The following is a 72,089-nucleotide window of genomic DNA, read 5'->3' as shown; positions in this document are numbered from 1 at the left end:
ATGTTGTCCTTTAATAGTTTATCGATATATTTGAAACAAAGCAAGGTATTAAAACAAAGTAAATGGTGTCAAATGGTACTTACGATAATACATTATAGGTCTTCCCGAGTCCATTAAAAAACTTTAGATTAACCATTTTGTCGACATTTAGCACCTTCTGAAGCAACGCGTGCTAAATTCCAGAATGGCGCAAGACTAACACTGACAACGTCCCATGACAACTACCAAATGACGTCGAGAATGGAGTGACGTCAACTGACGCTTAGAATCGAGAGTACGAATTTTTTGGGTCCGATCTTTTTATTCATCGCTGATGATACAATACCTACCCCTGATGCTATCAAAAATAATGGATTTAATATCCCCCACTGAAATAATTACACTCGTTGTTAATAACATCGGAATATAATACAGCACGCTTATTATTTTACTATAATTCCAATGATTATAAATTGACTGCGTCTTCTACGCTTTGATTGGATGTAAACGATCACGTGATACTGATCTGGAATTTTTTACACCATCGATAAATTCTGCGGACTACTTTTGATTCCCTGTTACCAAACCATTTAATGTGAAGTTTTATCTAAATCAACGCCTTACACCCTAATAATAACAACAACAAGCTCCCACCCACCCATTCCTGTGATTTCCGATAAAAAATGACAAGCCACTGACTAAAATCGACCATTAGAAGTTAAAGCAATGTAATTGCACAGACCTTCCTGCACTCCAACACTCATCCCTTTTGCCGAAGAAGGCATATGGCAGGTTTTAGAAACCAATCTTCGGAAATTATTGCATTTCACCTCGACAACATGTTACAGCAGCATTTATTAAAAGTCAGGGTCATATGTCATATGTCAACCAAGGGATGTCACTAAAAATGGACACGATTTTGCTTTTGAAAGATCAAAATGCGTAGAAAGAAACAACGACGTTGCTATAACAACACGTGAAATACGCAAACGTAATTTAAAAAAAGGAATATTCCTAGTTTAACCGCAACAACCATTTTTTATATATTAAAATATTGATCATAACAGTATATCACTGGCATGACCCGTAATGACATTCTACCCCCATCACTGTATAAAGAATCGATGAATCTAGGTTAGCGAAGATAGGACTATGTATTCTACCGCAGTTAAGAGGTTAATGAAAGAAAACTTCGATGTACATACAAGTGAATGTTTGGTTGGTTAAATCTGCTGATCTGATGTTAGAAGGAAGTAAATTGGAATAATAAGGATTAAATGAACATGGTTGGGTATTTATCGATGTGTAAATTTTACCTAAATACTCACAAAGTTAACATAATCCATGTCGAATTATCATTCGATCTTTCTAAAGGAAAGTTATAAATTCTCCCGAGATAAGCATTTGTCGACCTCGTCAGTTGAAATTTCCATATTGCAACAGCCGCTGGACACTGTATTTTGATCCACGAGTTTGGTGTTTCTCCATCTGTGATTTATTCTAACACGTCAGATAAAGGGTTGTTAAACGCAAATGAATTACTAATAATATTCTCCGATTAATAGCATGACGCAGATGCAACAAAACCCAAACGAGTGTTTGTAGCATCAGCGAGATGTGGAGTATGGCCGACATTACTTTTAACCCGTTTTGTACTACCAAATTTGGTAACACTATCAACGTACTGTTTATTCACATGATCGGCTGAAATGACAGGTACATAAGTAGAAGTTATCTCATTATCGGTCAAATCAATCGCACCTGTAACTGTGCCTCCAGATTTGTAAAGATAATTGTCATCTGTAGAAGTAATTGTACTCGCTGATACTGCACTTATCTCAGCGTCAACATAAAATGTAGTTGTAAAAACATATGGGGCGACTTGATTATAGTCACTGATATTTTATTCGAGCCCATGCTTAACGTACCTGTCATCGTATCACGGAATTTTGCTACTCGTGATGTAGTATTCCCTGCTATGTTATCGTCAGCGTATGTTTTTTTTGTTAAATCTGATACCGTGATGGAATTGCCGTAGTTGTTATCTAGTTCGATCCCATCTCCAACTTTCTCACCATAGCATCAACGGATTTTATTACAAAGTTGTCCTTGACTAACTTGACATTTGTTACAGAATCGTTATTGGTCAGCGTTGTGTTATCAAGTTGAGTATTATTATTATTTTCTCGCCCACATCTATATCTCCAGCCATCATGACAACTTGTTAGCGTTAAGTTGTGGGTAACTTACAGCTTGTGAGTTATTTATCTTAGCGGGTGAGGGGGTGTTCAGTCTCAAGATTTACATATTTTTTTACTCATGTTCATATTTCCAGTCATCTTTCCGCCAGTTGTTGACAACTTACCATTACTGACCGTGTCAAGTTGGGCAAAACGTACTGATTGTGAGTTATTTGCGTCGATAGGTAGATATGTTGTCTCAAGGTCTGGCACTCGGTGACCTGACATACTTAAATTACCGGTCATCTTTCCACCAGTTATTGACAACTTACTATTTTCGATCTGAGAATTGGTCTTACGGCCACGTTCTAAAATTATTCTAAAAAAAATAAATAAAACGAGAAAATGGACGTAAAACGAATAGAGGCTCTAAAAAAAGTTATTCCAACTAGAGCAGCGTTAAAAAAGAAGGTTGAACAGGAACGAAGAGGTCTACATCATAATGCAGAAGAAACTGCTAGACTTGTAAAAGCAGTGACCGACGCCGTACTTGGCCAACAGTAATATATTTCTGCGATATCACCGGAAGATCCTATAACATTATCAGAGAAAGGACTACGAGGTATTGTTGAAGCAGAGCAAAAAAGGTTGCTAAACAAATTATTGAAAAAAATATGTGATCCAGCTGTACGACAAGCTGTAGTATTGCAACAAATTGAAAAGCAGGCTGCAGATAGTGAAGAACATGGGCTAATTTCCTGGAACGATGAATAAAGTAATGAGAGAAGCTAAATATCAAATAGATATTACCAAGATAAGAGGTTTTGAGGAAAACATGTTGTCGCAAAAAAAAGACAATTGGTTGTGTAAATAACAACGCTAAAGTAGATGATTACATTGAATAACTAGGAATTATAATTAGAAAATAAAGTGGCTTTTGATAAGATCAGAGAATCTACAAATTACAATAAAGCAAACAAATATTTTAATATCCACAAAGAAGGTGTTATTGCTGAAATTTATGGTATTATATTGTATGACATAAAAAACAAAACAAAAGGATTTAACTACAAAATAATGCAGTTTATAGCATCAAATTAAGCCGGAAATGCGAGTACTGAAATCGGTAAGGAAATTATTGAAATTCTTGATAATCTCAGATCAAACGGTTATCGAACATACGCCGAATATTATATTTTACACAGCGATCTGAATCTCTAACACTAAAACACAAAACTGACAGCAGTTCATTTTTTTCAATCAAATCAAATGGGAATGTTATCAACAACTTTACTGCTTGACTCATCTCAGACTGTGTCTGACAGCCCATACTACTCTGTTATTTATAATCCACCAATCGAACATGACACAGGGACGCAAACGTACCCAACGCAATACGAAATAGAACTAGTTTCAGCTACCGGTTGGTATGCTATGGCAAATATAAGAACTAATGTTAATGACGATTTTACATTTCAATCGATCCAGCCAGCTGGCCCTTCTTGGATTTCTGCTAAGATACCTCAGCAATAATGTTAATGATTATAGCTAAAGCTGAATCTGCATCAGATAATTTTGAATTTATTCCAAACTATAACACACTGCGTGCTAGAATCTCTTTCAAAAACAATTTTCTTGTTGATTTCAGTGCCGCCAATAGCATCGGACCGTACTTTAATATTGGTTCGAAAACAATACGGTTCTGACTCGCAAAATGCTTCAATTTCATACGATGGTGAGTCACCCGTGGATATAACAGAAGTAAATTCGATTTTAATAAACTTCTCTACTGCCAGCGGGTCATGTACAGCACGTGGTAGTGAAGGTCAAACCATCTACAGTTTTTTTCCTAACGTACAACGAGGCTCACTAATGCAAGTAAATCAAAGACAGATAATCTATTATCCTGTTAGTGTTGAAAATCAAATATCTTCTGTCACGATGACACTGATCAATCCGGCCGGCAGCTAAACTTCAATAACGAAATTGCAATATATTATCTCAACTTGAGATCAGTTAACTAATCACAGTGGGTAGCTCACAAAAGTCAATTTCATCAGGAGTTTTGTAAAATAAAATTCACATGACGAAATAATTATCACAGAAATATCATAGGAGGTTTCTTCGGAAATATATTCTCTAAAAGAATTGAAAATGTACCTGGAATTGCAACAAAATATTAGCGCCTATCGCATTAGATGTATCTAAAGATTCTGCCACATCTGCCTCATCTGCAGTAGGATCAGCTGTTGGAGAGAAGATTGTTGACAAAATTAAGGGCCGACCACAAAGTGGTTGTAAAGTGTCGAATTTGAATTGGACTGAACCTTAAAGTTGAATGCAGTGAGCAATAAAATTTAAGCCAGAAATGTTTTTGTGAAGGGTCACTTGGATCTTTGTTCTTTTCTCCCCCCCCCCCCCCGCCCCCCGCTTGTCAGTGTTAAAACATGAAAAGTTAGAATTTATGACTCAGTGAGATTTCACCATTGCATTGCAACGCTGTCCTGAGAGAGTATACATTCGGGCTACCAAGCATAACTGCTAGATAGGATCCTATGTCAAATTATCATTTTCAAAGGGAAATCGATATGCACCGTAGTTCACAGATTATATGCTGCCTAAATCTGACGAAGCAATGATTATCTTTGGATATTTAGGAAACTCTGCTTACGATTGGCCAGATTAAATTATGGCGTACACTTTAGCTGTAATGTGAATTTAAATTGACGATCTGGGTCGAAATTCTTTAGTCCAAAATTCATGAGAGAGAGAGAGAGAGAGAGAGAGAGAGAGAGAGAGAGAGAGAGAGAGAGAAAGAGAGAGAAAGAGAGAGAGGGGTGATTGACACTGGGGAAGCCTAGAAAGAATAGTGCTTCCTCCCTTAAACAAGAAAAAGGGACCATTTAATTTAATTGCTTGTAAGTTTGTCTTTTTTAAAATTATTTTTAAGTTGATTACCTGTCAAAATTTAGTCTTGTTGAGTAGGAACTCGATATTTTTTCAAAAAATTGTTTGACCTTAATTCTTCAGTTGTAAGCAGCTAAAGCTGACATTGTTCCCGACCTTAATTTAGAAATCACCGAAACAAGTAAACAAATTGTTATCCTATTCTTAGAGTAAAATGATTGGTTTCTGACAAGGTCATACTGGAACTACGTGCTTTTATACGTAAATATTTCTCAACGTTTCTGGAAAGTTGACCCTCGTCCGGGAATTTTTTTTTGCGTTTCGACTGTATAATCATTATCTATAGAGATTTTTCTCAGTCGGGTTTAAAACACTGGGACGTAAAGGTATTCTTTTGTTGTGTCAGTTTGGTGTTATTTTAATGTTTATTCGAAGTATTTAGATTGAAAATGGTTAATTCTTTTGTCCTGGAAATATATGTGTGCTCATACAGAATTCTTGGACAAAGATATTTCATTAAATTTTATTGGGAAATTCAAACACCTGATTATTGTTTGTGAATAACAGAGAACTGTAGACATTCCTACACCACAAAGGATACAGTATACGTTATCGCCTTCCATCTTGGATTCTTCATCGGGACTCTAACTTGAATTCATTAAAACATTTCATTATTAGGACTTGTAAAACTTACTTCGTGGATTATTCTTGGATTATTTTTGGATTTGATTCTTAAAACCGTAAGTTCTTATTTTTTCATCTTTACCGTAATTTTCCAGGGAAATAAATTATTTGTTAAATTTTTTAAAGCTTGTTGTTTGCACTCTTTCTTTTGTTACTGTTTATTCGAGCCTAAACACGCAAAATAAGATTCGGAAATAGGAAGGCATGAGGGATTAGGAAGACGCTGATACACGGTCAAGGGAGGAAGGTGATGCAATCAGTCGTGGACATTGTGCTCTTTTTACCACTCGTTATTATGCTGAAATAAACCCAAATTACATGCTGCTATTAAATTCTGTTTAAATAATTTTGATTGGATTTGAGTTACTGCTATTATTTTTTATTGATTAAATGTTGTTACTTTTCTTGTCCAAGGAGGCTCGTATTGCTTTATTTCTTCCTAATAGTCTTGCTCAGTTCTCAGTTGAAATTCTATTTTTCCACTCCCACCGGGCTATAATATGATGGTTTTTTGTGACCTGCACTGGCAATTATTGCAAAAACGATACTACCTAAATTACTGCCAGTATTAGGCACGCTGGTGGTTAGCTGCTGATTCGGGGGCCATATCCGGGGCGACCAAAAAAGCTGTTTCCGGTGACGGTATCAAACAGTTAGTGTAAAATGCAAAGTATTTCACTTTTGTCTAACGATTAAAAATAAAAGATGCCCAAAACACGAAATGTTCAGAAACGTAAAACAGCAACGAAACGTAAAACAACTTAAAAAAAGACGATCGGGAAAGCGATCTATGTGTATTCGTAAATCCTTTGCTAGCAGGAATAGCGGGAAGTCTACTTCCCAATCTGTTGGGGATAGGACGTGGGAGAGGACTAATGCTAACCGGTACCAGATGCTGAAAGCGTCCCAGTTGAGAAACTTTGAGATTCAAGATAAACAGAAAGATGGCAGCGGATTTCAAGGAATATTTTCTAAAGATGAGTTATCACTTCGCTCTCTGCCATCTGCAGCAAGGTGTGTAGTAAATATTCAAAACTTATACGACTGATCTGGCACACATTAGGTAGTTCTTTATAAAAACATATATTTTGATTCGTTAGGCTACCACCAAGTGATATTGTCAAACAGTACGAACTATCCTCTATTTGACTACAGCCAGGTGGAACTGCAGCTTGTGTATATTATTGTGTTTTGATTATCAAACAAATGTCCGGGACAAATGGTGATTTTCTGAAATTTATATTACAATTAACACCTAAACCAAGTTTGGAAAACGATAAAATTGCAATTTTATCTAACAAGCAAATATAAAAATGACCATGTATTGCCTGAAATGCAGAAGTAAAACAGGAACTACAAATTAAACTATGGAAACTACTAGAAATAACAGACTAATGCTGAAAAGTATTTGTGCTGCCTGTGGCAAAAAAAAGAGAATGTTTCTCAAACGTGATTCTCTATTGCCTGGAGATCAGGAAATGTCAAGAATTCCTAATACTATTTTAGTCTATGATTAAATTATAACAAAACTGCAAGGCAAAACGTGTACATGTGAAGCTGACCATGATCTCTGTATATAGCAGGATAAAATAGTAACCTTTTTTATTGTTGTAATCAACGAGCTGTAATCGGGTCCGGCTTAGATATTCAAAAGTCAATTGGTAAATTACCGAAACCCAAACATGGATGGACCCTTCCTCGTCATCGTATTACAGGGCCTTGGATCCTACTCGATAAACAACTTGGTCAAAATGACGATCCCATCCCAGCCATACAATCAGGTCGATGAAATTGCAATGCGTCATGACATATGTTACCGTGGCAACGAAAACGATAAATCTGGTTGCGACCGTATTATGCTTGATGAGCTAAGTGATATGAAACCAAAATGAATAAAAGAGCGAATTGATCGTAAGTTAGTTCAAAGCATCACTGGAGCGAAATATAAACTTGGACTTGGTAAAAATATACTTTATGACGATGGACCGCAGAGCGGGTTCTCATATGAACTTCACAGACCTATAAAAAATAAAATACAATTTCCTCGACGAAAAGATGTCGCAAACTCAGCTGATGATATATAGGCGATATATCTAGCTGAAATGTCACACATTGCTAAGTACAATGACAATAAAGGTGCCTGATGAATGTAGTTGGTATTTTTAGTAAATACGTGTTTACTGTGCCTGTTACAGATAGAACAGGGAAAACTATAACTGATGTGATGTAAGGTATTATTGTCATCACAGAAAGAAATCTGAAAAAGGTATGGACAGATCACGGAGCAGAGTTTTTTAATAATCAATTCGAGCACTTTCTGGACAAAATAACATCACCTTTTAAAAAACATCACTGAAAATGTAGAGAAAAGTGTCATCGTCGAAAAATTTAATCGCTTGCTAAAAGAAAAGATCTACAAACAACTAACAACCAAAAACACTAACAGGTATGTTGACGATCTGCCAAAAATTGTATCAGATTACAGTAAAACAAAACAAAACACTTGGAATGTTACCAAATGAAGCTGTAAATAACCCGATACTGGCGAACGAGAATATGTACCGAAGACACAAGTTTAGCGTGGGTGCTAGAGTCAGAATTTCACTAGTGAAAAAAATATTCGAAAAAGGATTCACTCCCAACCGTCTGAGAAAGTATTCGTCGTGGATAAAGTTTCAATAACAATACACTTAACTTACAAGCTGAAAGACTCAGCATGAGAATAAATTATTGGAAGTTTCTATAAACAGCAGCTGCAGCGGACAGAGCATGATATATTTATCATTGAGCGAGTAATAACAAGAAAAGGTAAGAAATGCTGGTTAAATGGAGAGTTTACGGTGATAGTTTTAATAGCTGAATACCAACTACTGAAATAAAAAATCTTTGATTAAATCGCTAGAGATCCAACGATCCAATCCAGTTGTTGTAAATCTTTTCGTATTTCAAAAGGGGAGACTTACATTTCACTGGCCTGCACAACGATATCAAATATTGTATTCGTGTTGTTGTTAGTGCGCACTCTCCTATCAAATTAAAAATCTTAACAAACAGAAAAGAAGATTATATATTTTTTCGAATGCAATAAACTTCTATCGGTTCATAAACGGCCTTAACGACTCCTAGAATATCTGATGTTCAGAAACAGTAAAATTAAACTTTTTTATCTTCTTAGCCAGGTGATATTTTACATTGTACCGCGATTTTGCTGCGACATAAACTTGTTCATCTTCTTGCACTATACCTGGCTCATCGGCAAATTTAACCTCAACGACAGGGAATAAATATGTTTCTATATCAAATTTGAGATGTTTTACATGACTTTCAGTATTAGAATTCTTCGAATCCTGATGCTTATGTACACTATAAAACCTGATGATATGTATCAAGAGATTTATGATAACTGAGAAATGTTTGATCTTTCAGATTATCAACACAAAAAAGCAGATTTCACTGTGATGATAATAAAAAATTAATAGAAAAATTTAAGAATGAGATAATGTTGGTTCCTATCGTAGAGTTCATCGGATTGCATGGTAAAATGTACTGTCTAAAATTAGCTAATAATTAAGTTGAGAAATGAGCTAAGGGATTAAATAGAAATGTGTTAGGCAAGTTAGCAATTTCATAAAAAGTTTGTGTGAATATCAAAAATATCTAGACAATCGGCTGTGTAAATTTTCGATTTTTTGTAAAATCCAAGCAAGTTATTAATTGCGCACAGGCAATTAACAGTCAGATACGTGACCTGTAAATCTAAGCTAGTTATTAATAACGATATGAAATTTGATGACAATGTTAGGAATAGTAATATTGTGTAAAATATAAATATAAATCGCAAGCTATTTCAAGTAATCATGCTGTCGTCGTAATAAAAAAAAAATAGTGGTTTGTTTTAGATACCCCTTTAAGCAAACTACTTACTCCATGTTAAATTCCGTTTGTCCCTACAGAGACCTTCCTCCATGTTAAATTCCGTTTGTCCATATAAAAACCCTCCATGTTAAATTCCGTTTGTCGTTATAACGGTCACCAGTGTAAAACTACGGGCTAACACTACTACCAGGAACAAACGAAGCTTAAGATGAAAAGTTTGGAAAAAAGAAGTATGGAAGCCACAGAAGAAGAAAAGAAAAACCATTAAGAAAGGATTAAAGAAGAAAAGAGATTATAAGAGCAAACTAAAAAATTCAAGTTGGAATAGAGAAAAATCAGTGAAGAGGTGGAATGATGATAATAAAACCCTAATAACTGCAAAACAAATCTAACTACTAAAGTAACATCAAACTAAGTTAAGTAGGAAGGAGGAAGTAGAAATACAGAAGACCTATGAAGTATTCAAAATTGCACAAGCAAGAAAAGATAAAGGACGAAAGGGGTTGAAAAGGGTGATGTGAAGAGACAACTTCTTGAAATAAAGAGAAAGTATGTTTCTCAAAAGAGGCTGGTTACATGTGTTCTGAGTCAAAAGAGGTCAAACCTGACTTTAGTTATACATGGGGTAGGAACTTAATAGTAGTAATGTAATGTCTTACACAAAAGTTTGCTTTGTTGTAATACTAGTAATGTAATGTCTTACACAAAAGTTTGCTTTGTTGTAATAGTAGTGCAATAGTAGTAATGTAATATCTTACACAACAGTGTGCTGTATTGTAATAGTAGTAATGTAATGTCTTACACAACCGTGGGCTGTATTGTAATAGTAGTAATGTAATGTCTTACACAACCGTGGGCTGTATTGTAATAGTAGTAATGTAATGTCTTACACAACCGTGGGCTGTATTGTAATAGTAGTAATGTAATGTCTTACACAACCGTGGGCTGTATTGTAATAGTAGTAATGTAATGTCTTACACAACCGTGGGCTGTATTGTAATAGTAGTAATGTAATGTCTTACACAACAGTGTGCTGTATTGTAATAGTAGTAATGTAATGTCTTACACAACCGTGGGCTGTATTGTAATAGTAGTAATGTAATGTCTTACACAACCGTGGGCTGTATTGTAATAGTAGTAATGTAATGTCTTACACAACAGTGGGCTGTATTGTAATAGTAGTAATGTAATATCTTACACAAAAGTTTGCTTTGTTGTAATACTAGTAATGTAATGTCTTACACAAAAGTTTGCTTTGTTGTAATAGTAGTGCAATAGTAGTAATGTAATATCTTACACAACAGTGTGCTGTATTGTAATAGTAGTGATGTAATGTCTTACACAACAGTGTGCTGTATTGTAATAGTAGTAATGTAATGTCTTACACAACCGTGGGCTGCATTGTAATAGTAGTAATGTAATGTCTTACACAACCGTGGGCTGTATTGTAATAGTAGTAATGTAATGTCTTACACAACCGTGGGCTGTATTGTAATAGTAGTAATGTAATGTCTTACACAACCGTGGGCTGTATTGTAATAGTAGTAATGTAATGTCTTACACAACAGTGTGCTGTATTGTAATAGTAGTAATGTAATGTCTTACACAACCGTGGGCTGTATTGTAATAGTAGTAATGTAATGTCTTACACAACAGTGTGCTGTATTGTAATAGTAGTAATGTAATATCTTACACAACAGTGTGCTGTATTGTAATAGTAGTAATGTAATGTCTTACACAACCGTGGGCTGTATTGTAATAGTAGTAATGTAATATCTTACACAACCGTGGGCTGTATTGTAATAGTAGTGATGTAATGTCCTACACAAAATGTGCTTTGTTGTAATAGTAGTAATGTAATGTCCTACACAAAAGTTTGCTTTGTTGTAATAGTAGTAATGTAATGTCTTACACAAAAGTTTGCTTTGTTGTAATAGTAGTAATGTAATGTCTTACACAAAAGTTTGCTTTGTTGTAATAGTAGTAATGTAATGTCTTACACATCAGTGTGCTGTATTGTAATAGTAGTAATGTAATATCTTACACAACCGTGGGCTGTATTGTAACAGTAGTAATGTAATATCTTACACAACAGTGTGCTGTATTGTAATAGTAGTAATGTAATGTCTTACACAACAGTGGGCTGTATTGCAATAGTAGTAATGTAATATCTTACACAACCGTGGGCTGTATTGTAATAGTAGTGATGTAATGTCCTACACAAAATGTGCTTTGTTGTAATAGTAGTAATGTAATGTCCTACACAAAAGTTTGCTTTGTTGCAATAGTAGTAATGTAATGTCTTACACAAAAGTTTGCTTTGTTGTAATAGTAGTAATGTAATGTCTTACACAAAAGTTTGCTTTGTTGTAATAGTAGTAATGTAATGTCTTACACATCAGTGTGCTGTATTGTAATAGTAGTAATGTAATATCTTACACAACCGTGGGCTGTATTGTAACAGTAGTAATGTAATGTCTTACACAACAGTGGGCTGTATTGTAATAGTAGTAATGTAATGTCTTACACAACAGTGGGCTGTATTGTAATAGTAGTAATGTAATGTCTTACACAACAGTGGGCTGTATTGTAATAGTAGTAATGTAATGTCTTACACATCAGTGTGCTTTATTGTAATAGTAGTAATGTAATGTCTTACACAACCGTGGGCTGTATTGTAACAGTAGTAATGTAATGTCTTACACAACAGTGGGCTGTATTGTAACAACAGTGATGTAATGTCTTACACAACAGTGGGCTGTATTGTAATAGTAGTGATGTAATGTCTTACACAACAGTGTGCTGTATTGTATTAGTAGTGATGTAATGTCTTACACAACAGTGGGCTGTATTGTAATAGTAGTAATGTAATGTCTTACACAACAGTGGGCTGTATTGTAACAGCAGTGATGTAATGTCTTACACAACCGTGGGCTGTATTGTAATAGTAGTAATGTAATGTCTTACACAACAGTGTGCTGTATTGTAATAGTAGTAATGTAATGTCTTACACAACAGTGTGCTGTATTGTAATAGTAGTAATGTAATGTCTTACACAACAGTGTGCTGTATTGTAACAGCAGTGATGTAATGTCTTACACAACCGTGGGCTGTATTGTAATAGTAGTGATGTAATGTCTTACACAACAGTGTGCTGTATTGTAATAGTAGTAGTGTAATGTCTTACACAACAGTGTGCTGTATTGTAACAGCAGTGATGTAATGTCTTACACAACAGTGTGCTGTATTGTAACAGCAGTGATGTAATGTCTTACACAACAGTGGGCTGTATTGTAACAGCAGTGATGTAATGTCTTACACAACAGTGGGCTGTATTGTAATAGCAGTGATGTAATGTCTTACACAACCGTGGGCTGTATTGTATTAGTAGTGATGTAATGTCTTACACAACAGTGTGCTGTATTGTATTAGTAGTGATGTAATGTCTTACACAACAGTGGGCTGTATTGTAATAGTAGTAATGTAATGTCTTACACAACAGTGTGCTTTACTGTAATAAATATTGTAACGATATGACTGAAAAATTGTTAAAGATACGTTTATACACAAACACATTACCGATAGATCACTAACCTTACCAAATTAGAGGATTTAAAGTCAACAAAACAGGTTTTTATTTGTTTTATCTTCTGAATCTGGTTTATATTTTTTTATCTATGAATGTTATTTATAAGAGAAGAGCAACATAGTTCACAGAGAACGAGACAGTTCAACATAAGCCTCACATTTGTGTACTCTCTTATGTTGGTGTGCATGCCAGTTCTTTTGGGTAAATGACATCAAATTATATTTATAGCAACAAGGTAAATTCGTAACCTGACCTATTTATACACTTTGGTCCAGGAAGTCGATGTGATTAGATTGCAAGATGTGTTTAAGCTACAAGTAAACACCGCAAACAAAACAGAAACATATTTACTATTAAATAGCAAAGCAGTGTAAAGCTACAGACTCGTGGGTACAAAATAGTCATATTGTAGAAGGTAACTAACGTAATTTTGTTGAGTATTAAATATAAAATGCATTTCATTCAGTGAAATAAAACAAAATACCAATAGATTTGCATAATATGTACAAACCAAATTATAACTGATTCTGTAAGTTTTGAAATGCAATTTAACAATTAACCATTTATACACAAATGGTTATTTTCTGACCTTTTCTGTTGCGCAAAGTATAAATCCACCTTACGAAGTAGCCGTATGCATCGGGACTCTCAGTGCATAACAATTGGGAACGTTATCATATTTGGTGAGTTAGGTAGGTATTTCCAAACCCCTTACACAGCATAGTTTCACCAATCAAAAGCACATTCTGCTGAATGAAGAAATATTTCAACTAGGAAGTGTATATGATTAGATTTCTGCAGTCATTACGTGTTTCTCAAAGCGTATCAGGCCATAAGATTGAACAGTGAAACAAGTCTGATTAAACAGTTTCATGTAATAACAATGTAGTATACAGCTGCTGCGATAGAAATCTCAAGGTAAGCTTCTGCGTAGGCACCAATTATTGTGCTCACAAGATTCATCTCAACAGATACTGGAGTCTCTCTCTCTCTCTCTCTCTCTCTCTCTCTCTCTCTCATGTGATAATTATTGAGTGTTTGTTATATATATATATATATATATATATATATATATATATATATATATATATATATATATATATATATATATATATATATATATATACATACATATCAACAGATACTGGAGTCTCAGTCCCTCTCCCTTTTTCTCTCACGTGATAATTATTGCGTGTTTGTTATATATATATATATATATATATATATATATATATATATATATATATATATATATATATATATATATATATATATATATATATATATATTCAGTTCTATTCAGTGCAATATTTTCGATGTAAAGAATGTACAATCTGAAACAAATGTTCAGGATGATTAGAAAATCCCTACCTAGCCCACCAAATATCACAACTGATAACGACGTTCCAACTGTACTTCACGATAATTAGATAAAAATTTTAAAAGCGATGTACTCGCTTATAAGTGGAGTCAATCTGCAAAAAACAAACATCCTGATCTGTCTTAGCATGTTGCGTCTGTACATCAGGGTCTAACATTGTATTCTACTGATTACTCTTAACAAACTGGAAAGACCCAGATTGTGCGACGGCAGACTTGCGTGTTTGCAGTTGGACTCGTCTTATAATCAGGTATAGACGGTGTTGTGTAAACCACGCAACACCTTTATTTCATCCTTAACGTAAAGTATCCTTTAATTGGCACACTATGCAAAAGACCATTGGTGTAATTATTGAGACATCTTAGAAAACTTTTGAAAGAAAGGATACACACATTTAGCGGAATGTTTGCATTTGCATGCATAACTTAAGACATGAATTTTTGTAACAGATATGTTACACAAGATACATGATTACTAATTTAATTTAGTTCTTCTCAGTACCTTAATAAATGCGCGTTTACTAATTTTAACTGAATAATTTATTTCATTTAACCATTTTGTTACTTTAACATTGAAAATCATAGTTTAGTGTATCAAAAGAAGGCATTTTTACGGAGATTATTTTTTTTTGTGCTATCTACATTAATATTACAAACACTATATCAGAATCAGTTGCGTACGAAGGGGAAATGGCGCCCACCCACCCACCCCCCCCCACCCCCGCTAGTACGCTACAGATCAGAATGGAGACGAACATTTTATTTTTCTGTTTACGGTGATACAAGCAAAGCAATATATCTTTAATCTGAATCATACTGGAAACTATTGAGGTCCTCACCCTTTATCCATGTATACATTTACTGGCCATGACAATTCAGATAATAAAGAGACATAGCCGCTGTTTGGAGAAAGGTCAAACTTATCAAAACTTTTGTAACGTTTTATATATGATACTTAAAGGAGCTCTCCTGCATAATTTTTCCTAAAATTTACTTTTCTTGCATTTTCTCCTTTCGAAAATTTTGAAATTAAATCAGTTTTCAATCTCATAAACCTGAAAATCACATTTAAAGACGGCCAAACTTCGATGTATGTAGGGCTTTCCTCGTCTAAAAATAGACCTTGATTACGCTAATATGATGACGTGACAAATCAAATAATCTAGCAAAGGAGTAAACGGCATAAGGGTGGATGTTGATGCTTCACATTAATTTACGTGATAATACGTGATAATAAAGGACCATGTACTGCTATCGCATAATAGACGCCAAAGTGTATTTTTGATCCGATTGTTATAGGAACTAAAAGTTTGTCGCTTCAAAAGTTAATGCAGGACAGATGATAAATGAATAATGTATGATACCGTGTCGTGCCTCACTCCCTATTAAGATTCGGTAGCTGGAAACTAAACCTATTTCAAAAATATGTCCATGTGAAGAGTTAGTTGATACCGAAACAAGTGTCATATTGAAAATGAATGTAATGTTATTTTAATGAAGACATCTTAAGAAAGAGTGACATGTCCGCATGATCATCCCTTTTTTATGCACTATCAACCTATATTGTTATAGCTGGACGCACAAAAATGTATCAAAATTCATGACGTAGATGGCTAAGATGCACATACTCCAAGCACCCACTTTTTCACATGGGCTGGTGGCAAAAGTATGTTGATGAACCCTTTCAGATTTTAATCTTGAAGATGGCACCACAGGAGTCTGACGTTTTATCATTAGAGAACGACGAAATCTCTGACAACATGAAATCACCTTATCGGTAATATAAATGAACACAAGGAGTGCAACGGTAACCACAACCCTCCGCTCGATTCGACTTTTCTCACGCTTCTTTTATCGCTTCAGAATCGTAAGGAGACTGAAAAACTACACATATACATTCAAAAGACAGTGGCGTATCAACGCATAACTCTCGGACGACAATGTCATTAATCCAATCTGGCGATTTAACCTTTATTTCCACCATTGCGGTCACAAACCCTTTCATATAGAATCCACCAGACGGAAGTAGCCCATTATACCAGTTTCTACCCTGCAGTAAATAAGCGTTAGGGGTCTAATAATCTTACCGAACGCGGCGCAGAATCTGTGTTATCTTTTTTCTTCTCCACTATTATTTTCTGTTATGAAAAAATATCAGCACAAACAACAGATAATCTTGCCAGGTGGCAACCTCTAGAAAATCGATGAAACACATTTCTTTTAATCTACCGGGTCCAGCATCCGTCTTTAATATTTGAAGTGTGATGACGTCATCAACCGTTATTTCTACTATCTGAACTTTAACTACATATTTCTGTTCTGAAAATTTATATAAAATTATAAAATGATACAATCTGAAATAAAAAGCAAGCTAAACATTTTATCTTGTGAAATTACTTTCATCATGTTATTTAGCCCGCCGTAGAATGGGCTACCTCCGAATGGTGGATTTTATATGAAAGGGCAAGCTTTCTCACATTCCCAAATTGACCGAGTCCGAGACTCGAACCCACGCGGACAGAGGTAACATGGCAATGATCAGTGACCACTCGGCCACTTGGAGCTGCCGATATATTATATAATATTGTGAAATAAATAAATTAATTAAGTTTTTTGCGCCCGTAGTTCATTCGGCACAGTAATGTTCCTAAACATTCTTAAGCATCTCGTTCAGTGTTCGTGAAAATAGTTTGTGAAATAAGTTTCATAGAATAAAAGTCACTAACGTGAAGTTCATAAAAAATCCATTTAATGTTATTAAGTTTACATGAGCATTTCTTAAACTGTGTTCCGTGAAAATTGTATGCAGTGTACATGGGATACTTTAAGCATCACAATCTTTAGTCAATGTTTAGTTTGTCCCCATAGATCTGAAGAAATTACCATGTATTCTGATCTTTGACTGCCTTGCGTACTAATTATAAGATACAAGCATGGTAATGTAGTGGTTACATCTTTTCCTTTACTTCAGACACACGTAACAACACCTGTAACACGTACAGCCCACGTACGGGAAACACCTGTCCAGTAAACATGGCAGACCATGAATGTGATCATGAGAACTTTCTGACAGAGAAAACTTATATCTTGGCAAAGTACATCTATCCTGAGGATTTCTACGACTACTTGACGAGCAAACATGTCCTAAGTTGTGATGACAAGGAACTGATTGAATGTCGCCACATTAACCCTACAAGGAGGCAGAGAGCATGTAATATTGTAATTTGTCACCCAGTTCCCCATTCCTTACTTATTTCTCGTCACTATCACCGTCACCAGATCTCAAACTGGAGATTTATTAAAACAACATAGCCACTTCTTTAACACCTGATTTTATGAATCCCTCTGAAGGAAATTTTTCATGTTGAAAATTATGGATAACTTTCACAATAACAGTTTGACAATTTGCCCTTTTGTTACAGTTGTTCCAGGAAGGAAGTAGGGACCTATATGAACTATGCTCACCAAATTCCAACGGGAGGAAGACATGTTGGTTTTGTATTGCCCCTCCCTGACAGATGATGATGCATGTCATCTGACTTGATTGCTGACATTAGATGATGCATGTCATCTGACTTGATTGCTGACATTAGATGATGCATGTCATCTGTCTTGTTTGCAGACATTAGATGGTGCACGTCATCTGACTTGATTGCTGACATTAGATGATGCATACCAGCTGACTTGATTGCTAACATTAGATGATGCATACCATCTGACTTAATTGTTGACATTAGATGATGCATGTCATCTGACTTGATTGCTGACATTAGATGATGCATACCATCTGACTTGATTGTTGACATTAGATGATGCATACCATCCGGCTTGATTGCTGACATTAGATGATGCATACCATCTGACTTGATTGCTGACATTAGATGATACATATCATCTGACTTGATAGCTAAGCAACTTTATTTGCCAGCTTTGTCTCAAGCAGATCCATGCATAAGAGAAACTATGGGTGGAGACATGATGGTAACAAATACTTAAAAGTGGGGAAATGGTTTTAACAACAATGACCGTGTTTCTCCAGTGAGTGGCTTATACGTGATAATAAGACCAACTCGAACTTTTCCAAACTAATCTGAGCGAGCGTTGCCCAGGAATTAGAACATATTCACATTTACAAAGAGGACACAGTGTATTCATCAGTGAAGAAATACAGCATGTGCCGAATATTAATATTTGATAAAAACTTCACTTAAATACTAAAGTGACGAGTAACTTGATGGCTTTTTCTTAGGTCAGTTTAGATAACAACACAAAATAAATATTTGCAAAATATTGATAACATTGACTTTCGTTCTACTGGTATTTTTGTTTTCTTCTGTTACGTCCTGATGGGGGTACTAATATCATATGCTATTCGGATGTGAGCATTTATTAAATCACACAGAGACTGAATTCGACTCAAGCGCATTGTATGAATATCACACAATTTTACAAATATGTTTCAGTGTTGACAAATTCATTTTGATATGATCTCCAAGGTTATAGTTATATGCTGATGTCATTTCTGTTATGTGTTACACGTCATTTTATGTGATATGATACATATGTCATTTTCTATGATGCGTGTCATGTCGTTTTCTGTGTTGTGTTTCGTGTCGTTTTCTGTGATGTGTGACACGTTGTTTTCTATGAAGTGTGGTAAAATGAGGGATATACGCCATCGTATGTGTACACTTCTTGTGAGAAGTTTAAACTTCATAAACTGTATCCCATTCAACATTTCTTAAGTACTTAATGCGATTATTGGGAAAATAGATTAAATGTTATTTGACCCAAACAACAGCCTTCATACGCCTGTTTAAAAATGCATAAATAGATCACCGGAATAAGGGTGTGTGTGTGTGTGATTTGGAATTTTAGCGTAGCTTTAACAATTGCAGTCAGATCGCTACGTTGTCTGCATTGTGGCAGTTTGTGATGATGTCTAGCCTGGGGCATCATGCCCCGTCCAGTCACATTATCGTGACACCTGGGCCGACCAGTCCTAATACTAACCTCTTAATGCTGAGCTCCATGCTAGGCGGCTGCTAGTACCATTTTTATAAGTCTTTGGTATGACTCGGCTGGGTTCGAACCCACGAGGTCTCGCATCTTAGGCGGACACTCTAACCACTGAGGCCACAGGAGTGGTTCCTGATAAAAACTTGTTACGGACATGAAAGATGATTGATTCAGATATAATTCGGTTTTTTAATAGCTAGAATATGAGAGCAGTCTGAGTGGCATTGAGAACAAAGAGGTCTATCTTGCAAACGAGATCAACCAGTAACTAAAATGGCTAGTAGTGTAAAGCTAGACTTTTGATATATATCTAGCATAATATGCACATATCCTGTTGGCAGGTAAACTTTTGGAAGTACTGCAGAAGAAGGGGTATGAGGGCTTCCGACATTTTATGGATTACCTGGAGTGGGAGTATGCTCAAGTCTATGAAGAAATCACGAAGAAAAAGGCCAGGGACCCTCCACCAGGTCGGTTTTAGTTTTCACTATACAAGTGTTGTTATTGATCAATACAAATAGTGCTTAGAATGATCGATCTTTGAGGGTAAGAAAACCCGGGAAACTCAGTGACAAGATGTGGATCGCAGGGGCTACAAAAATGTCAGGTCTGGTCCACTGCGTGTTGAATTCAAGTAACTGCTTTATTATATTAATTATTCCGCATAGTTCAAACTACATACATGTAACGATAAAATTGCTTCAGAAAAAAGAATAGTCGTTGTTCATTTGTATATGTATCAAGGATAAAAAGGAAAGTCTTCCAGCTAATAACTTCATATTAAAATGTCTTTTCAAGGCATTTGAATATAAGCTGATCTTGGATTGTTTGTGTATCTGGCAACACGCTTGGCTACCTGGTCACTTTCAAAGTTGCTGTTTTTATTTATAGCATTTCCTTAAAATGCATTACAATAACTTTAAGATAATTATTCAGCAAGAAATGCAGATGATTACCATATCCTTTTATAATAGTCATTTCAAACTTCATTCAAGTCTTCATTAGGAATTTGTCACATTGTGTCCAGTACTGATGAAGTAACTGATACATTGATTGCAACGCATCAGAAATATAGCTTTATGGCATTATCATTGGTTCAAATTTTCAGTCACATTTTATTTCTGATAGGATGTCCAATGATAGGTTTTCCATGCATAGCTTACTTGTTTTCTGAACGATAACTGTATCATTGATCATAAATGCTGACATGGTTCCTGTATTTATACGTTTCATAAAATATTTCATTATGTCATTGTCCTCGGATACATTCAGTACTCTCATATAAAGGTAGCAGGATGAGAAATTATTATTTGAATGACATGTACAAAATATTTGTTATCATATAGATCTAAACATTATTTGTTTCTGCCACCTCGTGCAGGCTCTACACAATCTGTTTACCATCATGTAAATGATGCCGACACGCTTGAATAAGCATCTGGAATGGGACATTTTGCATAGCGAATTAAACTTCTCTCTTTCACCTCGGAGTAATTTAAGCTTTTAAAGAATTAACACTAAAACAGAAACGCAGCCCTTCCATATTCTTTCAATATACTCCATACAGCGTTATTCTCAAAACAAACGGGAGACAAACATTTTTAGCACTTGGTATTCTAAATCTATTGGAGGGCCATTTAGTTTAGAAATACGTTTGATTACATCATCCCTGGAAGTAGAGTAGCTACTTTTTCAGAATGGCTTATCAGCGTAAATGAAACAAGTTTGTTCTCGCTTTCATTGTTTGTCCTAAATTAATTAACAATACCGTTTGACTTTTGATAAAACTTCTTTCATCGTTTTATGGTGACTGGGACACTTTACAAGATATACTATCGAAAGGCATAATACACCGGTGAAATCGTTATTTGGGGATTATCTGAAACGCGGTATCCAGTATAACGATTTATATAAATGGCTCCCAGATGTATTTTCCATATATCTGGAAGAGACTTGATCCAGAAAAGGAGTTATTATTTCAAGTAACCTGTATCCTATGTTTTCTATTTCACAAAGGTCCTTTATCCATGGACCTATATATTGTACATGAACAGCTATTTAAACCTTTCAGCTGTTCAGCCCATCAGTTTTCATTTTAAATTGTCACACGTGACAGTTTCTAGACAACTCACCCCATTGCAAACTCAACCCCAACCCGCCCCCACTGCACACCAGCTAGCCCCCACTTTGGCGTCAACTTCCCACTTCCATTCAACTTGCCCCATGAAAACAATGCGCCTTTATGCCAACTCGCCCCCACTATGGAGTCAGCTGGCCCACACTTCAAGTCAACTCGCCCCATAAAAATAATGCAGCTTATTATTGCTGCTTCTCCAGTTTTCATTCTATTTGATATTGATTTAATCATGTAAACTTTCAAATTTATCGTGAAAACCGTACTGACACGATACTATGAGAAAGAAGCAAGCATATACCACATTTAAAAGATAAGCTTCCCCATAAATATCAATATTTTGTTTTGTTGCTTGTCTTTGCATTCATCCTGTAATAAAAGTAATTATAGCCGGCAATTTATAACAGAAAGGAGCAAGGCAATAAAATCGATCATGCATCATATTTATCAGATGTCAACAAAGAGCACATTAATCCACAGCTAGTTTAAAACAAGCAAATTTTCTTCTCTGATAAACGTTCAAGTCATACATGTCTAAGCTGTTACAGGTGATAAAGGTCAGTGGATAAACTAGGTACATAATTGCATCATTAATTAAACAATTATGTTCTTAGGGTTTAGAGAACTGGTGATTGTAACAACATGCAAAGAAACCGTTTTTGTTAGCAACACTACTACTCAAAGGAACGGAAATAGATTAAAGACGTTTTGTGCTTGTAGAATAGACTTAACTTGTATCAGTTCACAATTTGTTTCAATAATGATTATTACCGGTAGTGAGAAAATAATGTGGCTTGGTACCGGCACATTATTTCTTCTTTTCTTTGCATACATACGGTAATAAAAATAATTATAACCGAGAATTTTCATCAAAAAGGAGCAAGGCATTACAATCGATCTTATATCATATTTATGAAATGCCGACAAAGAACGCTTTGATCCACATACATGTAAAAAGTGTATAGTCTTCTCAAATGGTTTTTAACAATAAAAGATACAGAATCTTTTACTTTTGATAATTCATATTTTAGAACAGAAAAAAGAAACACTAGAAATAGCAGCGATTAAATTACGTTTTCTAATGTTTTAATATCGTATTGTCTACATCTCATAAACACAAAATTATGTCATTATATTCGTTTATGTATATTTCAGAGTATCAATTTTTATTTTTCATTTTAAAAGAACTTTATATGCAAATGTACGTCTTAGGATTTTTTCGATTTCTTTGGTATCTTCTGTACAAGAAATTGCTGACTGCTACTATTTCATCATTAGATAATCTGTAATTGAACAAGTATATGTCTATGTCGGGCGGAATTGTCTTAGATGAATTGTTCCTGTCCCATTAAAGGGTACTGAGCGAAGAATTAAACTTGCAAATCGTAATTGCATTATACGTTTTTATATTATTGTTAAAGTTATTATTTATGGCGGAGGCGATTTGACTCTCAAGCTCTCAAGTCGGGAGAGTTGACGTCAAAAAAAAAAATGGGGAGAGGGGGCGAGTGGAAAGGAGGGGGGGGGGGCGAGTTTGCATTAGGGTGTGTTTGGTTTCACTTCTTTTGCTATGCTGGCTAATTAACGGTACTGAATGATTTTAGTCCATATGACACAGTATTAACTTTGATTGAGCAAATGAAACCATCACAAAATGAATAGAAAATATGCCGTCAAAACAACACGATGAATGACTTATATATCTTCACATCTAACGAAAATTCCGTTGCTGATCGCCATATTGTCACAGGTTAGGTCACGCGACGCAAGATGTGCGAAAGCAATCCTAACCGGAATTCAATCTCAAACAAAAGTAGTGATACTTTCAGTCAGAAATACGTGAATTCACCGTTTTAATTAACGTTCTTAACAAAACATAAATCAGGTCATGAAAAGAATAAGGATGATTAGAAAGTAAACGGAATTCAAAGCTTTTTGCACAGATGAGCTCAATCAATTACATCACAAGCAGGGCTTCCCAAGCAACAAAGCGGAATTTTCAACTGGCTTTAAGAACTGATTTTGAAACGTTTGATTCATTTCTACCAAAATGAACTTAAGTTCTTCGTTACAATCAGTCATTTTGCTGTGTATATGGGTTAATTACGACCATAACTATGCGGTGGGTCGTGTGGATGGGTAATGTGAAAAAATAAACATAAAAAGTAAGGGTATTGTAACATTATCTGTACTTGTTAAATAGAGCAGTTTCATCGCCTATAATACCTTTCAGATCGGCTTCTGGTCTTTTAACAACACGTTATAATAATCCCAAGATGATTTCATTCCACAGTGACATATGATTGATATGAAGTAAAAAGAAGAATAAAAAATAGTCCCTAAGAAATAAAAACATTATGACTTTCAACAACAACAACAACAACAACATCAACAACAACAACAACAACAATAATAATAAGTATAATGATAATAATAATAATAATAAATAGTAGTAGTAGTGTTATTATTATTATTATTATTCTCTAAAAATACACAACTTTTCTAGCGCCTTGTAAAGAAACCAAGTATTGGTATGCAAAGCAGTATCACGTCTGCATCTTAGTATGAATATATTTCAGTATTATTTAATTTTTCCAGTTCTGTTGACCAGATACAGGAAAATGATAACATTCAACTAATTCATGAGACGTTAGACAGAACAATTACTGAAGAGATACGCCAAGCATTAAGTAAACTGAAACATGACAAAGCTGGGGTGATGAATGCTTTATCCAGCAACATCTTTATATGCACGGGCAATGTAATAGTACCAATATTAACAATATTATTCAATAAACTATTCGATGTTGGGTATAATCCAGAATATTGGTCAACGTTTGTCACCATATCAATTTTGAAGAAAGGGATGCAAATGAACCCTCCAATTACAGAGGCCTTAGTGTAATACCCGTATTAAGCAAAGTGTTTATATTGATTTTAAACAAAATGATAAATGAATGGGTGGAAGAAAACGAATTACTAGGTAAAGAGCAAGCAGGATCTAGAGCGGGGTATTCTACATCAGATAATATATTCATATTATGTACATTAATTTGTAAATATTTAAGAAGACGGAGGGGTATATTCTATGCAGTATTTTTTGACTATGAAAAAGCCTTTGATAGGATAGAGCAGGGGTGACCAACCTATTTTACATAGCGTGCCACTTTTTTCCAGATTTATTACAAAATGAACGAGCGCGTGCCACCAGTAAGAGAGTAACACTGTTAAACTCGAGTCTTTTGGCTGCCCTTCGCTTGCCACACAAAACCTGTTGACGTGCCACCAATTGGCACGCGTGCCATAGGTTCCCGACAGCTGGGAGAGAGAAACATATACTGTACCAAAAGCTAGTTAAGGAAAATATCAGTGGAAAAATGTTAAGAATCATTAGGGCAATTTATAATGATGTAAAATCATGTCTTAAGTCTACTAATCAATACTCTTATAATCGATGTGTATTAATCGCCTTTTGGGCGTACGCCAAGGTTATGTTTTTCGCCTTTACTCTTTTCTTTATTTTTGAACGATTTGAAACCATTTTTAGCTGAAGGGAACAGGAGGGTGTCGGTAGAAACCTTAGAACTATTTTTACTATTGTCTGCAGACGATTTAATTGTCTTTGCTGGCACTGATCACCAGTTGCAAAATATGCACAATAGGCTGCATACAAATTACCTAAAGTGGAGATTAAAGTAATTTGGAATATAAACAAGAGTGGTTGTATTTCGCAGAGGTGGCTATCTCAGAAGTTACGAAAAGTGGTACTATGGCCATACAGAGGTAAAGATTGAATAATATTACAAGTATTTAGGATGCACGTTTTCTTTAAGAAAAGCTCTTCGTATATGTGCCAGAAAATTATATTATTGCAGGTGCTGAAGGCTGTGCATATTTTGAAGCAAAGTCTTTCAAAATTTGACAGATTACCCGTAACTGGATTACTTCGTCTGTTGACGCGAAGATAGCTCTCATCCTTAACTATGTGGCTGAAGTTTGGGGGTTTTATGATGCCAAAAAGCTAATTTGTCATTTTGTAAATATATTCTTGGAGCATCTAAGTCTACTCCAAATGCACTCGAATATAACGAATTAGGAAAAATTAGTATGCAGTGTTCAAGTTTTAAATGTATTTTGAAATATTGGCTAAGAATACTAAAAATGCCGGAAGACAGATATCCTAAACAGTGCTACAATTTACAGTTAAGATGGGGGAAAAATTGTGATTGCTGGGCTAACAATGTTAAAAAGTTTCTTTTTAGGTGTACTTGATGAAAATACATTTCTTTGATTGTTCAGCCAGAGATATGAAGATATTTTAGGCAAAAGTTGCAGGATGAGATTAAGTCGATGGAAAGACTGCGTTTCTATAGGTCATTGGAAGTATAATTCACTTGTCAAAGATACCTATAATTGTTGGGAGATAGCGATTTTGTTATATAATAACTATGCTTAGAGTGGGAAACTTGCTAACAAGAAGTAACACGGAAAGATATAAAAGTATTTGCTACGAGGAAAGATTGTGTCAGATTTGTAACCTAAACATTGCAAATGAATTCCATTTTATTGCTGATTGTATGCTATACGGAGAAATACGAAGAAAATATTTACACACCTTTGTATATAAAAATCCAACTTAGAAAAATTTAGGTCTTTAAAACAAAATGATACAGGTAAAATTCGGATGACTAATTTTAGCATGGTTTACTATAAAAGCCTTAAAGATTAGAGAAACCGTTTTATCAATGACTCCTGCTACATAAGACTCTGGATCAATATAAAAAAAACTTGCTCCATGCAGGTTCTATGGTTCCACTTAAATTAGTTTGTGTGATTGCTGTGTACTTGTATCTCACCCAGTTCTGAAAATGCAAAATGATCACTTTCATGTATATCACATCCAACAGGTACAATGCTCTTTTGTTACGTACTAAAACATCGTATTGTACCGCATGATGTATGGATATGCATCATGGGCCAGTAGCCTGCATTACAAATAAGCACATTAATTATTATTATTATTATTATTATTATTATTATTATTATGTTATCATTATTATTATTTTATTATTATTATTATTATTATTATTATTATTATTATTATTATTTTATTATTATTATCATTATATTATTATTATTATTATTATTATTATTATTTTAACATTATTTTATTATTATTATTGTTGTTGTTGTTGTTATTATTATAATTATTATTATTATTATTATTCTGAGCAGATTATCACCCACAACCATTGGAGCAAAGGAGGAGGATCAAGGACCTGATGTTGATGGACGCCCTTACCATCATGATGGCCGATTTACTTCATAAGAGCTTCCAGCAAAGCCATGACCTTTGGACATTGGACGAAATTACCAGGGTGGTCAAAATTAACCAAGAGGATAAGAAAGACCTGGAAGTATGTTACATTTGGTATAATTAATCACACACACACACATATACACACACACACACACACATATGCGCGCGCGCTACAATTAAGTTTATCAGTGCCATGCTGTTATGTTTTACTTGATTATGACATCATTACAATTAAGAACGTTTTCATAAGTTCTTTCAGAATAATGCTTATTTATGGTTTCCTTAATACCAAATTATCGTTCAATTATTATCACATATTCTTATTTAGTATAGGATTTTTTTACAGTACAGCTATCTTACATTATATAGTATAAGAACGTCTTCATTATAGATATCTTATAGTTTAAATGACCGTAACTGCATATCCATTAACTGTGTTTCTTTTTAAAGTGCTGCACAGTTGTTAACAAAATGAAATCTTTATTTTTTCCATTTAAGTTTTTTGTTGACAATTTTTTTGTTCGGGATAATAAGCAGTGAGATTATTTCATTTTATTTGTTTTTTACGCCTGCTTGACTGAATTATCACTTGTTAATGGCATCGGATGTTGAGCGAAAATACCTGTTATTATTAATTTACATTCAGTCGATTTCTGCGATATTTAAATTCATAGTATTTGCATTTATACCAGACAATCAATCCTTATCACCTTCAATAACTTAAGTATTAAGAAGGCTATCTACAGTTTTGTATTTTGCTTAGGGTGATATTTTTTAGAAAAAGAATTTCAGTAGGTTTCCTCACTGGTTATACTGGCTGTTAAAAAAGACATTGTATGTCTTCGGTCTTGCTAAAATAAAGTTAATTTCCTTTATGTTGATTTATGGTTGATGGGTGTAATATCGGTAATAAGTATAGGCCTACAGCTTGGCCTTACTTCAGATGTGCACCTATCAAAAAATGCTAGCTCCGCTTGGTCATTTTACGTTCCGGGGCTTCAGAAGTAAATTTAAAATATAAAAAAGAGCCGATAATTGCTTTTTTACCATTTATATATTTGGCAATTCATTCATTGCACTTTCAGAAGCTGGTATTGTCTAGTCTGGCCAAATTCCTTGTCCCTATTTTAATAACTTTTACAGATAGTGTACTTTAGACTAATTCAGGCTGAATTTTGAGCACATTGGAGTAGTAATTCTGGTTAGCTGCGTGTTTAGATCATGTACAGTTTCCACAAGTACAATATCTAAAGGAATTTCAGCCACAATACATGAAAGTAACATAGGTGTATGCCAGCATTCCCTCCACTGTGCGTGTTGCAAATGAAAACAACTTCACCTTACACCACCTGTCACTCTTTCAGAAGTTCATAATATTTGTAAAGCGGTTCCATTAATTGTAAACACGTGTAGTATTCCTTAACATTGTACGGTTCGCTCGCTTAAGCTCAATCAAAGCAGAACATAATCTTGATTTTTGAGAAGCTTGCAGCATCACCAAATGGTCAAACTATTCTTTGTCGACTTGACTAACAGACGGGACACACCAAATAATATAGATAATAATTTTTTGTGACTTTTAGGAAGCGTTGTTGATGTTCATGTGCGATATTTCATGTTACTGTAGGAAAAAGCTTAAGGGCACATCATGCAGAAAACAAGACATACATTTTATTTTTCATCTAGCTTATAAGTGCATAGGTTTTGTATACCTGTGTACATACTGTGCTACCTGTAATCATGAAATTTATTGAGGTTATGCAGCTCAATGAGTACTACACCTTCATCATATAGGTGTGGCAAATGTTTCACGCTTAACTTTGTTAATTGTGATGTATCTCTACTTGTTTGTAACTCGTCGTACATGATTGTGTCTATATTATGTGTAGTTTTCATTCATGACTAAATTGTATTGGTCACCTATAGTCAAGATAGATAGTTCATTTTTGTACACGGGTATACATTTTGTATTGTAAGATATTACTAATGTAGATTGCGTGGGATCTATAAATGGTTGTTGACATACGTGTTTACGACCATTAATAACAATATTAATAATAGGACTTGTTTGCTAGCTGGGGTTATTTCATAATGGTGGGTTTAGATCATGTGAGTTATTAGAACAATTAAGTTATTTACCATTGGATAGATTTGATCACATGACTAGGTATTTTGAAAATATTTGATTGAGTAGTAAGATCTGTCACGTGGGATATATTGTGACATAGTCGTACTAGACACTTGAACGTGTATATAAGGAGAAAATTGAGCAATGAGATTAATTCCTATTTTGGATTCATCGTATTTCGGATTCTTATTTCATACGTTGAAATCAGCCTGCAAATGTGTTTAATGATTTGTTTAGATAATTTGAGAGGAAAGATTTGTTTGGATCATTCAGTGGAAATAGAAAGTGTTCATCGAACTAAAGTATTATATTGTGACTATTGTGAGTTATTCAAAGGAGTTCTGGACAACGCCATTTTGACAAATCAGGACTGTTGGGCGGACCAGTACATTCGAGGATCTGAAATTTATACGGAACATTTGATTCTTTTGGACTTTAACATAACTTGTTTTTGATTATTTTGGATTCAATTTATAATACTGTAACTTCCTCTTAAATTTTCATGTTATAGCTTTGATGAGTAAACTATTTAAGTTTTACAAAACTTGTTGTTTTTGCTTCTTTCTGTTTTATAGTTTATGACCATCGAATCGTATTAATTATGTAGTGTATTTTTCGAACTCTGCAGTTGGACGTGCAGGTAATATGGTCTGTCTTCATACAGGAATGTGGCATCCAGATGGACAGCCTCCCTAGTAACTGCCTTTCTGTATGAACGCTTACATTGTGTGATGGCTTTTCGTGATCGATTAAATTTAGACCAAGCAGTAAAATAGGTACTAAATTTAGGTGGTCATTTTAAAGCCAGCGACAAGCACATGAGCAAACTTTAACCATACGTGACTTAAGGAACGATAAATGATTGAATTGTAAAACCATGTCAACAGATATTCCGACCTGAAAGGCGGGATAATATATTTAGGCTCCTACCAATATTTGACCAAGGCTTCAGTTTACAAACATACACTATTATTGGTTTTGCTTGGGGATTTTTGCAAAGTGGGAGGAACAACGATAGTTACCCCATATTTACCGCAATTCATTTTATTTGGGACAATTCTTTCATAGCGTACAATAAACGACCACATGTGTTTCTTGTAACAAACATTCTATTAATGTTGCTATTTCGCTTCATTCGTGATGTGTATTGCAAATCACAATCTTTTCCTATAATACTCACTTCTGGGTGCCTATAAACGGCTAACTGAGTCGCTGAAATTTAGAGTCCATGTGATCTTAAATCCAACTTGCAAATGGCGTACAAGATTTAAAAATTAAACAACCATAAAATTGAGGGTACAGTATTGTAAAGTGTCGAATTTTGAATTGTTTTGAACCTTAAAGTTGAATGCATTAAGCAATAAAATTTTATCATATTTAAGCCTGAAAAGCCTTTGTGAAGGGTCACTTCGCCCTTTCTTCTTTGCTCCCTCCGTGTCAGTGTTAATGCTTGAAAGGACTAGCATATATGACTCAGTGAGATTTGACCAGGGCTTTGCAACGCTGTCTTAAGAAAGTAATCATTTGAGCTTCCAACGATAACCGCTTGATAGGAACCCATGTCAACTTATCATTTTCAAAGGGAAATTGAGATGCACCGTAGTTCAGAGATTCTACGCCGTCTAAATCTGACGAAAGAATGATTATCTTGGCCAGAGTAAATTTAGGCGTACACTTTAGAAGTAATGTGAATTTAAAGTGATGACCTTGGTCGAAATTCTATAGCCTTAAATTTCCTGAAAGGAATAATGGATCCAAGGAAGCCTAAAAGAATAGTGCTTTCCTCGTTAAACAAGAAAAATGGACCAGATGGCTGTCTTGTAAGAAAAGACAGGGTTTAGTGCTAGGACGCACAATTTCTGAAGGAGAACAGCAGTAAGGTACGCAATTTTAATGTTTCATCTAATCTTGTATTTTTGATCGTTTGTTTTTTGCAAATGTGTTTGATATGACTAGGATCCATATTATTGATCGTTTATTCAATTTCACGAAAATCTGTTGATGTTAGAGTTGTTATGCAATTTATCTCTTTACCTTTACAGTTACTAGTTTTCGGATAGAATTGACGATTGCATGCTATCCAAATTTTCATATGTGTACGAGTACGTAGGGTTATATGAAGAAATAAATTATTTGTATGTTATGATGATACTGATTATCATGAGTTAACGATAACCGCATATTTATATATGATTTTGTAATGTTTAAATAATCTTGTAAGTTAGTGATTGCTGTGAGCTAGAATTGTGTGAATTTTATGCAATAGTAATCGAGCATGTGGTAGCATAGATAAAGAGATAAGATAATGCTAGATATACCGTTCACGTGTTAATTTATGGTCAGTCGCTATGAAGAGGGAGTGATGATCTATCGGATTAAGTCAGAATTTATGCAGTGTGCATAGATAGTATGCTTCTGAGTAACGTAAGTGAGGGAATTTTATGTACGTATAGAAAGTGGTACATATAGAGATTTAGGGGTAATTTTGTCCTTTAAGGAACAACGTTCTGGAGAGAGACGGGACAGTCCGAAGACCTAAGTCGGAAAAAAGAAGTGACGAGTTCAGAAAAAAGGAGTAGGAACTCCAGGAAGGGGAGAATCGTAGAGAATAGGAAGGCTTGAGGAAATTTGAAGACGTTGATACACGGTCAAGGGAGGAAGGATGTACGATCAGTGTGGACACCATTTGTTATTATGATGAAATAAATCCAAATTAGCCACTGCTATTAAATTCTGTTGACATAACTTAGGTTGAATTCGAATAGCCGCTAGGAATTTGCTTTGATTAAATTTGCTTTTTTCTTGTCTAAGGGGGCTCGAATTGCATTATTTCTACCCAGTAGTCTTGCTCAGTTCTCTGGTGATATTCTATCTATTCACTCCCCCCGGGCTATAAAAATCGAGGGTGTCATTTCCTAGATAACGCCAGCCAAATCCAATTAGCCACCCCTCTTACTAAGAGGGCGACGTTACAAGTAGCATAGACACCAAAAGGCGATGTATAACAGTTGATAACAGACATCGCATAAGTCGTATAGACATGGTATATAAAGACCACAGTCTAACAGAGTGATATGATAAAAATATTAAAATTGATAAGTGGAGCGCTTTTCATTATAAATGGTGGTCGTGACTCACGAAAGGGCCTGAATTTTTATGCGAATCTTAATGCATCTCAATGAAGACAGCGCATTTTATTGCCCCTTCATTGTGTCTTCGGTATGCGCCTTGTGTGTCACGGTGCGAATTTTAGCTTTCATCTGATGGTATTATTGAACCATATCCATGCTTTGCCGAAACACGTACTTGGAAATGTGTTCTTTTTTAAGACGCTAGACAAAGTCTGAGACGATTTCAGTTTGGCCTATGCTAGCACGAGAACCTCAAGATTTGTACCTTTCACCTGGAAGCGCCGGGTAATAAACTTGCCTGTTATCTCAGCCAGCCAGCAGGCTATTGCGGCTGCTTCAAGCCCCACATCGATGGACGCGGAAAGAGAGGTAAAGACTAGGTCTACATCGCAGGCTCCCGTGCCAAGTTCGGCTGTAATACTTTAGTCGTCATCATCGTCTAAGCATTTACATCCCGCGATAACTTTTATGGATGGCTGCCCTTGCCTCTTGCTGTTGTTCAGGCAAGTGTTTGAGTTGGCTGATCAGTTGCAGCCGTTAGTTTCTTTTTTTGGTCCTATCAGTAGTCAACTCTGAATAAATATCCCACTTTGGAGAGGTACAATCTAACCCATTCATTTTTTTAAATCGTAGTGATGGATCTAAAAAGATATTGGGCTAGCTTTACGCTATTATATATTCGGGAAATCTGATTTTCTTGAATTTGCAAAGACAGCTTTACACCAAATTACTCTTTGTCTTGTAATTGTTTAGTCGTGAGGTAGACAATGCTTACTTCATTAGCGCTGATAATAAATGCGCATACAAAAATTCTCGTTGTGACCCATGCTGATAAACAGAATTCCATGATTGTGTTCAAAAAATATTTCCCCATTTAGTATTAAATTGTATCTCCTTTAGCTAAAATTCATTAAAAAAGATAGTGTAGTCTTTCTGGTTTCATTATATAGACCGCTATCCCCTTCCATCTCAATGAGAAATGCTGTTAATTGATCTGTAGTGGCTGATCAAGTTAATTATTGATCTGTAGTGGCTATACTATATAATAGCTAGTGCTTGAACTTAAGATAATGTTGTTCTTTATTGTTGTATGTATCTGATGCTCTATCACATGGGCCAACATTTATATAGGTCGCTTTAGTCTGAATTTTGTTTCTGCACAATGATTAATGTTAAAAATGGCTGCTGAAGAATACTAAGAGTTATGTAATTGTTGGTTACATACCAGTTTACAAATGTTGAAATACGACATAATGAGATTGTTATTACAAAAAACAATCAATATAAAAAAACTCGGTTAAAAAACTTCTTTTCGAATTCCACTGACAAGTATTTGACCAAATACGATACAAGGCATTCTGGCATGAAAGACCATCAAATGTATACAAATTACGTCGATTCATCATCAGATATGGCTGTTAGAAAACAATTCAAATGTTCTAAAACACTGTTGGACTGAATTTGGCCAAATATTTAGCAGAAATCATCCTTGAATGATATCTAAGGCCTTTGGTGTTATTAAAGATAACACCGATCCGTCATCAAATAGCGCCGTCTTGACTATATGACTTATCCAAAACTCCATATGGAATTTGACCAAATTTTACAGAAAGCATTCTGACATGAAGACCTTTCGCACGTTAAAACAGATGTCCATCCATCATTAAATATGGCCACCAATACTGAAGTAATAGAAGAATGATAAAATATTTATTTCTACTGGAAAAACTCTGAACCAAATTTAACTATTTTTTTTGCAAAAAAGTATATCATGGTTTTAGAGGTAGGTCGTTCCAGATTGGCAAAATATGGCTGCCATGGTAAAATCAAACCTTAAGTGACCTTTTCCACAAACAGCAAAACAGTATCCTGGCATGCACGCCTTTCAATTTTGTAAAACAAATTGTCAATCTTCTGTCAGCTCTGGCCATCGTCTCTGAAATAGAAAGATTTTTAAAACAAGTATTCTCACAAACTGCTAAACATTATATTGCTTAATTTGACAGAGCACAATAAGGCCTTTCAATTTTGCACAAATTATGCTGTGCTGATCTACTAAAACTGGTAAATATAATTTTACAAAATTGAACAGGAAGCTTCCAGGATAAAAACTTTCAAAGTTTACACATATGATACAGTTCAATATGGTTGTTTAGTGTTCCATCCAGGTCTTTATAGGTCGCTTGGCCAGACATACTTAAAATAAAAGTTTATGTAACTTTTGAGAAAAAGTTATGAAAGATAATCAAAAGTACTCTCTGCATTTATTTTAAATAGACAAGGCATGCACTCTCAAGAAGTTTACAAGCATTTCGATAGTGGCCTATATTATTATAAAAACGTATCCTTTGGCAATGGACGTGGGAACAAATTCATATGAAAGAAGATGACGTAAAAATAGGTAGTTGAAATTAAAACCTTTAAAACAACATTGATTATTTTCTTTTTCTGTTTAATGATTAATTCCTTTTTAATGTTCTTGTTGATTGTAATTAGAAAATAAAACTTGAAGAATACTCAAGACGTGGGCTTATAGCAATTTGGTTGTTCGTTTGTGGGTATGCCTGCGGGCAGGTTTGGTTAAATATTTCTTTGTCACCTATAGCTCAGTAACCCCGCATCAAATTCACTTCGGGGTCAAGAATTATTAAGGGACGTGTTTGTTTTAGAGTTTTTGTTTCTTGTAGTTCCATATAAGCTTACCCTATTCATTTGATATTTTAAATAGTATATCATTACAGACTTTCATTCTCTCAGAATAATTCTGTTAATGGGTTCTGACCATGAGTGTAGCGTTGGGATGGACAAAGGGGACAAATTGTAGTTTTTAGTCAGACTTTTCGCAAGTCTTGTACTTGAAGAGTCTTGAAGTAACCGCTTGCTATTCAGTTTATGTTTGGAATATAATATCAAGAAGCTCGCCTTCTGTCAGTAACACTCCAGCCCGTGGTTGGGGCCATGCCGGCGAACACTCCAGCCCGTGGTTGGGGTCATGCCGGCGAACTATATCTGGATCACATATTAAATAAAGTTTGGTTCCATCGTTTATTTTTCTATAACTCGTACCTCAATTTACTTCATATTTGGAATATAATATTGTCACATACTCCCCTTCTCTCGGTACTACCGCAATGCACTGGGTTATGCCTCTGGCTGAGGGACGTTAGGTCAACAATGACACAGGGGGCACATTTTTGAGTGTTTGATTACAGGTTTCTCTTTCTTTTGTTTTCTTCTTGTGCTTTTGCAGCCCTATTCGCTTCTCTTTTGAATATCGTGCCATCAAATGCTCCCCATCCCTGATCAACAATCGTGAGCCTGGGTTCTGCCTTTGGGTACGGTCACGGGAAAATATTTATGTTGGGGACACATTTTTGTTACAGCTTTTTCTTCAGTTTTATCTCTATCATTCCTTAACCCAGACAGTTTATGTTCAGGATACAGAATCATCCTGCCACTAAGTTCTAACATTTTGACATTTTGACCTTTTATCTTGTTGGGATAGTTTTTTGGGGGTTTATTTTGAAGAAATTATTTACCCAAAGGTTTTGCATTTACTGCTGAAGTACAGTTTATCATCCATCCATCCATAGATAGATAGATAGACAGACAGATAGAGAGATACATACATACATACATACATACATACATACATACATACATACATACATACTGTACCAGGGTAAAGCACAATCGGTCAAGAGGTCGAACACTATTTGATTAATTCTCTTCATCGATTTTTATTTCAATAAAGTCACACCAGTTCATTTCATAAAGTGACATCATTAGATACGTCACACTGTGAAACACCTACTCAATTTGGACTACTTTACTTAAGGGTATCATTAAGTCTATAGTTTATCAACTGTTCTCTTAACAATGTACATTGTAGCTGGATAAAAACAAAGCTTGATAAATTCCCCGACTCACATTAGCATTCATGACATTAAATTTATTCCCTGGGTCGAGGGGTCAATGGGGTCATGTGGTTGCTTTCTTTGATATAATGGCAGTTAGTTAGAAGTGTGGTGGTGGTGGGTTACTACCTTATCTCTTAATGCATTTCTATCGTTTGCTTGTTTTTAAAGAAAATATGATATTAATATAAATTTGGTTTCAAGTAAAGACTTGTAAAAGAAAAGGTGTTTGAAGAGAACGAGTCCAAATACCGATTATATTTATAATTATATTATAATTATATAAAGTTTGGCTTTATACGACAGGCATTTACAAAATAGAAGAAAAAAACATTTAAATTACAGAAATAATCATACTAACCTAGAATTATGGGCCAGCTGTCTTGCATTTGGCACACTGAGGAAATACATGAGTGACGGGTCCGGATGGTCATTTGTTGTCTTTGAAGTGCGTGTCATCTGTACGTCGAAGTAGTGCCATGTTTTCTGCCAGAACTACATTACAATAACCTGGCACAAACCACCAAGCTCGACTATTAACGTGGAGAACAATGACAACTGCTGCTTTGAGTGTGTCATTAATGGCATTGCATTTCCAGTGAATGTTGGTGGCAATATCAAACATTAAGCTCCTCAGCAATATTATCGATGTTATTGTCTTCTGACAGAAACAATTATGTCCTTTACCCGTTGCGCATCAGTGAGCTGCATAGTGCAAAGCGAGAAGAGCCACTTTGTGGGGAAAAAATAACCTCGGCCGACTGATATACAAACATAACAACCACAATGAAAAGAGCATTTCCGCCCCCAGTGTCTGCACGTCTTCAACCATTTCCAACGATTCGAAGCGGTATAAACCCCGCGTGTGTCCTTACCTGACGCATGGGAAGCTAAAGTGAAAGTTCGTGCAGTTAATCCAGATAAAAACAACGCACAAAATATAGTTGAACAAGTCCCCTGCAGCTTTGACGCTGTAGTCCGCTGTTACTGTATTTCTAAGGAACCAGGGTTACATCGTGGCAAGGTTGCAATTGCCACATTTGTCCGTTTGCTTGAGCAAATTAATCAGAAGCTTCTTCATCTGAATGAGGTTCTCATAGATGGAGAGGACCGCAACACCTCTCAGGAAACCGCAGTCGGCTACATCTGTGGCATGGTGCTTACTAATGTAGAAGAATACACAATGTATAAAGGTACGAGAATATTACTATACTACTGGCAGGTATCACAGCGGCCCCGCCCACAAAGAATGTGACCTCAAGTTGTGGATCTTTCATGAGAAAATTAAGGTACCAGTTGTTATTCACAACCAGCGCGTCTAGGCATCGTTTTTTAAAGCTAGCGGGTATAGAAAGCAAGTCATCCAGACAAAGTCTTAAGGGTTGACCAGAAATACATCCTTTTCTTCCCGATATCTGTCGTATGCATATTCAAGGGCATAGCATATTACATGATGACGATAAAAGTCCAGGTAGCCCACGAATGTCGATATAAGCAGTTCACAGACAAACATGCCCTCACCGAACCCTGGGCAGCCGACGATCACGGCACGGTGTGGCTGTAAGTGATCAGAGATCACCGTGTTAGCAATACACCAGCGTTTGTGTCGAGTGACGTTTCGAATGTCGAGTGGTTGATCGACACGAATTGACCGTGTTCTATGTAGATGCACATGTTTATCATACCTGCCGCCTGGTTTATCTTTTCAATTTGCAGTCTTACTCTTTTGATGCGTCTTCCTAATCCATATATCGTGTACTGGTTATGGAAATGGCACCAAAATCAATTGACAACAACCTCCTGTAATTAATACACTGCCTCGCCTTTGTTTGAAGGCCTCTTCATATTGCTGGTATATCGACTGCCAGTGGGCATGGATCTGGTTTGGAATCAGATTATCACCTACACCTTATTAATGACGTGGTTGTAGAAATTCTCTGTATCACGCCGCATCATTAAAAAACCACCTACACTGTATTTGGTGTCGCAGTTAAAGCGAAGTGATTGTGGCAATACCATCGATCCTACACGTACCATGGTTTTGACAATGAATGTTATATTGGCTGATCATACAGCTGAGGCGGTGGCAGTAAAATAGGCGATCTTCACCAGTGCAAAAGTAAATTTGGTTCAGCCCAGAATTGTACCACGTTTCGGCTGAGTTTGGCAGCAACAAATTTGTTGCAAATTCGACATGAATCAGCACGAAATAGCCGTCACCATTCTCAATGGGGTATTTACGACACAGACGCTATCGTAAAGACATGCAAGCTTCAATTCCTCTATGACTGAGGACTGGGGACTTCGACGCAGCGACCTGGTGGGTCAGCATCATGCTCACTGATCCAATTTATCAGCTCAGTCACAACTAGCGCACATTCATCTTTAGATTCAAATGACAGAGCTAACACACCCTATCAGATGCCCCAGCGTTGATGAACGTTCCGCGATTTTAAGTACACCTAGAACATATGATCACAACTGGAAAACGTTCTGATTAGGAAATGCAAGCCCCCCTGCGACAAGTTATTCTTGTGAGTGGTGAATCCTGTGGGGATTAGTGTAATGTCTCCAAAGCTTGGCACATAGGAGCCTTCGATATTCATCTTTGACGAAAGGCATTCACCGGCAAATATACTGGAGTGCACTATCTTTCATGATATTAAAATAGTGCTTGACATTCTGAACGTATTTGGTCTAGGCATTTTGCAGAAAACGATCTGCAAGCACTTTTGGGCCATCATACCTATTTAATGCCGACCCAGAAGATCCCACAGATGCTGAAACTCTCTGCTACGAGGTGAGCCAGGCAGCGCAATAGCAGGTAGTGTAGCAGGTAAATCATGTTGGTCGGAGGGGTTAAATCAATAGATACTTGTGGTGTATGTCGTTGGGATTCAATGCAAGACTTTCGGTCTATTGGTGGTTTTACCCTAAGCAACAACGACGATACTATCACCGTCCAGGCACCTGATCTTGAATCGTAGGCAGCACTTTCTATCCATATAAACATTATCGGCTACTGTGACCATCGCCGGCTTACTTAGAACCGATTTTGTACTAGTTAAGCAAAACCATGGCTATGCGTTATCTCCGCTCCCGAAACTGACTACGCTGGCCTTCAATCCCGAAGTCCACTACTGAGATAAGAGCCGCACTTCAGTACTACTGTTGGTATGATTTTAATCTACGAATAATTCTTGTGAGCATATTTATCATATATTCTACATATAGGATCACAGATTGGGTAGGGTAGACTTGGCGCACTAAAAAAAACAACCCAGTATATATGCTTAGATTACGCAACAAATTGGTCTTCGTCACTAAGCTGTTTACTAAGTTGTAAAAGGCATTTCTAACGTCTTCGTGATTAAGACTCAGTCTTGTACTGTATGACTGTCTTGTGGTGATCACAGAACATCCAATACGATTTACAAAAACAATTCTTTCCAAATCAAGAAGGAAAGTACCGAAATTATTAAATATCTTATCTAGAATTACGCAACATACATATTCCTACTCAATCACTGTGGGAAAGGAATATGCAGTTTGGTCTCGATGATCCAATGCAATTTATGGCCATTAAAAAGTTTATTGTCGAATAAACGGAGGTAATCTGAGTGACTCTGAATAAATTATTATTGAGATATAAAAAAAAACAGTAGTGAATATCAAGAAAATATTTATACACTTCACCAAAATTCCGCATGCAGATGGTATTGAAGCGTGTAAATATTTTCTTGATAACTATCCTAATAATAGCACACTATCTACTGAAGATATTTGTAAAAAGAAAAAACTTATCTTGGAAAATAATTATTTTAAATTTAATGACACGAACTATATCCAAAAAATTGGTTCGGCAATGGGTAGTCCTATGGCTCCCTTATACGCTTCCCTTTTCATTGATAAATTAGAAAACTATTTGTTCAAAACGAAATGTTAAATCCATCTGTTTGGTTCAGATTTTTAGATGTCATATTTATGATCTGGAACCATTCAACTGAAGAACTGAAATAATTCATTGATCGCCTAAATCATTTTCACCCGACGATTAAATTTACTTATACTGCATCAAGTACGCGCGTTTCATTTTTAGATGTAAATGTAATAAAAAATATTGATAACGTTATCTCATCACATATTCATATCAAGGAAACAAATATCCACCAATATGTGGAATATTCTTCATGTCATCCCATGGCATGTAAAAACGGTATACCATATAGCCAGGCCAAAAGATACCGACGCATTATTTCAGATGATTGTCAATTACAAAATTCGTTGAATAAATTACAAACATATTTCCACGATAGAAATTATCCTATACATATTATTGATTATGTACTGAACAAAGCCCGTAATCTTACTCAACATGAGGCTTTAAACACAGCAGAATGTACAGTAGAGAGAGATGTAATTCATTTCACAATACAATATAATCCTTCATTATCTAATATAGGCCGTATAATTAATAAATACTGGAGTCTCCTAAATTTATGGAAAAAACAGCGTAAAATCATTTTACAAAAATAAACAAATTCTCGCTTATAGAAGACCCAAGAATTTGCAAGATTTTCTAATTAGAAGTAAACAGTCAGAAAATAAAAAAGACTATTCGTCATTTAAATGTAACAGACACAGGTGCTCTCGATGCCCAAACATAAGAGATAGTACTTCTTTCAGTAGTGTTAATACAAAAGAGGTATTTTCTCTACGTTATAACACTAACTGCATATCAACTGATGTGATTTTTTTGATAATCTGTACAAAATATAGCATGCAATATGTGGGACAAGCACTTCAACAAGTTTCTAAGAGAATGAATAGTCATCGCTTTCATAGAAAAATTCTACAGATCCTCAGTGTTCCTCTAATATTTCAACACACTTTAACACCAGTAATCATTCTCAATTCGATTTTTCTTTCATGACAATAGATAGTGTGCATATTGACATGAATAGACTCGTAAAAGAAACTTACTGGATTCATAAGTTAGATACTTTGTATCCTAATGGCGTTAATACCAATGCACTATATAAAATTGTATAAATTGTTTTTAAATTGATATATTGTATAACCTTTATAACAATATAATTATATGTATGACTGTCTCTATTTTATTTTATTATGTTACTGAATAAATGATTGCAATTATTGATCACATATAAAATGATAGTTAAATGAATGGAAGTATGATACACGAGATTAGCAGCGTTCTAATAAAAAAATGCCTATTAAAAAATAATACATAACAGAATCATTGTTATTACTTAGTCATTTAGTTCCCTTCTAATTTTTAATATCATGATCGTCTTTTTAATCAAAACTTAACATAAATACAAGACTAGTCTAATTTTGACGATTGTGAGTTCTGAGAAAAAGTGGTTGCTATGGAAACCTTTCATTTGTCTCCATAGTCTACGTAAGTTAAATAAATTTGAGTGTACCTCACGGCAACTTTGACCATACACAGTTACACGTTTTTTTACTCATTTCAGAAAGGAATGGAAGACTTGCGGAACAAGTTAGAAAGACTTGAAAGACAACATGCAGATAAATGCGAAGAACTGAGTAACCGCATGAAGGACATCGATCAACTCAAAAATGATAAAAGTAATAATCACCGGGATGGTACCGTTAAACTGTATACACACACACACACACACACACATATATATATATATATATATATATATATATATATATATATATATATATATATATATATATATATATATATATATATATATATATATATATATATATATATATATATATATATATATATATATATATATATATATATATATATATTATGGTTGACTGTTGCAATTATGAAAGTATTGTAAGATGGTTTACAGTTCGTATATACAAAATTTACATAAAACCAGGGAATCATAAAATGATTATGGTTGTCATATTCCACATAACTATGTCTAACACCCGGCTGAAAATGAGCAAGAGTAAATAAGACTAAATGACACTTATAATTTTATCCCAAGTCATCTCTGCCTAGATAGGAGCTTAGTTGTTTAAGCCACATGAAGCAGTTTTTCATACTGAGTGAGATACATTGAAAATGAGACTAAATATGAAACGGCTGATCTTAATGAAACAATAAAGTAGTTACATAAACCACATAGGTCCAATGGCTAAATAGACTGAATAAGCTGTCCTTATGTTTGTATTAAAACTCATAAATCTGTTTTCTTTAAAGTTTTCTATAACATACATTCTATTTTATTTCCAGTTGAAGCACCGAAACAAGAACATATTGAAAATTAATGAAAATGATTGGCAATGTGTTGCTTATTTATTGACTTCATTATTGCTATCATTGAGTTCTTCATATCAGTCACAGTCAGTAGAATTAAAATTATTCAAGCCGAGCGCAATGGTTGGCAAATTCATATGGTAGGAACGATTCTCAATTTGATAGACTAGTGAATTGTATGAACCTTGTCTCTTTTCTTCCACTGTTCTCTTAAATTAAATCTGAGAAAGAATTTTTTTGTTGTTTCAATTTGTTAAGTTTACGTTTGGAGAACTTAGCTTTCAATCGACATTATATAGTCAGTATTGTGATGACTTGCCGTTAGGGACAATATACATCATTACCTAACTGCCTTCATATCTACCTGCACATCTTCCTACTTACCTACCTACCTACCTACCTATCCACCACCCATTTTACATGCTATTCAACAACCAGCTTTATAATTTATTCATCACCCAGTTTTACATGCTATCAAAAGCAGAGTTTTATGCAGTATCAATCACCCTGTTTTATATACTTTCCAAAGCCCAGCTTTATATTGCATTCCAATAAATCAGTCATTTTCTATCCAATACCCATTTTATATACTACCAAACACCTGGCGTTATATGCTGGTCAGTGACAGTGAGGTTCTGGATTATTACGAAATGTGTGTTGTATTATATAATAATAGTGTATTGGATGACATATACTATTGGGGTTGGGTAGAGTATGATCTTGGTGTTGGAAAGTAAATTAAACTGGATGTTGAAAAGTATATACTATGATTGTTGATGTTGGCTTGTATGTGAACCTGGGTGTCAGATAGCATATGAAAATGAGTGTTTCTTTGTAAAATAAAAATGGGTGTTGGATAGGATATAAATGTGTTATACTCTCTCTCTCTCTCTTAATATGACTTTTTATAAAACTTGAATGAAAAAGTGATGCAACCTTACAAGAAAAGTAATTGGTCTTCTTACATCTCATATGATGAATAAAACTGTATGTTTGTCTTCGATTTTCGATTTTACTAATTCACTGGCAGAAGGTTTTGTTACAAAGGAGGACATGTATATATATATATATATATATATATATATATATATATATATATATATATATATATATATATATATATATATATATATATATATATATATATATATATATGGACAAATGCAACACGTAAATATTAGCATGACTTTGTACTTGAAAATTATATATATATATATATATATATATATATATATATATATATATATATATATATATAATTTTTAAGTACAATGGCATGCTAATATTTACATGTTGCATTTGTCCATTACGCTTTCCTTTACATTATATTTAGACCCATTTAAAATGAAGAGATGACACTTGTTATAACTATATATTGCACTAAATGGTGTGTCACGTATCACGCTTGAAGTCTGACCTTCAAGGTAAAGGTCACGAGGCAAAATATTATGTTTCAGTCGCATTTATCCTTCTGCTTCCCAAGTTAATAGTCTTACATCAATAGATGTCGTTTGGTACACTTATGCGAAGTCATGAAAAGATATTTCGCATTGTATGTTTGTAGTCATGGCTGAGGTCACAGGTCAATATTCTGATGGTATTATTCTGACTTATAACACCTGTTTGTGGTCTAAGGTTGACATTGCCCGGGGTGGGAGTGGGAGACAAGCGCCCCAATCCTCCAAAATGCCCCATACGGCCTGCTTCTCTTACTGCCTCTGTCAGCTAAAATCCAGCTCCTGGCCTTCGCGAGTGGCTTAGATTTGAAGCCCGGCAGACCATGTTTTCTACTAACAGGAGAAGGGGTGAAGGCGGCCCACTGGCGCCTTAAAACCAGTTGCTTCGGGTAGATGGGACTCGTAAACCTTGGATGGTAGCTCATCTAGGAGAAGGAAAACTCCGATTCCAAACCTCTGCTGCCTTGTGGCTATACCCACTCATGGGAAAGGCTAAGGGAGTAAACCCCGACAGAAAATCCGGAGATGGAGTCCCTAAGGCGGTATGACATTGACTTCAACGTCATTCCGGCAACTCCTGCGACGCCGTTGGTGCCAAGCTGTATCGGCATTCGTCGTTCCCTTGGGCACACCAGCTGCGTGGAGAGGGGGGATCTGCTGCATGGGCAACAGCTGATTCTCCATACCACCCTGCCCAGGCTTCATAGCTCCACTGGAGAGGACACTCCAGCGTCGTCGTACGGAGTCGGCACAACACGAGAAGTAGCAGTTTACCGGTTCTAAGTCAAAGCTCGATTGGCGTAGAGCTTGGCGCCAGGGGTTACTTCTGACGGTGGGAGAGATCATCAGGTCTCACTGGACAGCTACCGCCCGCCTCAAGCTGGGCAGCCCCCAGTCAGTAAGGTGCTGCCCGCCATGGCCTGCCTGCTTCACTGGGTGCGTGGAGCTTAGAGAACCATCTCGACAAGTGGGCCACAAAACTCTGCACCAGGAAAGACTAAAAGAAGAAATAAAAAGACTCCAACTCTTCGTTTTCCAACCTGGAACATCAGGACCATGTGTCCTGGATTGACCATTGACCTACAGCAGATCGACGATGTACGGAAGACTGCCGTCATTGACAGAGAACTCTCCCGACTGAACATCGACATTGCCTGCCTCCAGGAGACCCGACTGGCTGACAGAGGCACCATCAGGGAAGCCAATTACACATTCTTTTGGCAGGGGAAGCCCTTGGATGAACCTAGGCAGCATGGTGTAGGCTTTGCCGTCAAGAACACGCTAATCGCCTTCATTGAACCTCCATCATCAGGTACTGAGAGAATCCTTGCCCTCCGGCTGTCAACATCCTTAGGCCCGGTCAACATCTTCAGTGTGTACGCCCCAACCCTCTACTCCACCTACGAGAAGAAAGACAAGTTTTATGAGGCTCTGGATCAGGCAATATCCAGTATCCCCAACAATGAAAGCCTTTACTTACTAGGAGACTTCAATGCTAGAGTGGGAGCTGACCATGAGGCCTGGTCCACCTGTCTCGGCTTTTACGGAAGGGGCAAGATCAACGAGAATGGTCAGCGACTGCTGGAGATGTGCTGCTCCCACAGCCTATGTGTGACAAACACTTTCTTCAAATGCAAGGAGATCCACCAGGTGTCGTGGAGACACCCACGTTCACGCCACTGGCACCAGTTAGACCTCGTCATCACCAGGCGTGCAGAACTGGCCAATGTCCTCCTTACCCGCAGCTACCACAGTGCCGATTGTGACACGGACCATTCCCTCGTGGCCAGCAAGGTGCGAATATTACCCAAGAAGCTGCACCACGCCAAGAAGAAGGGTCACCCAAGTATCAACACCTACTGTGCAAGCAACCCAGAGAAAACACAGCAGTTCATCAGCAAACTGAAGGAAGCCCTCACCAAAGTGACACCTGATGACACCATTGATTCCAAGTGGTCCCATATCCGTGACTCTGTGTACAATTCAGCCATCACAGCTTACGGGAAGAGGGAGCGAAAGAATGTCGACTGGTATGAGGCAAACTGGGAGGAGATGGAGCCCGTGACTGAGGCAAAGAGGAAAGCCCTCCTGGCATACAAGGCTGCACCTAGCCCCAGAACACTACAAGCCCTCAGGATTGCAAGGAATAACGCCCAGAAGACCGCCCGCCGCTGTGCCAACACCTACTGGCTGAACCTTTGCAACAGTATACAGACAGCTGCTGACACCGGGGATACAAGAGGAATGTATGAGGGTATCAAAAAAGCGACAGGCCCCCCCAGCTACAAGACCGCCCCCCTCAAGTCCAAGACGGGCGAAGTCATCACAGACCAGGGGAAACAACTGCAGCGATGGGTTGAGCACTATCTCGAGCTATATGCAACCCAAAACAATGTCACTGGAACTGCCCTGGACGCCATTCCAGACCTGCCTGTCATGGAGGAGCTAGACACACAGCCCACCCTGGAAGAGCTCGGAAAAGCCATCGATTGCCTTGCCTGTGGGAAGGCTCCTGGAAGTGACGTCATTCCGCCTGAAGTCCTCAAGAGCGGAAAACCAGCACTGCTCCAGCCCCTACACACACTCCTCTGCCTTTGCTGGGAACAGGGATACATCCCACAGGACATGCGTGATGCCAACATCGTCACTTTGTACAAAAACAAAGGAGACCGTAGCGACTGCAACAACTATCGGGGCATCTCCCTCCTCAGCATCGTCGGAAAGGCCTTCGCCCGTGTTGCCTTGGCACGCTTGCAGATCCTAGCCTCCCGCGTCTACCCAGAATCACAGTGTGGATTTCGAGCCGGCAGGTCAACTGTAGACATGATCTTCTCACTACGTCAGCTGCAGGAGAAGTGTCGCGAGCAGCGGATGCCCCTCTACATTGCCTTCATAGACCTGACGAAGGCGTTTGACATGGTTAGTCGGAGTGGACTCTTCAGACTCCTGCAGAAGATCGGCTGCCCCCCACGTCTGCTTGCTGTCATTATGTCATTCCACGAGAACATGCACAGCACAGTGTGCTTCAATGGCGCAACATCTGAAGCATTCCCAGTCGTTAGCGGAGTCAAACAAGGCTGTGTCCTTGCACCGACGCTCTTTGCCATCTTCTTCTCCATGCTTCTCCAGTACGCATTCAAGGACTGCAGCGAGGGAGTGTACATCCATACCAGGGCTGACGGCAAGCTGTTCAACATCTCCCGTCTCCGTGCTAAGACTAAAGTCACAGAGGTACTCATCCGTGAATTGCTCTTTGCCGACGATGCAGCCTTGACATCACACACGGAAGATGGACTTCAGCAGCTGGTATGCTGCCTCTCCCATGCATGTAAGGAATTTGGACTGACCATCAGTTTGAAGAAAACAAATGTCATGGCACAGGACACAGACTCCCCTCCCTCTGTCTCCATCGATGGGTACAATTTGGAAGTTGTCGAGAACTTCACATACCTCGGGTCTAACATCTCCAGCTCACTCTCCATTGATTCTGAGGTGGGCGGCAGGATTGCCAAGGCAACAGCAGTGATGGCCAGACTTAACCAGAGGGTCTGGAACAACCCCAACCTCACAGAGAAGACCAAACTGCGTGTCTACCAAGCGTGCGTGCTCAGCTCACTTCTCTACAGCAGCGAAACATGGACCACCTATGCAAGACACGAGAGGAAACTCAACAGCTTCCACCTGAGATGTCTGCGGCGCATTCTGCACATCCAGTGGCAGGACAAAGTACCCAACACAGAGGTTCTAGAACGCGCCAACATGAACAGCATGTTCTCCATACTCAGCGAGAGGCGCCTTCGCTGGCTCGGCCATGTCAAGAGAATGGACCCAGGTCGCATTCCCAAGGACCTGTTATATGGGGAGTTAGCAGAAGGTGCACGACCAACTGGACGACCACATCTGCGCTACAAAGATGTTTGCAAGAAGGATATGAAGACAGCAAACATCAATGTCAACGACTGGGAGAGCTGTGCAAACAACCGTTCCAGCTGGCGTCTAGCTGTCAGGCAGGGAGTTCAAAACGCAGAGGAAAAGAGAAGAATAAAGCAAGCTGAAAAAAGAGCTGAAAAAAAGGATAAGCAAAAGCGTACTTTGGAGCTATGCCATCATCTCTCGTAGACGGACGGATGCCAAGAAATAACACCTGTTTGAGACACAGGATTGAACTTGGCACAATTGCTTTCAGTTTGATGCATCTCAAGTGTCCCAGTCAATGTGTTATCTTGAAGGGTAAGGTCACCGATACATTTTTCTTTGCATATTTCCTCTAATACCGTTTGAAAAAGGGCAATACACTTTGGTTAATTTCCAGGTCTGACCAGTAACTTTACAGCTCAACCTTAAAGGTCAGAATCCGATTTCGTTTTTATGAATATTTATGTGCTCACCATAGTCGGCAGAAGACAAATTTTCTTTGGATTTTATTGTTTTAAACATGCACTCTGATCAAATAATGTACCTCCAAAAACATGAAACGAGTTCGACACGGATAGATTGCTGATTTTTGGGCAAATAAAGCGACTAACCTGTTCTTAAAATATAAGTTGAGGATATCTTAAGTCGAGATTGAGTTTATTTAAAGCACGTTTGTGATATGTACACGAACATAAATTATATTATATATGCATCAATGGTAGCTCGCTGATGCTGCTGATCTTCCTATCACACAATCAGCTTCATTTTTGACGCGCATCTGATACGAAATCACACCAACCAGCTGTCATACATGATGTCACTAGGTAACGAGAATTGGCTTGCAAAAGTCAAATAATGTAACCACTCCAATAGGATGTCTTTGTCTTGATACAAACCCCAACATATATTCTATTAATATTGCCATTTCAGTGGTTCTGTATGAAGACAAAATTCAACTTATGTCAGAATGTCAAAAGTACCGAGAAATATTGACAAAGGTGCAAGTAGAGAAAGATGACTTGGCCAAGCAGCTTCAAGACACAAATGAGATGTTAGCTGATACAGAAGGTATATTCAAGAAGCATTTGTGTGTCAGTGTTGGACAAATATTTTGGTAGTCAACTTTCTCCATGCAAGTTAGCTTCACCTAAAATCACATTGCTTGCAAACATTTTACGGTCGTCCCATCGGAAAAGTAAAACACATCTTAATTATTACTGTTACACATGTACATAATGATTGTATCTCCTTATATCTTTAAAAAATATTATCAATATCAAATAATATTTTCTTTGATATCCTTCTTTTCCTCCTACTTTTCCTCACCAGTGCCCTATATTTATTACTTGTTTAGTTGTAGTAATATTAGTAGCATTGTTAATTAATTATTCAGTAATAATAATAATAATAATAATAATAAATGTATTATTATTATTATTATTATTATCATTATTATTATTATTATTATTAATGAGTTTGTTCTAAAATATCCCTAGATAACAATATTTTCAATTGAATATTGTCCTGAATATGCTGTGATATTGTTAATACAACTATTGCTTTTCATTTAAATATACGTTCATGACTGGCAGTGTCAAGACAATATTTAAGCATACGGTCATGGTGTCCAGTACTGGATAGTTAGTCCAGCTATTGTGTTATCCTTGTGCACTTTATTGCATATTGCAGATACATTTTTTTCTCTAACAAATAAACGAACCGCTAAATATATAATTGCTATGTTGAACACTTGGCGTCTGCTGATGACGTGCGTGAGATGACATTTTGCAGTAGTTCACCATACGACAGTAGGCGCCAATATCAAAATCCAGCCCCTCTCCATCTTTTTTCCAATTGTTGGTCGTATTGTTGATTAAATTGTTAGATTGTTTCTTATATCGATTCTATTTCCATGAAACAATATCAACATTTGTTGGATACACAAAAATAGCTCCAGTTATCGTCTCTAGGAGATACATCCTACTGGCAAGTCAAGCCCGGCCGACATTCTGAAAGATTGAAACAATTCATAATATTGAAACAAATAAAATGTACAGTACCCTGTTTATTTGGTTCTTGCTTCGGTCATGGTGGAACAAGAACACCTGTTAAAACTGAAGAAAAACAAAACAACTCCACAAATTAGACAGACATACATTTTTGTGACAAAAAAGGCAATATTCCCAACAGTGTTGTAGACATCTGCTGCAGCTTCAGTTTTTTAGCATCTCATGTATGAATTTATACGGGACTGTCAGATTTGGTTACCGTGACGTTAATTATGACCAGAGATACAATATGTGTGCGCTACACATACAAATCGGTTATAATTTGAGGAAATCCTATTCTATGGTAGCAGAACTGGATGCCCTAATGATGTTTACCTGCTCGTTATGCTACAGAGTCTTGAATTAGAGGAGAATTTATTGAAAAATACAAGTAATGTAATGCCAGTTGTTTGTATAATAATAATACTTGACAGCGCGTAAATTTTATTGTTATCTTTGATCGGTTCAGTTAAAAAGTGTTTGATGCACACAAACTCGGTCTGATTGCCATGAGACAATCTAAGTACTTACAGACAAAATGTTGACAGCAGGTACTGGCCATGAGACAATCTAAGTACTTACAGACAATGTTGACAGCAGGTACTGAACTGAGCTGCTAATTTGGGTAGAAGAAAGCCAGAGACCCTAGGGAAATGAATAACCTTGAATGTGTTACTATTTACCCTTGTATACCAAGGATCTAGGAATCAGACTGCTGACCGTATATGGGGGCACCAAACAAATTCGTTAATGCAGTGCTTCGATGGGAGATTGTATAAACACTATGTCAATCTGGTGACACGTCAGGGGGTTTCATGAATCAAAAATGCCGCTGACAATTGCCATTGAAGGACAACATTTTACTGTTTACTTCGAGCAATTGCAGATACAAATCATGTTCTGCCATACCAGGAGGAGAAAAGGGGGAAGGGGAGAGCAGTGAGACATACCATAAAATATTGCCCTAACTTTTTGTCTTGTCTGTTAACGGCAAACATGTGATAATCGATTTAGAGTATGATCATGCAAACAACTTATTAATTTGTACACAGCTTATTAATTTGTAAACAACTTCTTCATTCGTACAACTTATTAATTCATAAATATATTATTTCCTTAGGAAGAACAGCAAGCTGCTCGAAGGCGGCAGCAAGTGCGTGTCCACTGCCACCAAAGATAATATCAACAAAATCAAAGGTAAATGATGCTCCTAAAGGTTTAAACTTCGGTAAATTCTTGTCAGCTTTTTGGTATTTTTTTTTTAGCTGAAAAAGGGAATCGATAGTTATGGAAGACACTTAGAGTTACTGTATAACTATTTGTGTAAAACAATTTCTTGTCTGAATCACTGCTGTCTTCCTGGGGCCATACACATTTACCATTTTAACTCAATGACTGAAACGTTAGTTCCATTTTTGATGAGCACTCGGTTGTAATTAGCTGACAGGAAAATAAAGGAAAATAGTCGATTTATTGGTTTGTAGAGATAGCTGTAATCATCTGGATACTCAAGGTTGTCTGCGGTTGTCTTGTTTCCTTAAATTGCTCGTGTCCAAGAGTTTTGATAAAAGATAGCATGAAATTATAGATGTCACTTTTTGTGGCAGTAGCAGCAACATCCATGATGCCAATATCGTATGTTGAATTACTGTGTTCAGATTTGCGTAACCAAGTTCCATTATTATTAAATGGGCTATTTCACACATGATGCCAAAGATTACTTCAGCTAAAAATTTAAAAGTAATTAAATAAATCTCAGTTTTGCTGGTGGACAATGAAAATCAAACGCGATCTGCGTCTTCTTAATGTGGCCTTCCTTTCTTTATTTGACTTCTGTCCATGAAACCCTTCAAAGGTTATTGAACGGAAACTGAAGTGCACGGTGTTAGGGTCAAACATAAATAATAAATCTCTAGTATGTACTCACCAGCAAGGCACGAGCCCCACCCACCCACCACTCACCACTTACTGACCCTGGGCAGCCTATAGGACAATCGTAAAAATGATCTGGAACATCTGAAAGGTGCATACCACCACCACAAAAAAACACAAACAGGCTGCACATGATCAGGAGTATATTGAGGAGTTACCTCCCCTTTTCCAGTTAAACTAGTATACTACACCTTTGAGAAAAATCAAACAATAGAGATATTTGGTTTGAAAGCTAAGCATTTATCTACCCCTCCTCGCCATGTATTTTGCCTGATGCAAAGTATGCCCCTGTGCTCTTTTCAACATAAGGTCATCAACATATCTTCTTCCATCTGTATGGATGGGGTTGGGTGGGTGAGAAAATGTTACATAAAACGAGAATGTTGGTCATCGTAAGCAGAACAAAGCTAAATGAATCTAAATTTGAACCTTGTAGGAAGGAAAGCAACACAGTACCTTCACATGAAATTACAATGACAAAACATGGATTTAGCCTAATAATGGGCATATGGGGATGAAGGTTTGTTGATTTCATCTTGATTCGATCTAAAACATAATTATTTGATTGCCCGTCTTATTTGCATATTTCTCAGACCTTTATTCATAATATGCATCAATACCTGCTAATGTATTTATAATCGCAATGGCGTTTGCACAGTAAGATTGTCTACATAAGAAAATTGTTATTACTGACCATTTTTTTGGCAAAACAACTTTTTATTTTCCCCATAAATTGCATGCTATTGGCGGGGACATTTGTGTCATATGAACACATTTCTAGCTTCTCCATAATGTTAAGTGAATCAATTTTGAAAAAATAAATAAATTAGTAAATAGTGTTAAAATTTTTTGCTTTCTTTGGAAAAATGTTTATACAATGCGTTTATGTATGCACTTTTCTCATCAAGATTCACTTTTTTAAATCATATGTATTTATTCTTATATGGGGTACAAATAATGACAGCGATTTCCTTTTTGGGGCTGATTTAAAAGATCTAAATCGAATTGGTGCAAGAATTAGTAATCAAATATTTAAATTATCGTCAATTGATATAAAATTTGTAATTGAATACCTAGAACATGAATCTGTTATATATTTATATTTTTGTTCCTCTATTCCCCAAAATTCAGAAGTCTTACAGGATAGCACATGTCTGTCATTCACTTCTTATGTCTGTCCATTTGTCTGTTGCATTTTAGGGTTGCGTGTATGTCATGCACTCGTTCAGTTTTAAATAATGTTGCTTAACTGTTGTAGAAATATCGGAGAACGTATGCGTTTTACTTTATGAGGCTATGAACTTTAAATGAGTTTGATTTGAGGCATTCCACAACATTATTATTATGAATTATGTCCCCTAACTGTCAATCCTCTTGTTTTGGTATCCACAGATTTACTTTCGCAAGGGTTGTTCGATTTTAGACTAATCCAACAGGCGACTTTGTATTTCAAAGAATTTCATTTCAAGCATTTTATGACATCATATACTGACGTTTAACATCATATCGTTTGATTTCAGATCTTCCTGATTTTGATTTATAGGTACCAGTGTAGGTCTGAGGTTTGTGCTTTGTGTCCCTGGGAAACCATTTTCTTCTTTGAAAATCGATTGCCAATAATAACGTTCCAAATGAACCAATTACATTTATGCATATGTCTGTTCATACATGGGTATATGGTTGCGTCAGTTTTTTCTTATTCTTTTTGTATTTATTACACGCACAGAAAATTGTTCTAATACTGATACATTTCTAGTTTAGTTAGGTTCAAATAAGACTAAAATGCTGCGAGATTCCGATTTTTAAAAGAAAAATCTGCATGTTGTGTTCGTGCAACCATTACCTACTACCAAGGAAGCTCTTTGGGCATGCTTGATTTGAAACTACAGAATGTAAATAACTGAAATTTGGCAGCCATTATGTTACACTTATGTAGATGACATTAAATTATTGTTTCCAAATTCTTTTGTCGAGGCCACGTTAATTGGAAATTGACATTTTGTTTGCCGCTCATCACAACAGTTTGTTAAGTTTTTTTCTTGAAAGTTTTATTATTTGCTTACATTCCCAAACTCCTTCATAATTGTTTTAGATACGTGGCATGAGTAATTATGAAACTAAAATAGTTCCTTCTGCGATATTCTCGATTACCCATTGACCACGGTATTAGTATTGAGATTACTATCGAACAAAAGCGTGTTCATTTTTCACATTTCCTTAACCCTTCGATGGATTCAGTTCATAATGTAGCTTAACGTTGGGTCACAATGTCAGTCAAAATCATTTTGCATTAAAATTCGTTAGGGTACTTTTTTTATTGTGTTACATTTCCTAAATTGCTTCATAGATTTTGTTCATAAATCGAATAAATCATTATAAAGCTAGGACAATAATTGATGTGACAGTCTCACTTACCCCCTCTTTGACCTTCAGATCAATGCGACAGGCATAAACACATTTTGTTAATATTTGGATTTGCATTTATTATTTGCTTATGTTTCCTAAATCCATTGCTGGACATTATTTATACTTGGGGTGAATTATTAAGAAACTGTGATAATTCATTCCGTGACATTCTCACATGCCAGTTTGACCTATGTGTCAGATTCTCAGTCATAGAAAATTTGTGTTAAGTTGTATTTTTGTGCTCAGAATTTTCTCATTTGTTTATTTACCAAAATTCCTCGATGGGTTTTGTGCATTCTAAAGATGACTCATTATGTGACCATGACTATGTAGCGTGCGACATAAACTCTCGCCTCTTTGATCGTAGAGTCACTGACTAGATTTCACAGGCATGAACACGTTTTGCTTGAAGTTATTAATTTGCTTATATTTCCTAATGGATTTTGTTAATACTTTGAACAAATCATCATGAAACTATGTTAATTCATTCACGCTCCCTCTCCCCTTTGATCTTTTTTGTCAAGGTGACAGTCACATAATATTTTTGTTGCAGTTTGTGTTAAAGACTTTAAATTTGGGTGTGGTTTCTAAACCCGTTGTTGAGAAGACTCTTAGACAATGTATTCTGCAACATGTTCGCTCAACTTATTTGACCTTGGAGTCAAGGTCAAATGAATATAATAGTGCGTTAGTAATTTGATTCTGAATGTTTTCATTGCTTATATTTCCTAAACCCATCAATAAACGTTATTCATACATGGGTCGATTCATTAAAGTGCTGAGACAATTCATTTTGTTGACACTTTTGCTCGTGTAAGGACCCTTTGATCAAGGACACTGTGATAGAAAATTTGCATCAAAGATTTAGGTGTTGCTTCTACATTGATATTTGATACATACAATAATAGAATTTGATAATACTAAGAATGAATTAATGTGAAGACAGCGCAGTCTGCCACAAGCGTGTCCAAGCTTTTGACCTTGTGGTAATGGTCACGCAGATTCCAGCAATGATCAGATGGTTGACTCAACTATGATAGTCCTGGCCTTTGTTGTGATGAAATTTTTTTAAAAATGTGTTACCTTGGACGTTTTGTTTGAAGAGTTTCGTTTCATGTCTTACAGCCAAAGTTTCATCTGCAAGGTCAAGGTCACTGATGTATGTCGTTTCCCCTTTTCAACACTTTTCCTCCAAAGGTCTTGAAATTTGGCAACGAAACTTTACAATATCATGACTTCCTATCAGCTTTAAGGACTCGTGTCATTAATTCAGTGTCAACCTATGCAAACACCATGGCTTTAAAAATTTAATAACTTTAAATTTCTTTGTGCTCATGATCAAACCTATATTTATCAGTATAGACGAAACCTGGATGTCAGCTTGTGTGTAGAGAAAAGGATATGATCCGCGGCATTTTCTGGACCTACATGTGCTTGAAACGTGTGCTTTGAATTCTGCACCAACGAGTCAGGTGCTAATTTCAGTGATGAGTGTTCCAAACTCAAGAATGTTAAAAAACTGCAATTCCATCATAAAGCAATATCTCTATTTTTTCAGTTACTACTAGGATAAGCTCTCAAAGATTCTTTTTCCTAAAAGTAACTTACATTATTAACCAATCCTGGCCATCTAAACCCATATATACTCTATTTTATGGTCACCCTTTCCCAGACTGGTTCCCATTTATACATACATTTAGTACCGTGTGTCATCAAAGCTCTGTCTCAAAGGTCGTGAGAAGATTTCAGTATCGTGAACTTTGCAATGTTTGTCAAGCGGGAGATTTGTTTGTTTATTTTTTATTTTTTGTGTAAAAGATTTAACTTCTTCAAGTTTTTGCATTTTTAACGTTTATGCTTTTAGAACTATACTTTTAATCGCCACTTTACAGTCCGGATTCTGACGAAGTGCAGTCAAACCACATACATACATACATACATACATACATACATACATACATACATACATACATACATACATACATACATATCATGACCAAATGCCACGATGATTATCTTCTTACTCCACTTTTGTTGTCAGCATGCTATCTCCAACATAGGAAAAAAAAATTTCTTACTTATTGAGGTTCGGGTGTGGTGATGAGCATGTGTGTGTGTGTGTGTGTGTGTGTGTGTGTGAGAGAGAGAGAGAGAGAGAGAGAGAGATTAGCTTCTTGTTGATTCATTCAAATTTTGTAGGCCATTTGAACATTAATCTATATGAGAGACTGTTGATAAGTTTTAACCTTTAGAAAAGAAAGTATTAATGTTAAATGGCAATAGTTCATAATCTGTTAATGTTAGATTTGATATATATATCACTGGCATATGCATCATATCCACAAAGTTATTTTTCCTCTAAATATTATGCACTGATTAAACTAGAACAGATGTTTTAAATCAAATATAAAATATATTAGATTTGCCATATGATGTTTCGATCTGAAACTATAAGGGTTCTACTGTCTCAGGTCGGTGGGAGGCCCATTCAGGAAGTAAAGCCACAGGGAATATCTAAACATTCTAGTAAGATCAAGCAGAGCTCTCAGGCCAAACACAAAACTCTGGAACCTGTTGCAAGAACTCAGACTGAGAAGTTGATGGAAGAACTTCATTGCACCAATACTGATTTGAAGGAAAGAGAGATGGAAGTCAGTCAGGTAAACAGGATGAATCTTGACAGATATCAACCTACTTCCCTTTGTTTATTTGCAATGTAATTTTTGTCTGTCGTCAGTTCCCTAATGAACCTAATAAGTCACAGATAGTGATTTGTGATTTGGATTTTTTAACGTAGCTTTAACAATGTTTCAGTCATATCGCTACGATGTCTGCAGTGTGACAGTTTATAGTAATGTCTAGCACTGGGGCATCATGCCTGAGACATGTAGCATGATGTCCCACCCAGTCACATTATCCTGACACCAGGCCGACCAGTCCTAACACTAACCTCTTAATGCTGAGCGCCAAGCGAGGTAGCTGTTAGTACCATTTTTGTAAGTCTTTGGTATGGCTCGGCCGGGGATCGAACCCACGACCTCCCGTATCCGAGGCGGACACTCTAACCACTAGGCCACCGGAGCGGTACATGTCACAGACAGATTAAACTCAGACACATAGACAGGATAAACCTTTACTGATTTTAAATTACTTCCCCTTGGTTTCCATTCCCTAATAAATCAATATTTAATTTTCATTTTTAAGAGTTTCCTTTACTGGTTTTAAATTACTTCCCTTTGGTTTCCATTCCCTAATCAGTCAATATTGAATTGTCATTTTTCAGGGTTTAATAAATTTTCATACATGCACCTTAGTCACTTTTATCTGAAAGATATAATTGTCATTGTTAAGTCTCATCATCATTTTACATTCCAAAGATTCCATGTTGCTCTTCTGTTTAGGTAAAAACAGAAATTCGTTGCAATGACCACCGACTTGAAAATCTGCACAAAAGTCTTAATGATGCAAGAACTCGGATAAAGATAGACTACCAGAATATTTCACATATGGGGAAGAAAAGATGAAACTTTGTACTTCTACTTCTCTTCTCAGAATATCTTTTTATTTATATCATGTGTGAATATTTAATCCTTAAAGGTCTCCAGATCACCAGAGAAATTAATTTAATTTTATTGATTTTTATTTCTTTATGAGCTAATATCGATCCATGAACATATATGTGTTACGATGTTTGGATATAGTTCATATGTGAATAAGTGTAATATTACGAAATCAGCGTTATGTACTGTTGTGTTACTGTTGCATTGTTACCGTTGGGAGTGTGAATACACTTTTTATACATAGGGGTCTATTTCTCAGGTTGGTAGGAGGCCCATTCAGGAAGTAAAGCCACAAGGAATCTCTAAACAGTCTAGTAGCATCAAGTATCAGGCCAAACACAAAACTCTGGAGCCTGGTGCAAGAACTCAGACTGAGAAGATGGAAGAACTATCTAGCACCAATAGTGATTTGGAGGAAAGAGAGATGAAAGTCAGACAGGTAGACAGGATGAATCTTAACAGATATCAGCTTACTTTCCTTTGTAATTTTTGTCAGCCTTTAATCCCTAATAAACTTAATAAATCAATATTGAAGTTTCGTTTTTAAAAGTTCAAAAAAATTTCAACATACATTGTTATGTATATTTAATTTGTATTATGTGTTGATTTTTGTCCATGTTTATATGTTTTATATGTTATGTATATTTAATTTGTATTGTGTGGTTGACCTTTATCCATAATTGAGGGGAGGAGTTGGGTCTACATGACGAATATCATTTTCCTGTATATAAAAAAAAAACAACAACAACATATTACACAGCTAATTCGTGTGTATAATTTTAGATTATAAATTATGATCATTACTACTTGGAGGTAATATGTTTATGTGGCATTTTGACATTGGATGTTTCTAGACAAGATAGTGTTTATTAATTTAATGGGGAAAATGACCCTCATTCTGGTTTTGTTATTGTATCTTAGTGTGTTATATAAGTAAATATATATTCATTATTCCAAATCTTAACGCCAGTCTTAGTGGAATAAGTTTCAGTTATTTATTTAAATTATTAATTGGAATTAATGTTACTGTTGGAGTGTTACCGTTCCGAGTATGAATACACTTTTTGAACTTAGTGTTATAATAAAGGCGAGATAAAAGACGCTAATTTCGAGTCTAAAATGTTTAATCTAATATTACAGAGAAAAAATGCTTACTTATAATAAGAATGAATTGTGCAGTGAACATTTATAAGCACACAGAAGACACTTAAAAAATATTAAATTGAGAAACTTAAAATCATAAGATATGCACTCGTGTCTTAGAGTTGAAAGCATGCAGCGTCCATAGATACAGTGCAACTGTAGTAAGAAGTAGAGAACCTTAAAGAGAGAAGCAAACTTAGAAGCATTAACTGTATACGTTGTTCATAGATGAGCACATACGAACTAATATAATGCGACGAAAGGCAAGGGATACACCTGTTATGTGATAAAAGAATAAAGAATTAACATGCTGAAAGACAAAAGTTAAAGCTGTGAAATAGCACATTGGACATGCGGTAGATCATGGAAAACTATGGTAACGAAAACAAAACTAGAGATATATTCTTGCATCACAAAGAACAATAAATAACCAAAGTAAAAGCACAGCTGCAAAACGTTTATTTATAATGTGAATATTGAGCAGCTGCATGCGTCAAATCCAGACCAAGAATTTTTTTAAAAATGATTTAAATTTTATGAAAATGTTTGTGGTGGGGCAAATTTCATTTGAAAGTAAAGTTCCAAATTTTGCTGCTGCATACCTGAAAGACATTATTCATTTATTTTGTTGTTTTTACCCTTGCTTTGCATTTCCTGTGTGTATTTTTACCGAGTACGTAACTAAATAGCAAAGAATTTTTACAAGAAAAAAATATTGCATAATAACTTACGTACTACTACTGTACATAACTACAGCAAACTTCCCAAGTACCATGGTTGTCTTTCTTGAACTCGAATGATTTTAGGATTAATGACACAAGGCTACAATGACCTCTAAGAAGACATCATGTAGACATCATTTATTATTATTATTATTATTATTATTATTATTATTATTCAGCTTGAGGTTTCACGCCCGAATTAATGCAAAAAATATAGCAACGGGCTAGAGACATATACGGAAGGAATTTCAAAGACCAAATTAAACCACCAGCTTAAGGCTGAACTAGACGAACTGCAAGAGAAATATTCCAGAACTGAACACGCATTGAGATCATTGGTAAGAAACAGTAGATAGAATCCTGACTTACATATGCTTTTACAAAACATCTCCTTCGAGTTTGTACTGATATCTAAGTATAGGCAAGAAATATATTGTCTACTGCAATCAATTCCTTCATGGAACAAATTTGAGAAATAGGAAATGATAATTCCTTATGACACTATTCTTAACAATTATCTTTCAAGATTTAATCAGGTACGCATTGGCAACAAATACTGAAAAATATGATGTAAGGGAACAAATGGTCTAGAAACTGATTTTATCTTTTGCAACTTTCGAGTACTAATTTCTTTGATAAAATAAATATTGTGATTTTATAGTGTAAGGAACTTCTATAAATCATGGAATTTTAATGTTTCATACATTTTCACATAAACATTGACAATTTGATTAAAATTTAGACTTAATCGAATGCTTTTTTTTACACTATAGTGCTTTGAAGCTTGGGAGACATTTGAGAATTCAAGAATATTTTCTTCTCAGAGAGATTCAGACGAGTGGACACAAAATTATCAATCAAATCCAGGCTAAAATTGCTGGTTGACTTGTGTAGAACCTTACAGTTTGCCATTAATACTGCGAATGGGAGATTTAGGTGTTTCATACTTCTAGATGAAAAGAAAATATGTCGCACCCAGAAGGGGGCTTTTTCACAAAAAAACTTTCCGAATTTTAAAAGTAGTTTAAAACATTATATTCCTCCATGTTCTAATAATTTGTAACTTGTAGACTTAGTCCTTTATGCTCTTAAAAACTTCTATTTTACATGCAAAACAGAAGAAGAAAAAAACAGAATTACTTGACCTTCATCGTTCACTGTACATTTCACATACTTGTTCATTCACGGCTCAGTGAACTTATAGTTGGCGAGCAGATCTTGCATATTTCATGCCTCATCCATCCAAACTATTTCAGCTCCTAAGAAACCGCTGGACCAATATCCGTCAACATGTCAGGGAGCATTATCTGGCATAAAACAGTCCAAGTGGACACGAATGTTGCCCATCCACCATAAAATATGGCCATTATGAGTAAAAACAGAAAAGCCTTTAAAACGCATATCTAAAAAGCTGCAGAAAAGGATTTAACAGAAAGCATCCCTGCTTGAACTTCTTAAATGACTCTTTCTCCATAAAAGAAAACGGAAGAAAACATATAAAATGACTACGTCTGAAAAACAGCACAACATAATTTGACCACATTTGAAAGATATCATCCTGGCTTAGAGGCATCTAAAAAGTTTTACAAAACGCTGCCTACTGAATTAAAGATAAAGCCACCGTTTCTACAAAGAAGAAGAAAAATAAACTTTAAATGATTGCTCTCAAACATGTTCAACATAATTTGTCATACTGCATTTTGGCATAAGGTTCTTCTGAATTTTACAAATTATACCAACACACCTTAAAGCATGGTCATCGTTAAATCTCTTCTGCTGAAAAAAGGACACTTCACAGATGGTCTACATAATGGTGCTTACATGTACATGGACACATGTAAGATTGCATTGTGCTGAGGCTATTGGTGTCAAGTATCTTGTCAAAAGACACCCTGTGGCTGCTAAGCAATTCTGGTCTATACAATCAACAGAATATGTCCAACTTTTAACAGAAAGAATTCTGGCTTAAAGACCATTCAAGTTTGTTCAAATGTTGTTGATTAAATGTACCATATGGCCGCCAGAACTAAAAATAGTAAACCTTACAATTACACCTTCTTTACCAAATGATCGACATATGTTGACTCAAACTCCTTAAAGCTTTGCACAAATGATCTAAAATCGAAAACTTACGAACTGTAGGATCTCCGTAACTAACATTAGAAAACATTATATCTTCTTCACAATTGCTGAGCAAAATGTGGTCAAATATTCAGGGGTATCTTAGTGTGACGGTATTTAAAATGTGTACATATCATTTAAACAACAGCGAAACCTTTAAATGACGTCTCGACAACCACTCAGCATACTTCTGATCAATTCAACAGGAAGCATCCTGATTTGAAGGCCTTTGATTTGCATACAAATGATGCTGATATGCCATCAAATATGTCCAAACATATTCAAACGCCCCCTTTTGTAAGAAATACATTCAACGAAATCAGAGCCTTCAATCGTAGTTTTATGCTACTGTATAGAGGCCAAGTAGCAGCTGCCATTACTCAGTCTCGAACTGGGTACCAGAAAGAAACCACTTCCACTGCAGAAATTACAGCCAAACTCATCTCTTTGAATTATGTTGAAAACTAAACCAAACGTTATCATCAATTCGAATTCCCTTTCACTTTGAAAGCCTTGCGAAAACCTAAGCTTTGACAACCTGTTTAAAAGCTCAAGACTTACAGAGACATGCTTTTGAAAAAGGAATAATATTATGTATTATTGGTTGCCTAGTCACATTGGCATTAAGGGTGACAAAAGACCAGATAAAGGAGCTGAAGCTGCCCCCAGTCTACCACTTCTCAATAGAACATTTCACACAGTGACTTTAAAAATTCTATGAATTGGCTTATTGTGTTTATCAAATTATACAGAATTAAATATCTACAAGTTAGCATCGGAACATCAAACTTGCCATTGGAGAGTGGCATCTCTCATATCGAACACATCCCAGAGATGAGATGGTATTATGCCGCTCGCATTTTGGACACGTGATTTGTGAGTATCTCTTCAAATATGAACCTTAACAAAGATGCATACGTTGCCAGTGGAAAACAGATGTTAGAACGCAGTCTTGCTGACTGTAACAACTTATACCATGTGAGACAGAAGATTTTCGTTTTGAACTTTTTGATGAGATGTCAACAGATGAAAGCTTGGAGTTCCTGAAAGAATATGATTTATATAACAAGTGTTGACATTACATGGAATGAAAACCCCACAAACAAGCTGAGAACAACACATCCGTAATTGTGTTAAGAACAAACTGCAGAGATGATGTGGATGGTGAAACTCGACCAGAGTGCATACGCTTCCAGCGTCCACTGAAAGATGAAAACTTATTTGTCGAACGCATTGAGACATTTTTTTTATATGTAAACTAAATTTCGCGACTTTATGATGATGCGCTATTAAATCCAGTCTTGGACTTTTTGAGGTGATGCGGTTTAAAATGTGACCGAATATGTTACACATATTTTTTATGTATCTTAAATTTATCTTTGGTTTATATGCCTATTATAAACTTTCGAACATCTTTACCTTTTAACTTTTGTCTTGAATTACTAAATGTTTGTGTTTACTTGAAAGGCTGTATCTTCCTAAAGCGTTTTGTTTTTGACAATTATATATCTTACAATTTTTAGAATCTACCTATTAATCACTGCCACATAGCGAGTATTTAGCTACGATGTCGTAGCCTTAATTTGATTTTGTTGTGGTTGAGGCTACGAACTGATCCCATATCATGTAATGGAGCAAAAAAAATCATCACTAAAGTCAGAAAAACAAACAATGTACAATTCAACTACATAAGTATAATCATGTTGTGAAAGAATTTTGGCTTATTTTGAATTTATTAAGCCCTTACACGATAAAATAAATTGGCATGGTTATTCTAACCTTACGCTGTCCGCCATGACAGATAACGCGAGACTCTCGCCGTGACCCCTTTTCTACGTAAAGCTTGCCAGACCATATTTTTGATATTCTACGCTATATTATTATCAATCAAGTGCGAATAATCGCTTCTTGGTGGAATTTCAAAGTTGCCGATAAACCGTATTTACTTTCAATGCACAGAATTTCTGACCCAAATGGCGCCAAAATTATTTTACTACGATTTGTTTACATTTCCAAATAAGGCGTCAATGTCCTTATATGGCACACAAACAAACGAGGCTGAGAACGGAAGTAATCATTATTTGAAATAACATGGCGGATTATCTAAACGAAAATATCGACTATAAAAGGTAAACGAGATTTTACAACTATTTCTACAAAGACTTTCGATACTTCCGGTATTAAATAAGAGGACTACTCATTTTATTGGATTATATGCAAGGAATATGTTTAAAGTGTTATTATTAGGCTAAAAGAGCGCCGGGTGTGAATCACACCCGGCTTGCTCCATTAACGCGTATATGCTCATGTTAGTACCCTGTCCACGAGGTACGAGTAAGGGAACTAATATTAGTACTAAGCGTGTATTGTGTTCCCGTGCTGTTGAAATCAATGCATATATATTTAATGATCTTATCATCATCTATGTTTTTACATTATAAATAATTTAAACTATTTTTGCTCCTTTATTTTGTCTTGTAGGAGTAAAATGTTTATGTTTATTTGGAAATATTTTAAAAGAGTTTGGTAACTTTGTGCCTTATATTTGGGGGTGGGGGCTTATCTTTGTTGTTTTTACTATATAACTAGTATCGTGCTCAGACCATCGACCCATCTGTCAGTTCTCCCATAAATACATTAACTTGTCTTCTCGTGAATGATGTAAGCGTAACAACCTGACAGATAATTACTTCTATGGGTTAATAGATGTTTTCTGTTCTTTTATATCATTTGTTTTGACTGAAAAAATTCTCAGATAGTAAATGTCACTTTTGCAGTCCATTCTCAGCCCTTCATTGATGTTATACGAAAGTCAGCTTCAGTGATGTGTTATATGTTACATTCCATGACTGCGTTCTGCACACATGTACTGGTTTGTATTGTGTAATGGAAATATATATCAAGATTTCTACATTCTGTTTGACTCATACATTTTACAAATCTTAAATAGTAATAAATATTATCATATTCTGCATTTATTGTATGGTGTTCCGTATTCGTAAATTTATAATGATTGGTAACTTTAAAAAAAGAAATTAAAATTTAAAAAGAAAATACTTTCTTTCCCGAGTTGTACATACTGGATATCATAAAAATGAAGATGACAAATATAATCTTAATTTTTATTGAGTAGGCCTGATGACAATCTTTGTACATTATATGAGTACTTGACTTCTTATTGTTCATTATATTAATAAGGTATTTATTTGGCTATTATATAATAGTAACAATGACTGAATGTAATCTCTTTCAAAGAGGACATAAAGAATGTTATTCAATCACACATACATACATACATACATACATACATACATACATACACACACATATACACACACACATACATAAATACATACATACATACATACATACATACATACATACATACATGGACCGCTCCGGTGACCTAGTCGTAAGAGCGTCAGCCTCGGATGCGGGAGGTCGTGGGTTTGATTCCCGGCCGAGTCATACCAAAGACTTACAAAAATGGTACTAACAGCTGCCTCGCTTGGCGCTCAGCATTAAGAGGTTAGTATTAGGACTGGTTGGCCTGGTGTCAGGATAATGTGATTGGGTGGGACATCATACTACATGTCTGCGGCATGATGCCCCAGTGCTACACATCACTACAAACTGCCACACTGCAGACATCGTAGCGATATGACTGAAAAATTGTTAAAGCTACGTTAAAAATCCTAATCACACACACACACACACACACACACACACACACACACATACATACATACATACATACATACATACATACATACATACATACATACATACATACATACATACATATGGATATATGGGTTAAAATCGTCAAGATCTCTGTGAAGCACAATTATGAGTAAGAATCACATATATTTAGGTAGCGCTCTACAGTTTCGCAATTTGCATAGGGTTAGAATTTTAAAGAAAACGAATTTCTCCGTCTTTCCTCACTGGTTATACTGGCTACTTAAAAAAGACCTTGTATATCTTAGGTATAATTTAAAGAACCTTTAATTCCCTTTATTTTGGTGTATGATTGATGGGTGTAATATGGGGTATAAAGTATGCAGATTGGCCTTACTCCAGATGTTCACCTTGAAAAAGAGTGCTAGCTCCACTTAGTCATTTTCACTTTCTGAACTTCAGAGGCAAATTGTATAAAAAAGAGCCGATAACTTATTTTACATTTTATATATTTGGTAATTCATTCATTGCAGTTTCAGAAGCTGGTATTGTCTAGTCTGGCAAAAGTTATTTTCCCTATTTTCATAGCTGCTATGGAAAGTGTAGTTTAGACTAATTCAGGCTGATTTTTAAGCACAAAGGAGCAGTCATTTTAGTTAGATCATGTGCTTAGATCATGTACAGTTTCCAAAAGTACATTATCCAAAGAAATATCATCCACATTACATGAATGTAGCATAGAGGTATGCCAACATTCTCTGCATTGTGCATGTTTAAATGCAAACAACTTACCTTACATACGTCACTCTTTCAACAGTGCATAATAACTGGTGAGCGCCCCCTTATGAAGCCATCTTCCGTCTGGTTGGTTAAGGTTATCAGTTATTTAACAATATAATCATGTCATCAATATATCCTATAATATTTTTTATGAGCGAAAATAAGGGCATATTAATTTTGCAGTCATGTGTCTGATTTGCTGAGCGTCTTACCATTCCGAAAGATGGTATTCCTTGCCCTTTTTTCAAGAGTTTGGTAAATATGCTAATATCACGAAGATTGTAGATGTTCACCTCTGTGTTATATCAACTTCTTCAAGTGGATTTCACTAGTCTAACTGGTCTAATTATTCTGATAAGTTGTTACGTAAAGTAGCAGAACCAAGCTGATATATAATCTCATCCCCCCGTATTATATCTGGTCTAAGATAGACTCCATAATCTCTAATGATTATAAGTTACTGCATTTGTATGCGAAAATATGAACGAATTTTCGGATGGAATACTGCACGAACTTTTGAGTGCAGTATATCCTTCCGACAGAACGAGTTCATATTTTCCCATACAAATGCAGTAACCTTTTTATTATATGCTCATTTTTTATTCTACCTAAGGTTTAATTATCTAAACAAAATACACAACAAGAAACAACGTAAATGAACGAATGCCGTATTCCAAACTAAATACACAAGCGCAGATTTGACATTACAAAATGACATCATTATAAATGCGCACATAGCTCCGCCCAGATAAATTTGAACTTAGTCGCGCGGTCGACATAACTTTCGAAAGAAAATGGCGTGTCTAGTTAAAATTGAAATTTGCAGTCATATTGTGAATGAATGCGCATTGCAACGACTTTTCCACTTGATCTGGAGTGAATATATTTTGGTATTTCGTTTCGATTCGACGAAAGTTTGTGATTTTGGACTGGATTCATCTGTGCAAATTATACATGAAATACATCGGATTGAAGTGGCGCGGAAGAAGCGTGTTTACGTCTGCAAATGTGTTTCTGTTTCTGTCATTGAATGTTTGAAATCATAACGTGGGAAAAATATGAAGTCTTTCAATTGCAATTTTCAAAAAGATGCTATGGAATTTAATGTGTATTTCATTTTGAGTGCAGTAAGGAGGATGCAGTTGCGCTACTCATCGAAATTACAGCACACTTTCGAAATGTGTAATCCAGATTGAAAACCTATGACATGGCTCATGTAATTCGGATTTGCAGAATTAAGAAAAAACATTTTGAGGAAATTCAGGATGTAAAACTGTAAGTATATTTTATTTTGCCATTCTTATCACCAGATAAAGAAGACAGTATATGCCTTTTCACTTGTATGTTATTTGTAAGGACATACTCGTCCGTCTTTTATATAATGTAGCTAGCCTAAATCCGTAACATTGTATCAACGCGGAATGTGCCAAAACAGCTGTTTGTTTTTTTTTTTTGCAGTGCACGAAACATGTTTTAGTTCATTCAGAAACAAATTTAAATAACCACAACGTAAAGAGCCTCTTACGCGAGTGTATATGATTTGTTTACAAATCAAAAGTGCTGGTGTCTGCGTCATTATTTGTTTACAATAGAAAGTAGTTCCTTTATTCACGTGAATGCTATATGTGTATTGTCGCGCGCGTTCAGTATCGGGGAACATTGAACGATTCTGACAATGTAAAGTTAACGGGGAAAAAAATGAGCATTTAATAAAATCAGATATTTCACAGGCTTTTTATCATTCAGCCTGTCTATACGCTTGTCAGCTCTATGTGCTAGTTTGATTATTTCAAAGCACATAAAGGTTACAAAGGATAGAGAAGAGGTGATATAATGACTCTTCTACTGTCTATAATATATTTTCAGTCAAACTGCAAACATCAAATATCCTCATCTGTCACAGCATGATAGGCCTGCAAACCAGGGTATATATTGTTTGTTATACTGATTACACCCAACAAACTGCACCGACCCAGATCTGGCTTGACTTGTAAGAGAATATCTACGGTATAATAAATGTGTCCCAGCTGCCACGCGATAAATTCACTAGTATCGATATCAACTATAATTCTAATCGATATCGCATTCATTTACTGCTTTGTTAAATCTGTGCAGCAATGGACGACCTCTAAATGTAAAGACGATCTTAAATCTCCTCAATAATACAGTTGGCGAGTTTGAATTTGTCAGCCTTCTTTTCATGGCCTCAGATTTTACTCTCATAGGACCAACTTGTATACTTTGAATTCTTATGTTTCTTATCACTAGCGTCGATATTTCTTACTTTGGTCTAGTGAAAGCGTTTTCTTTGTTGCCCAGGACTGGAGAAATCCAGTGATGCGAATGGTGCGAAGTACCGATATCTAATCTTGTAGCATTACCATGTATTCGGTTTTGTGAACAATTCTTCTCCCCTCTGTTTGTATGTCTGTCTGTCTCTCCACACACACACGCACACACACTGTTTAATATATTTTCTTATACAAGGTCTGCAACATAAACTACTTTTACAAACTCAATGACGTCTTTAACAATTTCACATTTTGGACACCGTCTCGTATCCATTTACAAAACCTATCGAATTTCAATACAAGTCTACGTTAATATATTTCAAAGTAGTTAAAGTTACCTAAGGTATGTCATAGTCTTTCGCTTTCTCTCTATCATAATTTTGCGAAGTAAATGAAAGGTGAGAAGGAGAAAGTTTGAAACGAAGGTTTGAGAAGGTAGCGTCACCGAAGAGGGAGACCCACTTAGAACCGAACTTGGTTGGCTTAACATGATAAGCTTTCAGTGGAACACAAGAAGGCTAAAGGCTAAACCACAATAGACAGAGACTGTCGAAGTGGAGAGACACAAGATACCAAGCAGATCAAGATATAATACGTGTAATACTGGTTGGTATGTGGAGTAATTTTTGGTTGCCATTGTGGTATATTAAACATGCGAAAGAAACATATACATGCTCATACGTCTAACCTCTTACAAGAGATGTTGTAAATGGGCGAGACAAGCAATAAAATAAGTGTTACCTTCATGCGTGTAGTTGGTTACAGTACACTCTTGAACAAAGTACTGAACTGAATTTCATTGTTGACCCACCAAGCAAGGTGTCAATTGAAGGCGTTGTCATGACAATGGTACCTGTATCCTTGAGTGTTCAACCACTAATGTAATCTATCAGATACTGACATCTCAAAACAATGAGATGTGAATACACATGAAAGGTCTGCTAGAAAGATACTAACGATAGTTGGTGAAATAGTGTCTCGAAGGGTCGAATAAATGTCTTGCGCGCTAACCTGAAAGATTTATGAAAAGTTATTTGAAGATTTATTAACTAATCTGTAGAAAATTGTCAAAATATATTTAGAAATTGTATCCAATCTCTTAAGTGAAAACGTTAAAAAGTATAAGATCGCCTAACCTATTAATCCCGAAATACACTTAGTCATTGATCAAAGCACTACAGCAGCAGCAACAACAACAACGAGAACTACAATTACTACGTTTGATATTAGTGAACCTATGACTATTTAACCCAGAACTTGTGATCCTAAAATTAGTGAACCGCGAGTAGTGAACCAAGAACTAGTGATAGTACTAATAGCAGAGATACCAGTAAACCTAAAAGCGGTGAGCCTACTAAATAACCTGGGATTGGTGAACCTAAAAGTAGTGAACCTATTAGTAAACTTGGGGCTAGTCAACCTAAAAGTAGTGAACCTACTAGTAAATCTATGACTAGTTATCCTACTAGTAAACCTGGGACTAGTGAACCTACAAGTAAACCTGGGACTAGTGGCCCTAAAAGCAGTGAACCTACTAGTAAACCTGGGACTAGTGAACCTAAATGTAGTGAACCTACTAGTAAACCTGGGACTAGTCAACCTAAATGCAGTGAACATACTAGTAAGCCTGGGACTAGTGAACCTACTAGTAAATATAGAACTAGTGAACCTAAAAGCAGTGAACCTAGTAGTAAACCTGGGACTAGTGAACTTGAATGCAGTGAACCTAGTAGGAAACATGGGACTAATGAACCTAAATGCAGTGAACTTACTAGTAAGCCTGGGACTAGTAAACCTAAAAGTAGTGAACTTACTAGTAAGCCTGGGACTAGTGCACCTAAATGCAGTGAATTTACTAGTAAGCCTGGGACTAGTAAATCTAAAAGCAGTGAAGGTAGTAGTAAACCTGGGACTAGTGAGCCTAAAAGCAGTGAATTTACTAGTAAGCCAGGGACTAGTGAACCTAAAAGCAGTTAACCTGGTAGTAAACCTGGGACTAGTGAAACTGAAAATGTAAGTACAAGAAGGTTAAAATGTTCAAATGAGAATGAGATACTATCAACTGATTCATCCATTCACAAAAAATGAGATGTAAACCTATTATATCTAGTAAACCTTGTGAAACTACCAGAACTAGTGAACGCATTGAAGATGATGTTGATGATAATCCTAATAGCCTAAGTCATCGGCTGTATTTGAAAAAGGGTGGTGGCAGTGATTAAAGTAGTGACAAAATACATGCAACTTATGGTAATGTGTATTATGAGAGACGTGTAAATCCGTGTCATATCTGCAATATTCGAGTTTTTACACGTAAAAGGTAATAGGAGTACACGGATACAGCGAACATGCTAACCGGGCATGTCTCTTTCATATATAATGGTACACGTCTACATTTAGCTGGCTATGATGTTAGAATTGTTAAGGTGTTTGCGGCAAACATATATTTTGACTAACATAGTTGTAATAAGAGATTGCCCGTATACATGTATGATGATGACATAGACATAACATTTTGTCCATGCTAATGAGATGGTATAAATGTGTGAAAGCAGTAACTTGAAATTATTGGCCTTCCTTTCAGAGTTCACATCCAACACCACTTTCTCAATCTTTTAAAGTTCAAAAACGCAAAAACGTTTAAGATATATATGCTATCTAGGGTTACATTGTCTTTAAAACGAAGCATGAACCATTAAAAAAAGATTTGAATTTAAATGATCCGTTAGAAAATGTAATCTCTGTTATGTGGAGATACTTTGGAAATGTAAATCATCTCTACCAGGCTCTAAGTTACCTAAGCGCTGTGCTTTAATGGCAGCGCCTTTTTAGCCAAAGCACTTTTAACTGACCGAGGCAAGTCATGACAATACAAAAAGTAATAGGACGAAGCGTTCGTTACTCTTCTGCTGTTCTCACCTTTGCGCTGGTTGGCGTAGAGATAATATACACACATTGGATAATTTTGTAAACTTTGTTAATATGCCTTATTTTTTAAATAACTTTCTTACTATTCTCAATTGGTAAACTTTGTTGAGGTGCCTATTTTATAAACTTTGTTACTATTCCTAATGTTGTAAACTTTGTTACATTGCCTAGTTGTTGCCATCCGTTCTATGCTTGGTATTCTATGACTGATGTAGCTTTACATATCATCAACACAATAAACCGGCATAGAATACCAGTATAACTGAGCAAGTACCAGTCTACAAATTTGCAAGTAAAGGATTCTAAACTAGGATGCACCCATAAAATTGACCGCTCCGGTGGCCTAGTGGTTAGAGCGTCCGCCTCGGAGGTCCCCGGCCTAGTCATACCAAAGACTTACAAAAATGGTACAAACAGCTGCCTCGCTTAGCGCTCAGCATTTAGAGGTTAATGTTAGGACTGGTCGGCCCGGTGTCAGGATAATGTGACTGGGTGGGACATCATGCCACATGTCTGTGGCATGACGTCCCAGTACTAGACATCACTAAAAATTGCCACACTGCAGACATCGTAGCGATATGATT

At 36.0% G+C, this 72,089-nt stretch overlaps 1 protein-coding gene across 3 annotated transcripts; it reads left to right on the top strand.

Moving 5' to 3' along the window:
* Positions 1-13,550: 13,550 nt before the first annotated feature.
* Positions 13,551-64,799, top strand: LOC149803692 (uncharacterized). Of its 3 annotated transcripts, none has more exons than XM_089953478.1 (11): positions 13,554-14,133; positions 17,567-17,806; positions 19,956-20,084; positions 26,984-27,165; positions 41,746-41,860; positions 48,824-48,961; positions 51,062-51,138; positions 56,751-56,939; positions 58,099-58,278; positions 59,884-60,042; positions 60,823-64,799. In XM_089953478.1, exons 2-10 carry the CDS (start codon positions 17,629-17,631, stop codon positions 59,905-59,907), a joined length of 1,212 nt encoding a protein of 403 aa, XP_089809604.1. In that variant the 5' UTR covers positions 13,554-14,133; positions 17,567-17,628; the 3' UTR covers positions 59,908-60,042; positions 60,823-64,799. The 3 variants fall into 3 exon arrangements, with proteins under 3 accessions (XP_089809605.1, XP_089809604.1, XP_089809603.1); XM_089953477.1 differs by having other exon boundaries at positions 13,555-14,133; positions 60,478-64,799; XM_089953479.1 differs by lacking the exon at positions 56,751-56,939 and having other exon boundaries at positions 13,551-14,133; positions 60,478-64,799.
* Positions 64,800-72,089: the final 7,290 nt, after the last annotated feature.

Source organism: Sinohyriopsis cumingii, chromosome 3 (genome assembly GCF_028554795.1).
Source record: "Sinohyriopsis cumingii isolate HCF-2022 chromosome 3, ASM2855479v2, whole genome shotgun sequence".
Classification (NCBI taxonomy): domain Eukaryota; kingdom Metazoa; phylum Mollusca; class Bivalvia; order Unionida; family Unionidae; genus Sinohyriopsis; species Sinohyriopsis cumingii.
This window is presented reverse-complemented; position numbering and strand designations above follow the sequence as displayed.

Coding starts and splice junctions, on each gene's coding strand:
- LOC149803692 (XM_089953478.1), top strand. CDS start 17,629: ATGGCAGACCATGAATGTGATCATGAGAACTTTCTGACAGAGAAAACT. Junction 17,807..19,955: donor TACAAGGAGGCAGAGAGCAT/GTAATATTGTAA, acceptor TCCTGTTGGCAG/GTAAACTTTTGGAAGTACTG. Junction 51,139..56,750: donor TAATATCAACAAAATCAAAG/GTAAATGATGCT, acceptor CTACTGTCTCAG/GTCGGTGGGAGGCCCATTCA.